Source organism: Pseudophryne corroboree, chromosome 3 (genome assembly GCF_028390025.1).
Source record: "Pseudophryne corroboree isolate aPseCor3 chromosome 3, aPseCor3.hap2, whole genome shotgun sequence".
In the NCBI taxonomy this organism is placed as follows: domain Eukaryota; kingdom Metazoa; phylum Chordata; class Amphibia; order Anura; family Myobatrachidae; genus Pseudophryne; species Pseudophryne corroboree.
In genome coordinates this window covers 143,449,099-143,520,048 of record NC_086446.1, presented here as the reverse complement: position 1 = coordinate 143,520,048, position 70,950 = coordinate 143,449,099, and the positions used below count along the sequence as shown (strand labels likewise).

Genomic DNA, 70,950 nt, shown 5'->3' with positions numbered 1-70,950 from the left:
GCCACCGCCAATGGCTTACAAACTCTCCCACAATCAACTGACCCAGCCCTCCACCACTAATTTCTATCTCAGTCCGATGCCGCCAATGCCCGCTGCCTGCCTGCTCATTGTTCTTGTTATATATTATACATTTTTAAAGAAAAAAAAAAATGAGTGTTTGGGACTGGGAAGGGTGAGGGAGGAGGACATGAATGCAATTTTGTTGTCCAGGGCTTCCATTAACTTAAAGGAGAAGGGTCTGAATGGGTTAAAAAAAATGCGTGAGGTCCCCCCTCCTTAGTATAACCAGCCTCTGGCTCTTTGAGCCGGTCCTGGTTATTTAAATACTGGGGGAAAAATTGGACAGGGGTTCCCCGTATTTAGACAACCAGCACCGGGCTCTTAGAACGGTCCAGGTTCCAAAAATACGTGGGACAAAAGATGTAGGGGTCCCCCATATTTTTAAAACCAGCACCGGGCTCCACTAGCCAGAGAGATAATGCCACAGCCGGGGGACACTTTTATGTAGGTCCCTGCGGCCCTGGCATTACCCCTCCAACTAGTCACCCCTGGCCGGGGTTCCCTGGAGGAGTGGGGACCCCTTAAATCAAGAGGTTCCTCCCCTCGAGGCACCCAAGGGCCAGAGGTAAAGCCCGAGGCTGTCCCCAGCACCCCTGGGTGGTGGGTGCCGGGCTGATAGCCATGTGTGTAAAAAAAGAATATTGTTTTTTGTTGTTGTGGAACTACAAGGCCCAGCAAGCCTCCCCCGCTTGCTGGTACTTGGAGAACCTCAAGTACCAGCAGGCGGGGAAATAACGGGCTTGCTGGTACCTGTAGTTCTACAACAACAAAAAAATACCCAAATAAAAACACAAACACACACAGCGTGACAGTAAAATTATTGAGACAGGCTGTAGCATGTGGGTGCATGTAACCCTATAAAAGTGATGGATTGGGTGACTATTACAATACCCACTGTTGCTGTCTGAAAAATTATGGATTTGTAGATTGCTCTGCCGAGACATGTTTTTTTTCTAAAATGCACCACAGGTATGGATGGATAGTATACTTGACGACACAGAGGTAGGTAGAGCAGTGGCCTACTGTACCGTACTGCTATATATTATATTATTTATTATTATTATTATCCTTTATTTATATGGCGCCACAAGGGTTCCGCAGTGCCCAATTACAGAGTACATAAACAAATAATCAAACAGGAAAACAGCAACTTACAGTTGACGACAATATAGGACAAGTACAGGGTAAATAAACATAGCTACATCAGCAGATGACACTGGAATAAGTATCAGGAGGCAGAAGACTGCTGGATTTGGTGCAGCTGAAGATTATTAAAGTAAGAAAAGAGTAAGCACATGAGGGAAGAGGGCCCTGCTCGTGAGAGCTTACATTCTAAAAGGGAGGGGTAGACAGACAGGGGTGAGACAGATGGGGTACATAGAGAGCGGGGAACAGAGGTTTAGGATGAGATTTGTCTGGGTTTGGTGAAGAAGTGGGTTTTGAGAGCCCGTTTGAAGTTTTGTAGAGAGGTGGAGAGTCTGAGGGGGAGAGGTAGGGAATTCCAGAGAAGTGGTGCAGCACGTGAAAAATCTTGGAGGTAGGAGTGGGAGGAAGTAATCCGTAGGCAGGAGTCGGTGTGCATTAGCAGAGCGAAGAGGACGGGTGGGAGTGTAAAGCGAGATAAGATCAGAGATGTAGATGGGAGAGGAGTGGGTGAGGGCTTTGTAAGCAAGTGTGAGAAGCTTGAAATGGATTCTGAAAGGGAAGGGGAGCCAGTGAAGGACTAGTAAGAGAGGAGAGGTGGACGTAGTGCGTTTGGTGAGGAAAATGAGCCGGGAAGCAGCATTGAGGATAGATTGGAGTGGAGAGAGGTATTTGTCAGGAATGCCAGTCAGGAAGAGATTACAGCAGTCCAGTCTGGAGATGACCAGTGAGTGGATAAGAGTCTTACTTAGTAGCATCCTGGGTCAGAAAGGGTCTGATCCTGGAAATATTTTTTAGATGAAAACGGCAGGTTTGTGAGAGGTGCTGAATGTGTGGTTTGAAGGAGAGGGAGGAGTCAAGGATTACTCCAAGACAGCACACTTGGGGGGTAGAGGAGATAGTAGTGCCATCAATAGATAATGAGATTGTAGGAGGTGAGGTTATGCGGGAGGGAGGGAAGATGATCAGCTCGGTCTTAGACATGTTAAGTTTAAGAAAGAGCTGGGACATCCAGGAAGAGATAGCAGAGAGACAGTTGGAGATACGAGTGAGGAGAGTAGGGGAGAGGTCTGGAGAGGAAAGATAGATTTGAGTGTCATCAGCATAGAGATGATATTGGAAACCAAAAGAACTAATGAGCTTACTTAGTGAGGACGTATAGAGAGAGAAGAGAAGAGGACCAAGGACAGAACCTTGGGGTACCCCTACAGTTAGTGGAAGTGAGGGGGAGGTGGAGTCATGAGAGGAGACAGAGAATGAACGGTCAGAAAGGTAGGACGACAACCAAGAGAGGGCTGTGTTACGCAGACCAATGGAGTGAAGGATTTGCAGTAGGAGAGGATGGTCCACAGTGTCAAAAGCAGCAGAGAGATCAAGTAGAATAAGTAGAGAGTAGTGTCCCTTAGATTTAGCAGCATGGAGGTCATTGCATACTTTTGTAAGGGCAGTTTCAGTGGAGTGGAGAGGACGGAAGCCAGACTGGAATGGGTCAAGCAGTGAGTGTGAGGAAAGAAAGGAAGTAAGGCGGTTGTAGACAATACGCTCAAGGAGTTTGGAGGCAAAAGGGAGGAGAGAGATGGGTCGGTAGTTGGAGAGAGTGTTTGGATCAAGGGTAGGTTTTTTAAGAATAGGAGAGATGAGAGCGTGCTTGAAGGCAGAGGGGACAGTGCCTGATGAGAGGGAGAGATTGAGAAGGTGGGAAAGATGGGAAAAAGCAGAAGAAGAGAGGTGGCAAAGGAGGCAGGAGGGGATTGGGTCAAGTGGGGAGGTGGTGAGGGGACAGGAACGAATGAGGGCCATGACTTCCTCTCCAGATGCATGGGAGAAAGATGACAGAGTTGGTGCGAGGGATGGGGAGGGTTCGTAAGGGTTGCGAGAAGGCTGGTTACTGATAGTCTGGTGTGATGTGATGTCCTGACGTATGGAGTCAATTTTGGATGTGAAGTAAGTGGCAAAGTCAAGAGCAGAGAGTGAGGAAGGGAGACGAGGTGGAGGTGGGCAGAGGAGTGAGTTGAGAGTGGCAAAGAGGCGCCGGGGGTTGGAAGACTGGGAGGAGATGAGGTTCTTTAAGTATGACTGTTTAGCAAGAGAAAGGGCAGCACTGAAGGATGAGAGCATAAGTTTGAAATGGAGGAAGTCTGCCTTAGAGCGTGATTTCCTCCAGTGTCGCTCAGCCGTACGTGAGCATTTTTGCAGATATCTGGTGCATTTGGTGTGCCAGGGTTGAGGTGTTAATTTGTGAGGGTGAATAGTGGTTGGTGGAGCAACAGAGTCAAGAGCAGAAGTAAGGGAAGCATTGTATGTGGAAGTGGCTTGTTCAGGGCATGAGAGAGAGAGAATAGGAGAGAGAAGTGAGTCAAACAGGGAGGAAAGGAATGTGGTGTCAATAGCTTCAATGTTACGCTTAGTGATGGTAGCCTTAGGAGGTTGAGATGGGGAAGTCGAGAGAGATAGGTTGAAGGAGAGCAGGTGGTGGTCAGAGAGGGGAAATGGGGAGTTGGAAAAATCAGAAATATCACAGCGGTGAGTGAAGACCAGATCCAGTGAGCTCCCATTCACATGGGAGGGTGAGGAGGTCCACTGGGAGAGACCAAGTGAAGAGGTGAGGTTAAGGAGTTTAGAGGCAGGGGATTGTGTGGGGATGTCAATAGGGATGTTGAAATCGCCTAGGATAATGGTGGGAATGTCAGAAGAGAGGAAGTGAGGAAGCCAGGAAGCAAAGTTGTCGATTAATTTGGAAGCAGTGCCAGGGGGGCGGTAAATGACAGCTACTCTAAGATGGACTGGTTGGAAGAGGCATATGGCGTGGACCTCAAATGTAGAGAATATAAGGGATGGTTCTGGTGGTATGAGTTGGTAGGAGTAACTAGAAGGTAAAAGGACCCCAACACCACCCCCATGGCGACCCCCAGGTCGGGGTGTGTGTGTGAATGTAAGGCCCCCAGCAGAGAGAGCAGCAGCAGAAGTAGTGTCAGAGGGCGTAATCCAAGTTTCAGTAATGGCTAGTAGGTGTAGGGAGTTGGAAATGAAAAGGTCATGAGTGGGGACCAGTTTGTTATAAACAGATCTGGCATTCCAGAGGGCACAGGATAGGGGGTATGAGTTTGTGGGAGAGATGTGAATTAGATTTTCAGGGTTGCTGTAGCGATGAGGTGGGATTAACTTTGAGGGCAGGGATGATGAGAGAGTAGTGTTGGTACTGGTGCCTGAGCTAGGAGGGGAAACTGCAGGAGGTGGGCATGGAGGGAGGTCAGTGTGATGTGGATGGGGGTGTGGGGAGGTGACAGGGAAGGGAGAGAGGGAGCAGGGCTGAGTTGTGGGGTAGCAGGACCATGGGGCAGAGGTGAATGAAAGTGGGGTAACAGGAAAGGTGGGGGAAGAAAACAGAGGGATGGAGGGGAGACAGAGGAGGGGAGAGAGGAGGAGGTGGAGGAGACTAGGGGGGAAGGCTAAAGATACATTATTAGGTAGACACTGAGTGATGTGGGGAGTATAAGAAAACCTTGACATAGTGTTAAGTAGGTAAATAGGTTGAGGGAAAGTGGAAGTAGGAGAGGAGACTGTAAGGCAATCCGAGCAGAAGAATTGCAGAAATGCAGGTGAGAAAAGCAGTGTAGGCTCAAGGGGTGTAGATTTAGTATGAAATGAGTCAAAAGCGTAGATAAAGTGGGTGCAGAAAAGTATTTGGAGTGTAAGAAATGAAAGGATTGTGAGAGGTTTAAGAAGCAATGGTAATTATGTTAGATGTTTTAAGTGTTTGCAGGTAAAATTGCATTGGTGCAGCTGTGCTTAAAAAACAAAATTACAATAATACAGATACAGGCATTTGTAGGTGAAATGGATGGTTTATGAAATGTCCAAGTAAGGTAGTTCTGTGCTATGTAATCAGATGCAACAATCAGGAGGTGAGTGATCTGAGGAGTAAGTGACTCACATTTGTTATTAGTTCTTCAGTTTTCTTTGTTTTGTTAGATTGGTGTGCTTCTGTTTTCCTTCTTTTTCACTTCGATTGAACGCTGATTGAACACTGCTGTTATGTGTCAATTTTATCACGCTTTGATAAAAATGCACGCTTAGATCAATAAATGCACAGCCAAATGGCTTTGCACAGCCTACACCATTGGACTTAAGTAGAAGACTATTACAAGTGAAACCAATAATTGAAATCTGTAACCACACCCCACCCCCTCAAATGCCAGGCAATAAATTACCTTTTAAAACAACAACCAGGCATTCCACAAAGATTAAACTGGGTCTATATCATTCAAAACTTTAAAAAAGTACTTCAAAATCACATACTATGCAATAATGTTTCAATTTGCATAACCCAGCAGAATTAGCTTTGCATATATAGATATAGTGCAGCAGAATATATTGGTGGTTGTAGTCAATTGTAATTACCTGTAGGTGACAAGAAGAGAAGAAACGTCAATTCACAATCAATATCAGCTGAAGATAAATTAACGCTGATTGAACGCTGCTGTTATGTGTCAATTTTATCACGCTTTGATAAAAATGCACGCTTAGATCAATAAATGCACAGCCTACACCATTGGACTTAAGTAGAAGACTATTACAAGTGAAACCAATAATTGAAATCTGTAACCACACCCCACCCCCTCAAATGCCAGGCAATAAATTACCTTAAAAACAACAACCAGGCATTCCACAAAGATTAAACTGGGTCTATATCATTCAAAACTTTAAAAAAGTACTTCAAAATCACATACTATGCAATAATGTTTCAATTTGCATTACCCAGCAGAATTAGCTTTGCATATATAGACATAGTGCAGCAGAATATATTGGTGGTTGTAGTCAATTGTAATTACTCAGCAGAATTAGCTTTGCATATATAGATATAGTGCAGCAGAATATATTGGTGGTTGTAGTCAATTGTAATTACCCAGCAGAATTAGCTTTGCAAATATAGATATAGTGCAGCAGAATAAATTGGTGGTTGTAGTCAGTTGTAATTACCCAGCAGAATTAGCTTTGCATATATATAGTGCAGCAGAATATATTGGTGGTTGTAGTCAATTGTAATTACCCAGCAGCAGCTCTACTGCACTCAACATCACCAGTGCTCACAATATATATAATGCTATATACTATGCCATAGTGGTGCTTACTATATAACACCTCCTACTGCGTTCCCCCTGGCAATGAGCATGACACCCAGAGAGTGAAACCCCTGGCAATGAGCATGACACCCAGCACGTGAAACTCTTGGCATTGAGCAGTTTTTGTAAAAGTAATTAGAAGCTTTACTGTAGGGCATAGTGTATCACAGATATTGTGGTGAGTGACATAATATGTTCCAAAGGGCATTAATGTGTGGGGCTTAACATGGTGGAAATTACTGTACTTTTTTCCCTGTGGTGGCCGAGGTCTGTTGGTGCAGGGTCAAGAACTGGGGTGTAAGGTAGTCTTTGCCTGCAAGGCTACGCCCATTTTATGGAGACCATACCCATTTTTGCGAGGTCACGCCCCCCCATCCCGTCCGGAGCGCTCACGCAAATATAGTTTTTTATATATATATATATATGGGGGAGGGGCACAATTTTTAATGCCAATGGTGGCGGGGGGCACGCATTTGAAGCCAAATTGTTTAGAAACACCCCTGCAAGAAAATATCTGCAAATCCAATGTTACCATAAGTGTGGCATATACCTGCGCTTGCTCGCGGGGTGAGAACATCTCCCTAATTGAATTCAGCGATATGAATAGAGGTTGTGCAGCAGCCACAGAAAGGGTTAATCTCTGCAGCTTGTCACGAAATTACATTGTTGCAATTTTAGCTGGGAGCTGCAATAATTACTCTAATACATAACACAGCCAACACTTCTATATTCACACAATATACTGCATGGTGAATATAGAAGTGGTGCTTACTAAACAGCACCTCCTACTGCATTCCACATCACCGCTGGTCACACTCATATCAGGCCCATAATGCTGTATACTATGCCATAGTGGTGCTTACTATATAACACCAGGTGCTGTGCAGTGGTCAAAACACACTAACTGGTCCCATGCTGTTGTTGAACTAAAGGCCTATACACACACGATGAGATTCGGTCTTTGCTAATAGGTTTAAAAAGGTTACATAAAAGCTACTTTATGTATTTATTCATTAAAGTTTTTAAGTTGTATTTTACAACCATACAATGATATGATATATAATGTATCGTATAATCATTACATAATGTTGATGGCATTGAATTGTCTCTGCCTTGACTAGTGGCAGCAGCTTCAGCACTAGGTGGAAGTGGATCTTGATCTTTCCCTATTTTCTCTGACGTCCTAAGTGGATGCTGGGGACTCCGTCAGGACCATGGGGAATAGCGGCTCCGCAGGAGACAGGGCACAAAAGTAAAAGCTTTAGGATCAGGTGGTGTGCACTGGCTCCTCCCCCTATGACCCTCCTCCAAGCCTCAGTTAGATTTTTGTGCCCGGCCGAGAAGGGTGCAATCTAGGTGGCTCTCCTAAAGAGCTGCTTAGAGTAAAAGTTTTGTTAGGTTTTTTTTATTTTCAGTGAGTCCTGCTGGCAACAGGCTCACTGCATCGAGGGACTTAGGGGAGAGAAGTGAACTCACCTGCATGCAGGATGGATTGGCTTCTTAGGCTACTGGACACCATTAGCTCCAGAGGGAGTCGGAACACAGGTATCACCCTGGGGTTCGTCCCGGAGCCGCGCCGCCGACCCCCTTGCAGATGCCGAAAAGTGAAGAGGTCCAGAAACCGGCGGCAGAAGACTTTTCAGTCTTCATAAGGTAGCGCACAGCACTGCAGCTGTGCGCCATTGTTGTCAGCACACTTCATAGCAGCGGTCACTGAGGGTGCAGGGCGCTGGGGGGGGCGCCCTGGGCAGCAATGATAGTACCTTATTCTGGCTAAAAATACATCACATATAGCCCCTGGGGGCTATATGGATGTATTTAACCCCTGCCAGGTCTCAGAAAAACGGGAGAAGAAGCCCGCCGAAAAGGGGGCGGGGCCTATTCTCCTCAGCACACAGCGCCATTTTCCCTCACAGAAATGCTGGTGGGAAGGCTCCCAGGCTCTCCCCTGCACTGCACTACAGAAACAGGGTTAAAACAGAGAGGGGGGGCACTTATTTGGCGATATGACTATATATATTAAAATGCTATAAGGGAAAAACACTTATATAAAGGTTGTCCCTGTATAATTATAGCGTTTTTGGTGTGTGCTGGCAAACTCTCCCTCTGTCTCCCCAAAGGGCTAGTGGGGTCCTGTCCTCTATCAGAGCATTCCCTGTGTGTGTGCTGTGTGTCGGTACGTGTGTGTCGACATGTATGAGGACGATGTTGGTGAGGAGGCGGAGCAATTGCCTGTAATGGTGATGTCACTCTCTAGGGAGTCGACACCGGAATGGATGGCTTATTTAAGGAATTACGTGATAATGTCAACACGCTGCAAGGTCGGTTGACGACATGAGACGGCCGGCAAACCAATTAGTACCTGTCCAGGCGTCTCAAACACCGTCAGGGGCGTTAAAACGTCCTTTTACCTCAGTCGGTCGACACAGACACGGACACTGACTCCAGTGTCGACGGTGAAGAAACAAACGTATTTTCCTTTAGGGCCACACGTTACTTGTTAAGGGCAATGAAGGAGATGTTACATATTTCTGATACTACAAGTACCACAAAAAAGGGTATTATGTGGAGTGTGAAAAAACTACATGTGGTTTTTCCTGAATCAGATAAATTAAATGAAGTGTGTGATGATGCGTGGGTTTCCCCCGATAGAAAATTATTGGCGGTATACCCTTTCCCGCCAGAAGTTATGGCGCGTTGGGAAACACCCCTTAAGGTGGATAAGGCGCTCACACGCTTATCAAAACAAGTGGCGTTACCGTCTCCAGATACGGCCGCCCTCAAGGAGCCAACTGATAGGAGGCTGGAAAATATCCTAAAAAGTATATACACACATACTGGTGTTATACTGCGACCAGCGATCGCCTCAGCCTGGATGGGCAGCGCTGGGGTGGCTTGGTCGGATTCCCTGACTGGAAATATTGATACCCTTGACAGGGACAGTATTTTATTGACTATAGAGCATTTAAAGGATGCATTTCTATATATGCGAGATGCACAGAGGGATAATTGCACTCTGGCATCAAGAGTAAGTGCGATGTCCATATCTGCCAGAAGATGTTTATGGACACGACAGTGGTCAGGTGATGCAGATTCCAAACGGCACATGGAAGTATTGCCGTATAAAGGGGAGGAGTTATTTGGGGTCGGTCCATCGGACCTGGTGGCCACGGCAACAGCTGGAAAATCCACCTTTTTTACCCCAAGTCACATCTCAGCAGAAAAAGACATCGTCTTTTCAGCCTCAGTCCTTTCGTCCCCATAAGGGCAAGCGGGCAAAAGGCCAGTCATATCTGCCCAGGGATAGAGGTAAGGGAAGAAGACTGCAGCAGGCAGCCCATTCCCAGGAACAGAAGCCTTCCACCGCTTCTGCCAAGTCCTCAGCATGACGCTGGGGCCGTACAAACAGGTGCGGTGGGGGGTCGTCTCAAGAGTTTCAACACGCAGTGGGCTCACTCGCAAGTGGACCCCTGGATCCTACAAGTAGTATCCCAGGGGTACAGATTGGAAATTCGAGACGTCTCCCCCTCGCAGGTTCCTGAAGTTTGCTTTACCAACGTCTCCCTCCGACAGGGAGGCAGTATTGGAAACAATTCACAAGCTGTATTCCCAGCAGGTGATAATCAAAGTACCCCTCCTACAACAAGGAAAGGGGTATTATTCCACACTATATTGTGGTACTGAAGCCAGACGGCTCGGTGAGACCTATTCTAAATCTGAAATATTTGAACGCTTACATACAAAGGTTCAAATCAAGATGGAGTCACTCAGAGCAGTGATAGCGAACCAGGAAGAAGGGGACTATATGGTGTCCCTGGACATCAAGGATGCTTACCTCCATGTCCCAATTTGCCCTTCTCACCAAGGGTACCTCAGGTTCGTGGTACAAAACTGTCACTATCAGTTTCAGACGCTGCCGTTTGGATTGTCCACGGCACCCCGGGTCTTTACCAAGGTAATGGCCGAAATGATGATTCTTCTTCAAAGAAAAGGCGTCTTAATTATCCCTTACTTGGACGATCTCCTGATAAGGGCAAGGTCCAGAGAACAGTTGGAGGTCGGAGTAGCACTATCTCAAGTAGTTCTACGACAGCACGGGTGGATTCTAAATATTCCAAAATCGCAGCTGTCTCCGACGACACGTCTGCTGTTCCTAGGGATGATTCTGGACACAGTCCAGAAAAAGGTGTTTCTCCCGGAGGAGAAAGCCAGGGAGTTATCCGAGCTAGTCAGGAACCTCCTAAAACCAGGAAAAGTGTCAGTGCATCATTGCACAAGGGTCCTGGGAAAAATGGTGGCTTCTTACGAAGCGATTCCATTCGGCAGATTTCACGCAAGAACTTTTCAGTGGGATCTGCTGGAAAAATGGTCCGGATCGCATCTTCAGATGCATCAACGGATAACCCTGTCTCCAAGGACAAGGGTGTCTCTTCTGTGGTGGCTGCAGAGTGCTCATCTACTAAAGGGCCACAGATTCGGCATTCAGGACTGGGTCCTGGTGACCACGGATGCCAGCCTGAAAGGCTGGGGAGCAGTCACACAAGGAAAAAATTTCCAGGGAGTGTGATCAAGTCTGGAGACTTCTCTCCACATAAATATACTGGAGCTAAGAGCAATTTACAATGCTCTAAGCTTAGCAAGACCTCTGCTTCAAGGTCAGCCGGTATTGATCCAGTGGGACAACATCACGGCAGTCGCCCACGTAAACAGACAGGGCGGCACAAGAAGCAGGAGGACAATGGCAGAAACTGCAAGGATTCTTCGCTGGGCGGAAAATCATGTGATAGCACTGTCAGCAGTGTTCATTCCGGGAGTGGACAACTGGGAAGCAGATTTCCTCAGCACGACCTCCACCCGGGAGAGTGGGGACTTCATCGGGAAGTCTTCCACATGATTGTGAACCGTTGGGAAAGGCCAAAGGTGGACATGATGGCGTCCCGCCTGAACAAAAAACTGGACAGGTATTGCGCCAGGTCAAGAGACCCTCAGGCAATAGCTGTGGACGTTCTGGTAACACCGTGGGTGTACCAGTCGGTGTATGTGTTCCCTCCTCTGCTTCTCATACCTAAGGTACTGAGAATTATAAGACGTAGAGGAGTAAGAACTATACTCGTGGCTCCGGATTGGCCAAGAAGGACTTGGTACCCGGAACTTCAAGAGATGCTCACAGAGGACTCATGGCCTCTGCCGCTAAGAAGGGACTTGCTTCAGCAAGTACCATGTCTGTTCCAAGACTTAACGCGGCTGCGTTTGACGGCATGGCGGTTGAACGCCGGATCCTAAGGGAAAAAGGCATTCCGGAAGAGGTCATTCCTACCCTGGTCAAAGCCAGGAAGGAGGTGACCGCACAACATTATCACCACATGTGGCGAAAATATGTTGCGTGGTGTGAGGCCAGGAAGGCCCCACGAAGAAATTTCAACTCGGTCGATTCCTGCATTTCCTGCAAACAGGAGTGTCTATGGGCCTCAAATTGGGGTCCATTAAGGTTCAAATTTCGGCCCTGTCGATTTTCTTCCAGAAAGAATTGGCTTCAGTTCCTGAAGTCCAGAAGTTTGTCAAGGGAGTACTGCATATACAACCCCCTTTTGTGCCTCCAGTGGCACTGTGGGATCTCAACGTAGTTCTGGGATTCCTCAAATCACATTGGTTTAAACCGCTCAAATCTGTGGATTTGAAATATCTCACATGGAAAGTGACCATGATGTTGGCCCTGGCCTCGGCCAGGCGAGTGTCAGAATTGGCGGCTTTGTCTCACAAAAGCCCATATCTGATTGTCCATTCGGACAGGGCAGAGCTGCGGACTCGTCCCCAGTTTCTCCCTAAGGTGGTGTCAGCGTTTCACCTGAACCAGCTTATTGTGGTACCTGCGGCTACTAGGGACTTGGAGGACTCCAAGTTGCTAGATGTTGTCAGGGCCCTGAAAATATAGGTTTCCAGGACGGCTGGAGTCAGGAAAACTGACTTGCTGTTATCCTGTATGCACCCAACAAACTGGGTGCTCTTGCTTCTAAGCAGACGATTGCTAGTTGGATGTGTAGTACAATTCAGCTTGCACATTCTGTGGCAGGCCTGCCACAGCCAAAATATGTAAATGCCCATTCCACAAGGAAGGTGGGCTCATCTTGGGCGGCTGCCCGAGGGGTCTCGGCTTTACAACTTTGCCGAGCTGCTACTTGGTCAGGGGCACACCCTGGCTGAGGAGGACCTGGAGTTCTCTCACTCGGTGCTGCAGAGTCATCCGCACTCTCCCGCCCGTTTGGGAGCTTTGGTATAATCCCCATGGTCCTGACGGAGTCCCCAGCATCCACTTAGGACGTCAGAGAAAATAAGAATTTACTTACCGATAATTCTATTTCTCGTAGTCCGTAGTGGATGCTGGGCGCCCATCCCAAGTGCGGATTGTCTGCAATACTTGTACATAGTTATTGTTACAAAAATCGGGTTATTATTGTTGTGAGCCATCTTTTCAGAGGCTCCGCTGTTATCATGCTGTTAACTGGGTTCAGATCACAGGTTGTACAGTGTGATTGGTGTGGCTGGTATGAGTCTTACCCGGGATTCAAAATCCTTCCTTATTGTGTACGCTCGTCCGGGCACAGTATCCTAACTGAGGCTTGGAGGAGGGTCATAGGGGGAGGAGCCAGTGCACACCACCTGATCCTAAAGCTTTTACTTTTGTGCCCTGTCTCCTGCGGAGCCGCTATTCCCCATGGTCCTGACGGAGTCCCCAGCATCCACTACGGACTACGAGAAATAGAATTATCGGTAAGTAAATTCTTATTTTACCCTCCACCTTTTTGTTCTCCATTTTTTAATGTGTGGAATTATATGCCAGTAATATATCTGGAATTAGACGGTGGTAATGTCTGGAATTAGATACCACTAGATAGATACCAGATATCACTGCATACCCTCCAACATTTTACACACAAAAATCGGTACAAATTAGAAAAAGGGGCGTGGTCACAGGTAAAGGGGCGTGGTCACTCCCCTTTTCCTATACTTTCAATGGAAGTTTGGAGAGCCAAAAATAGGTACAGACCATGAAAAAAAGGTACTGTACCTATTAAAAAGATACAGTTGGAGGGTATGTCACTGTGACTGGAATGATGACATATGCACAGTGACAGGACACTACCACAGCACCCTACAGCAGCCATATGCGGCACAAGACACTGGAGTATTAGTAATGTACTGTAGTATACTGAGCACCACAAGACAATGAGCAGTGATACGGAGCACTGATGAGATTACTAGAACTGACACAGAGCAGCCAGATGCAGCACTGGACTATTAGTAATGTTCTGTAGTATACTGAGCACCACAATGCAGCACAAAACAATGAGCAGTGATACTGAGCACTGATGAGGATACTAGAACTGACAGTGAGCAGCAAGATGCAGCACTGGACTATTAGTAATGTACTCTAGTATACTGAGCACCACAATGCAGCACAAGACAATGAGCAGTGATACTGAGCACTGATGAGGATACTACTGAGAACTGACACTGAGCAGGAGAGACACACTACAATTTCATCTTGCGCCTCTTTTTTTATTTATCTTTGCATCATGTGCTGTTTGGGGCTATTTTTTTAAGTGCCATCCTGTCTGACACTGCAGTGCCACTCCTAGATGGGCCAGGTGTTTGTGCTGCCCACTTGGGTCGCTTAGCTTAGTCATCCAGGGACCTTGGTGCAAATTTTAGGACTAAAAATAATATTGGGAGGTGTGAGGTGTTCAGAATAGACTGGAAAGGAGTAGAAATTGGTTATTGAGCTTAATACTATAGGATCAAAATTACCCCCAAATTCTATGATTTTAGCTGTTTGAGGTTTTAAAAAAAAATCACCCGAATCCAAAACCCGAAAGTGTGGTTTTGCCAAAACGCGTCCGTATCCAAAACACAACTGCGGATCCGAAACCAAAACCAAAACATGAAACACGAAAAATGCCCGCTGCACATCTCTAGTTAGGGGAGAAGCATGTAGCCTTGTAGACTATGCACAGCTATATCTAGAAAAATATACGATCTAATCTTTAACCAACCAATGCAAGAAAGTATTTAATGTGAAAATACGAAACACTAGACTAATTGGAGGTGCGCCCTAAAGCAAATTACAATGTTAGGATTAGGGGGTTCGGAAAGACCTCTAGTGTATACACTACTATATACATTTTAAGATAGGAAGGTACAAATTACATATTCACATTGCATCTATGGGCTGGATTCAAATGTCCCTTTCCTCCCTCAATCGTGCCCGTCAGCAGCTATTCTAATGTTGCTGCCAACGGGTGCGACATGTTTATTTCAGCTCGCTACCCCCAGGGGAAACAAGCTGAAATGTGTGCAAAGAGACCCATTTGGGCAACCAAACGGTGTCTTTTCACGATCGCGCCCATTACTTTATTCAGGTTTAGGTGCTTTGTGCACCTAAACCAGAGTGTAATGGGCGCAATAATTGAGGGCATTTGAATTTCCCTTATATGTGTGTGTGTGATATACACATAGACACACATACTGTATTTCTTTATATAATGGACACCTCAGTTTCTATTCATTCATGTCCTGCCCCCTACTCTGTCAGACCCCTTCCCCTCTACTTTTCTGACCCCAAACGCCACTCATTCTTGTTGAGTGCTGGTGGGCCCATTCAGAATTTTGCTATGGGGCCCACAAAGGTCTTGTTACGCCACTGGGCAGGGTTATAGAGGAGGCGGTGCAAGGCATCCTGGGAACAGTCAAAGCTTTAGCCTGTTGGTGCCTTGGATCAACATCCAACTCTACACCCCGATGTTAGTGTAGTGCCTTTTGGGGTTAAGGTTTTACAGAAAGTTACAGGTTTTTTTAATTTAGTAAAATATGCCCCATTTTAAAGATAGGGCATTTAAATTTGTTGCACCTGTGCAGTACATAGCAGCCTGCAGGGCATGTACAGTGGCTTCATTTGGGTGCACATACATTGCCGGCTCCTGGTCGCAAACTGAAATGATTGTGTGTAAGTGGAATAGCGGTGTTTATGTCATACAGGGGGGTGGGGGAGGTTTGTGGTTGGCGGGGGGCACGCTGTGCGATTATTATCCTGCATCTATACATACATGCGCTAACACCTGGACATACACTGATGTACCCACACCTAATATCCATACATACACGCCCTGACACCTGGACATACACCAACATTCCCACACCTGCATCTATACATACACATGCTGACACCTGGACATACACCAACATACAAGCACCTGCATCTATATATACACGCGCTGACAAATGGACATACACCGACGTACCCACACTTGCATCTATACATATATGCACTGACATCTGGACATACAAGCACCTGCATCTATACATACACGCGCTGACACCTGAACCTACACTGACGTTCCCACACCTGCATCTATACATACACATTCTGACACCTGGACATACACAGACGTACCCACACCTGCATCTATACATACACGCGTTGACACCTGGACGTACACTGACGTACACACACCTACATCTATATATGCATGGATGCAAATGTGGGTACGTCTGTATACGTCCAGTTGTTAGCATGTGTATGTATAGATGTTAGGTGTGGGTACATCAGTGTATGTCCAGGTGTCAGCACATGTATGTATAGATTCACATGTGGGTACGTTGGTGTACGTTTAGGGGTCAGCGTGTTTATGTATAGATGTTGGTGTGTGTATGTCAGTGTACGTACAGATATAGGTGTGTGTATGTATGTATATGTATAGAGGAAGGTGTGATACATACATATAACACATACATGATAGATACATACATATATCACACACACGATAGATAGATAGATAGATAGATAGAACACATACCTACAAGATAGATACATACATACATACATACATGATAGATACATATATACACACACATACGATAGATAGATAGATAGATAGATAGATAGATAGATACATATATATATATCAAAAAATAGGGGAGAGTTTATTGCGCCACTTGTGTACAACACCAAATAATCTAGAGTCCACGTAAGAATTAACGACACTCCCTAGGAATTAGCACAGGGCGTCAGCTGTCCCCCAGAAAACACAGGGATGGTAGTTCCCTGAAACAACGAGTAATGCACACAGGGGGGTGGGGGATATAGCGACCGTCGGTGTCTTAAAAATAGTTCAGAAATTGTGGAGTTAAAATCGTATCTAAAATGAGTAACCAGATCTAGAAATTATTTAAAAAAGGGGGGTGATGTTTATTTAAACACTAAAACAGACAAATTAATTACATACAATCTCTAAAATTTAAGCAGCAACAATTCTTAAAAAATGGGATAAAAACAATAAACACAATGCTATAAATACCAGTTAAAAGATATAAAACAATTTTAACTTAACTTGGTATGAGGTCACTGCCAGGTAGCGACCTCATACCAAGTTAAGTTAAAATTGTTTTATATCTTTTAACTGGTATTTATAGCATTGTGTTTATTGTTTTTATCCCATTTTTTAAGAATTGTTGCTGCTTAAATTTTAGAGATTGTATGTAATTAATTTGTCTGTTTTAGTGTTTAAATAAACATCACCCCCCTTTTTTAAATAATTTCTAGATCTGGTTACTCATTTTAGATACGATTTTAACTCCACAATTTCTGAACTATTTTTAAGACACCGACGGTCGCTATATCCCCCACCCCCCTGTGTACATATATATATATATATATATATAGAGAAAGCAATTCAGAGGGGGCACTCACCAGACTTCTTTATATTTTACCAAATGTTCATTTATTGAAGATAATACTTTACATGATCAGCAATTCCTCAAGCGCTTTCGGCCCAAAACAAGGGCCTTCCTCAGGAGGTACTGTATAAAGATCACCAATTCCACCAACCGTGAACAATGAATCCAGACATCCAGCAGCAACACTGGTTCTGCCTGACTGGCCCTAAATACCCCAATCACTTGAAAATAGCGCCAAAACCGAATATGATGTCATCAGAGAGCGACACAAGGTTTCTCCACTGTGTAATTACCCAACCCTATTTATTATTAGGGTTATTACACAACCCTATTCATTGTTCACGGTTGGTGGAATTGGTGATCTTTATACAGTACCTCCTGAGGAAGGCCCTTGTTTTGGGCCGAAAGCGCTTGAGGAATTGCTGATCATGTAAAGTATTATCTTCAATAAATGAACATTTGGTAAAATATAAAGAAGTCTGGTGAGTGCCCCCTCTGAATTGCTTTCTCTATATTTGGATGCCTCGGTATCCGGGTTGACACCCCAGCGTATGCATAATTGGAAGATGTGAGTGCAATCATACATTGGATATATCTAAGGAAATGGCTTTTTAGAATAAGGACCGTCTCCTGATTAGTCACCCATCCGTTATTACACCTGAAACTACATCCTGGATAATTAGAGTCTTTGGACATCCAACACAGCAACTGCTGGTTTTTTGCAGTTGGTATTCCTTTTTGAATACCTTTATTTTTAACCAATTTTCTTGTTTTTGAGGTTTTTTTGCATCGGGCATGATAGGGCTAGTACCGTCCCATTGATTTTTATGTACTCTTTGTGATAGCAGCTTTTGTTTCATGATACATTGAATAGTGTCTATATTGTTTCTGTGGAGCTGAATGACTGCTATATGAAATGTCCCAGTCTGGCACGGTGGGTTTTGATGAGGGATTGTTATTTGCGGCAGAAAATCAGTTGGTATCACTAACTGACGATGATGCTGAGAAAGTATATTTCCATCACTTTGAGTTTACTAGCCTTCCAGCAGAAAAACCAATTGATCTCTTTCACAAGGTACTACGTTTAAAACGTAGAGAGGTGGAATTAACACTCCACGGCCAATTCTTATCCGAATACCACCGAACTAAACGCATACCACGTGGATTTCGAGTGAGCAACACCCCCACCATCGGTAGAACTAATGCAGCCTTCTGCAGTAAATGGTGTGGTGTTTTAAATAAATGCTCACTCGACTTAATCCTCTTGGTCATTGAAGAAGTGGGGATAGAATTGGTTAAAATCAGGGAGGAAATTGAGACCTTTGAGAAAAAATATCTACAAACCTTGAAGGCAGATAAAACGGAAACCTGGTGTGACAAATTGCAATCACAATTAGATACGTTCAAGGACCAGTTGGTGACTTTTAAAAGGAAAAAGTTACAAATTGTCACTCAGGATTACACTACCCATCAAGTCTATAGGTGGTTAACAGGTGGTACAGGGGTGACTAGACGCTTTAGACAGAATAGGCCCTATCACAATAGATTCCAACAGAATAGTGATTCCTCGACATCACAGTCAGCTTCAGATTCTGAAGCTAGAGGGACTCGCCCACCGAGTGGTTTTTTAGGCAGAGGTACGCGTCCACCTCCCTCAAGAGATCCAGCAGACCAAGAAGACCCCACCCAAGAAGAGGCAGCTTTAAAAAGAAGAGCGAGGAGAAAGAAGGATTGAACAGCATTTTCAATCTATCTGATCACGTTCTGACGAAAGGGGAGATTTCACTCCTGTCATTAGGTCTTTCTTTTGTACCCACCTCCAGACACGACGATTTCAACTTAGCGGTTGATCATTATAAATTTGGGCGTAAGCTGCGCTTACGCGAGTTCTTTGGGGACAAAATTATGAAAGAGGGTGTGGATTTAACTGACCCCAAAATACTTAAAAAACCCAGTCTGTTTGATCCCCCCTCATCCAGCCCAAGTATACGGACCTTTTTAAGGATGACCGAAAATGACTTTAGAAATGATACCTCTAGGGGATTCCCAAATTTGACACCTGACCAACGTACAGCTTTAAGATCTCTGAGAAATAATGATAAGATTATTATTCGGCCCGCTGACAAAGGCGGTGCCGTGGTGATTCAGAATCTTGATAGCTATGATGCTGAGGTCAGGCGGCAACTCGCGAATCCTGAAGTTTATTCTAAATGTACGCATAATCCCATGCCTCTGGTGAAAAGAAAGGTTGATACATTAATTGACAGATCGGTCAGCATGGGTTGGCTGACGGAACAGATGGCGACCTACTTAAAGGTAGATTTTCCTATCTGCCCGATGCTTTACACGCTTCCCAAGGTCCATAAGTCTTTGGTCAACCCCCCTGGCAGACCTATCATCTCTGCTAGGGGGTCGCTTCTACAACCTTTAGCCATATTCTTGGATGGTTTCCTTCAAGAATTAATACCATTTATACCAAGCTATCTTAAAGATACTGGTGACTTTCTGGACAGAATTGTGGACCTTGGGGACATTAAAGAGAATGTGTTACTTGCAACACTAGACGTATCGTCACTGTATACGATCATTCCCCATAGGCTAGGCCTAGAGGCAGTAAGGAATTTACTTGTATCTACTGACTTTGGTACCATTCCTATTGATTGTATTCTGGCATTCTTAGAGATGATATTAACTAACAATCATTTTATGTATCAAGGAGAGTACTATATGCAATGCTCAGGGACCGCCATGGGTTCAAACGTGGCGCCTGTTTATGCAGGTATATTTATGCATGAGTATGAAACGGTAAACATCATGCCGAAATATAGCACTAAGATTGTGTATTATAAGCGTTTCATAGATGATGTGTTTTTGCTATGGGACGGTACTGAACTTGAGTTTAATGAGATGTTAGAATATCTGAATAACCTGGATTCCACCGTGCGTCTTACGGGACATTCAGACATGAAGTCTGTCAATTTTTTGGACTTGACTATTTTTCGGGCCGGAACTAAATTGGGGACTACACTATTCAGAAAAGAGACGGACCGTAACACGATTCTGCACGCCACAAGTAACCATCCGCCAGCTTTAAGATCAAGCCTTCCAATCTCACAATTTATGCGAGTCTTGAGAAACAATACGAATCCAATGACTGCTGAAGAGCAGATTGAAGAGATGAAGGCTCGTTTTATTCAGAGGGGGTACAGCAATGACATCATCAGCAAATGTTTGGAAAGAGCACGATCACGCGTTGGTGAAGCTAAACCGACCAAAGAACAGCGGATGATATATGTCACACAATTTGACGCTAAGTCGCCAGCCATTAGATCATCACTAAGGAAGCACTGGCCTATCTTAAATTCAGATCCGAAATTTAAGAAAGTTTTGGAACATCCACCTATGCTAGCATTTAGACGTGGCCGAAACCTGAAACAGCTGTTGATGCACCCTACAAGACAGACTGGTGACTCGGCAAAGAATTGGTTACACAAAACAAGAAAAGGCTGCGTCAAATGTTTGGGTTGTGTGACATGTCGCTCAATGCTGGTCGGAGATAAGTTCCCACATCCGTTGAGTGGAAAACCAATTACCATCCGTTACCGGTTACACTGTCGGATGGACCATGTTGTCTATATGTTACTATGCCCATGTGGACTGCCATATGTGGGAATGACCACCTGTTCATTCAGGGAGCGAATGGCTAACCACCGCAGCTCAATTCATCAAGCGCTACAAACAGGCAGTACCGACAAACCGGTGGCCTTACACTTCCTGAAGGAAGGACACCAAGTGGCATCTTTAAAGTGCAGAATCATAGATTGGGTCCCCATCCCCACTAGAGGGGGAGATCGCTCACTCCTCCTTAGAAAACTTGAAGCAAGATGGATACACAGACTTGGTTCCGTAACACCGAATGGTCTGAATGAGTCCAACCCGCTTAATATATTTTTACGTTAGATTCTATTCTTAGGCCTTTTTTGCCCGATGCATGCTTTTTTATTGCTTTTTCTTTTGTAAAAAAATTTTTTATATATATTTTTTGGTGTTATTATACACAGTGTCAGTATTATAATGAATATTCCCACAACAGGGACACTGTATTGTGCTTATATAGATATATAAAAAACACTAAAAAATCTGTTTGGTTTTAATCATGCATGTTTGATTTGATCCCCTTGGTACAGTTTGAAATCTAGAAGGGTGCATTATATTACGGATTAGTAGCCCAGGAACGGGTGTATAAATTAATTAATAATAGCGGTGTCCGTGTTTTTACTGTACCTTGAGGATCTGGACAAATATGCATGTTGTCTGTCTGTTGTTGATGTGTTATGTGATTTTATAATAGGAATCCTCTATTCTGCACTGCCTGGCTCTAGTACCCTACGGGTGCATGTCATATGCACTGTATCACTTATAGACGCTATAACTTTAATTATACCCAGTGGATTGATTTGGAATCAAATTCTGATGTGGCTCAGTGGTGTCCGATAAAACGGAACTTTACTTCCTGTTTGCGTTCCATAGGCACACTTCCGGCCGTGCGACATGTGCGTTTCACAGACCGGAAGTGGCCGCTCCAGAGTCCCGGCGGTGCACGATGTGCTATGGTGGCATCCTTTGATGCTCCAGACCAAGCGGACATGAGCCTATTCACCTGTGTCTTGTGTTGAGGGTGAGTTTAGTTTGTTGCATCTTTTTCCCTCATAGGGTTGGGTAATTACACAGTGGAGAAACCTTGTGTCGCTCTCTGATGACATCATATTCGGTTTTGGCGCTATTTTCAAGTGATTGGGGTATTTAGGGCCAGTCAGGCAGAACCAGTGTTGCTGCTGGATGTCTGGATTCATTGTTCACGGTTGGTGGAATTGGTGATCTTTATACAGTACCTCCTGAGGAAGGCCCTTGTTTTGGGCCGAAAGCGCTTGAGGAATTGCTGATCATGTAAAGTATTATCTTCAATAAATGAACATTTGGTAAAATATAAAGAAGTCTGGTGAGTGCCCCCTCTGAATTGCTTTCTCTATATTTGGATGCCTCGGTATCCGGGTTGACACCCCAGCGTATGCATAATTGGAAGATGTGAGTGCAATCATACATTGGATATATATATATATATATATATGTATCTATCACAAACATATATGATTCATACATATATCACACACACATACATGATACATACATGAGAAAGACCTGGGATGGTGATGAGGCCCGGGCCCCCTGCTGATGTTGCGTTGAGGAAGGCAGTGTTCCAGGGCGGATGCCAGTCGGGGAGAGCGCCGCGCAGCCCGGGAAAAATACTGCTGAGGAGCTACATCTGGAAGAGCCCCAGGGAGGGAGAGTGTCACATGCCCCATCCTGCGCGGCACACTCTGCAGGCCTGCACATGGGAAGGGAGGTCTCTGGCCACACATACTCACCCTGCTGCTGAAGCCCCGCTGCTGTCCCCATCAGCGCTCTCCAGCGGGGAGCGGGGCCAGGATGAACCTCAACCTGTGAGAACTATCTTCATGATCAAGAGATCTCATATGCAAGATAAGTATATGTTGGGAAAGGGCTGGGGAGGGCGGCTGCTCGGGCACACCCTCGTCAAGTTAAGGAGATTTAACTGAGGAAGCACAAGGGAACTCTCGTCTGGGGACAACAACTGCAGGGAGACCACATCTTTTCAGATGAACATGGGAGGGCGGAAGGCTGCCTAATACTGAAGCACCCTCAGACATTAAACCATATGCAACAACTATTGCAAGCATTCCTGGGGGAAGGTCTGCAGCAGACGGATTTGCATTCGGTGATGTCATCCAAGCAGTGGGCCAAAGTTGGCTGGAACCCTCATCTGTATATGAAAAGAGAAAAGGGGCATGCGGGGCATGGCGGTCTTTGCGGCGCTTAGATAACCCCAAGTTTGCATTAAACACCCCCACCCTCCTTCGGTGTGGGGCTCATGTTGGCCATGCCCAAGCCCCTGAAGCATTCAAGCTGATTTCTTGCAGCAGCTGGGCACTGTAACAGCTTCAGAGCTGCTCTACAAGACAAGTAAAAGGGTGTGGGCCCTGCAGCACCACCGGTAGTTTGCATACACACATATATAGGACAGCATCTCTTATATGCCTCAGGGTCAATAAAATAGTATCCTTGTCTAGGCTATCCATCCCCTCAGATAAGGCATTTGTCCATGCCGCTACAGCACTACACACCCTGGTCGACGCAATTGCCGGTCTGAGTAAGGTACCTGAATGTGTATAAATGGACTTCAGGGTAATCTCCTGTTTGCGGTCAGCACACTCTTTGAGGGTAGCCGTATCCTGGGACGGGAGGGCTACCTTCTTGGATAAGCGTGTTAATGCTTTGTCCACCCTAGGGGAGGATTCCCATCGTAACCTATCCGTTGATGGGAAAGGATACGCCATAAGAATCCTTTTGGAAATCTGCAGTCTTTTATCTGGAGATTTCCAAGCTTTTTCACATAACTCGTTCAGCTCGTGTGAGGGGGGAAAGGTTACCTCAGGCTTCTTTCCCTTGTACATATGTACCCTCTTGTCAGCGACAGGGGGTTACTCTGTGATGTGCAAAACCTTTTTTATTGCCATAATCATAAATCGAATGGATTTTGCCAATTTTGGCTGTAACTTTGCATCATCGTAATCGACACTGGAGTCAGAATCCGTGTCGGTATCTGTGTCAACAAACTGGGATAGTGGGCGCTTATGAGACCCTGACAGTCCCTGCAACATAGGATCAGGCATGGGTTGAGACCCTGACTGTCCCAAAGCTTCTGCCTTGTCTAATCTTTTGTGCAATGAGTTTACACTAGCATTTAAAACATTCCACATATCCATCCAATCAGCTGTCGGCGGAGACACCACATTCATTTGCTCCCGCTCCTCTCTAATATAGCCTTCTTCCTCAGACATGTCGACACACGTGTACCGACACACCACACACACAGGGAATGCTTTTTCTGAAGACAGTTTCCCCACAAGGCCCTTTGGAGAGACAGAGAGGGAGTATGCCAGCACACACCCCAGCGCTATATAACCCAGGAATAAAACAGTAACTTAATGTTTGCCCAGTAGTGCTGCTGTATGTAATTTGCGAATTATGTGCCCCCCCCCCCTCTTTTCAACCCTCTTGTCTAACGTGGTATAAGCAGGGTAGAGTCCGGGGAGCTTCCTCTCAGCGGTGCTGTGGAGAAAAAATGGCGCTGGTGAGTGCTGAGGGAGAAGCCCCGCCCCCTCAGAGGCGGGCTTCTGTCCCGCTTAAACTGTAAAATTGGTGGGGGCTCATACATATATACAGTGCCCAGCTGTATATATGTTATATTTTTGCGAAATAGGTTTATATTGCTGCCCAGGGCGCCCCCCCTGCGCCCTGCACCCTTACAGTGACCGGAGTATGTGAGGTGTATGGGAGCAAAGGCACACAGCTGCAGTGCTGTGCGTTACCTCAGTGAAGATCATGAAGTCTTCTGCCGCCTCTGAAGTCTTCTTTTCTTCTCATACTCACCCGGCTTCTATCTTCCGGCTCTGCGAGGGGGACGGAGGCGCGGCTCTGGGACGGACGGCGAGGGTGAGATCCTGCGTACCAATCCCTCTGGAGCTAATGGTGTCCAGTAGCCTAAGAAGCAGGACCTTGCAACTCAGAGAGTAGGGCTGCTTCTCTCCCCTCAGTCCCTCGATGAGGGAGTCTGTTGCCAGCAGTGCTCCCTGAAAATTAAAAACCTAACAAAATACTTTCTGTCAGAAAGCTCAGGAGAGCTCATGAAAAGCACCCAGTCTCCACTGGGCACAGTATCAAACTGAGGTCTGGAGGAGGGGCATAGAGGGAGGAGCCAGTGCACACCCAGAACTAAAGTCTTTCTTAAAGTGCCCATGTCTCCTGCGGAGCCCGTCTATCCCCATGGTCCTTACGGAGTCCCCAGCATCCTCTAGGACTTTAGAGAAAATAGGATTTTAATACCTACTGGTAAATCCTTTTCTCTTAGTCCGTAGAGGATGCTGGGCACCCGTCCCAGTGCGTACTGTGTCTGCAGTTATTAAATGGCCCTTAACTCCAGAACATTTATGTGGAGACAACTTTCCTGACTTGACCATCTTCCTTGGATGTTTTCCCCCTGTGTGACCGCTCCCCAGCCTCGGAGGGTTGCATCCGTGGTCCCTAGGATCCCGTCCTGGATCCCAAACCATCGCCCCTCTAGGTGGTGAGAACTGTGCAGCCACCAATGGAGTGAGATTCTGGTCTTGGAAGACAGGATTATCCTCCGGTGCATGTGTAGGTGGGATCCGGACCACTTGTCCAACAGGTCCCACTGGAACACTCTGGCATGGAGCCTGCCAAACTGAATGGCCTCGTAGGCCGCAACCATCTTCCCCAGCAACCGAATGCATTGATGGATTAACACTCTTGCTGGTTTCAGAATTTGTTTGACCAGACTCTGGATCTCCAGAGCCATTCCACTAGAAGAAAACCTCTTCTGTGTCCAGTATCACTCCCAAAAACAACAACCGCGTCATTAGGACCAACTGCGATTTTGGCAAGTTTAGGAGCCAACCATGTTGTTAAAGAACTGTCAGGGAGAGTAGATGTTTTGCACCAACTGGTACCTGGATCTCGCCTTTATCAGGAGATCATCCAAGTACGGGATAATTGTGACTCCTTGCTTGCGAAGGAGAACCATCATTTCCGCCATCACCCTGGTGAAAATCCTCGGAGCCGTGGACAGACCAAACGGCAACGTCTGAAATTGGTAATGACAATCCTGAATTGCAAACCTCAGGTAGCTTGATGCAGTGGCTAAATGGGAACATGTAAGTAGGCATCCTTTATGTCTACCAAAACCAGGAAATCTCCTTTATCCCCCGGACTGGAGATCACTACCCTGAGAGATTCCATCTTGAAATTGAATTTCTTTAGGTAGAAATTAAGGGATTTCAGATTTAAGATTGGTCTGACTGAGCCGTCCGGCTTCGGGACCACGAAGAGGCTTGAATAAAAACCTTCTCCCTGCTGACTAAGGCTGATTTGAACAATCGGTGAGGGGGAACTTCTTGAAACCCCAGTTTGTACCCTTGGGACACTATTTGTAAAACCCACGAGTCCAGGTCCGAATGAATCCAGAACTGACTGAAGAGTTTTAGACGTGCCCCCCAGTGGTGGAACTAGCGAGCAGTGGGCCCATGTGCGACAAAATGGCTTGGGCCCCCCCCCCCCCATCCCTTCCCATCCAAGTCCACCCCCTCACCCCTGGAGAGGATCTGGTGAGGGGGGCCTGCTCAGGGAAGTGGATACCTAGCAACAGTGCCGTAACTAGACATTTTAGCAGTGTGTGCAAGAAACTGCATTGGAGCCCCACCCCTGCATGCAAAACAGGGGCAGTGCGCGCTGTAGGCGCGCGCAAAAAAACATAGTGGCGTGGCTTCGTGGTTAAGGGGTGTGGCCACAAAATAATACCAATTCATAAAACGGTGCACAGTAGTCTCCATTATTCAAATTACGCCGCACAGTAGCACCACTACACCAGGTAGAGACCCTTTTACACCTCACGGCGGACAGATTCCTCTTTTTACACATTACAGCAGACAGCGTCCTCTTTTTACACATTACAGCAGACAGCGTCCCCTTTTTACACATTACGGCAGACAGCATCCCCCTTTTTTACACAACGGCAGACAGCGTGCCCTTGTTACACATAGCGGCAGACAGCGTACATTTTTTTCACATAACGGCAGACAGCCTGCCCTTGTTAAACATAGCGGCAGACAGCGTACACTTTTTACACATAACGGCAGACAGCCTGCCCTTGTTAAACATAGCGGCAGACAGCGTACACTTTTTTCACATAACAGCAGTCAGCCTGCCCTTGTTACACATAATGGCAGACATCGTACACTTTTTACACATTACAGCAGACAGCTTGCCCTTGTTACACATTACAGCAGACAGCTTGCCCTTGTTACACATTACAGCAGACAGCTTGCCCTTGTTACACATTATGGCAGACAGCGTGCCCTTGTTACACATTACGGCAGACAGCATCCCCCTTGTTACACATTACGGCAGGCAGATTCCCCCTTGTTACACATTGCGGCAAGCAGATTCCCCCTTTTTACACATTGCGGCAAGCAGCTTCCCCCTTTTTACACATTGCGGCAGGCAGATTCCCCCTTTTTACACATTGCGGCAGGCAGTCCCCCTTTTTACACATAGCTGCAGGCAGATTCCCCCTTTTTACACATAGCGGCAGGCAGATTCCCCCTTTTTACACATTGCGGCAGGCAGTCCCCCTTTTTACACATAGCTGCAGGCAGATTCCCCCTTTTAACACATAGCTGCAGGCAGATTCCCCCCTTTTACACATAGCTGCAGGCAGATTCCCCCTTTTTACACATAGCGGCAGGCAGATTCCCCCTTTTTACACATAGCGGCAGGCAGATTCCCCCTTTTTACACATAGCGGCAGGCAGATTCCCCCTTTTTACACATAGCGGCAGGCAGTCCCAACAAAGAAAGAAAGAGTCGAAAGAAAGAAAGAAAGAAAGAAAGAAAGAAAGAAAGAAAGAAAGAAAGAAAGAAGAATTATACTTACCCTCTCCGCTGGCTCAGGCTTCTCGTGCAGCTTGACGATTCCCGGGCAGTAGAGAAGGAGGAGGAGGGAGGTGAAGGAGGGAGCCGCAGCAGCGCTGTCTTATTGGTGGAGGCGCTGCTGCTGCTGCCCCTCTGCTTCACTATAGGCTGTTCTCGGAAGACAGCCTATAGTGAAGCAGAGGGGCAGCAGCAGCAGCGCCTCCACCAGTAACAAAGCGCTGCTGCGGCTCCTTCCTTCACCTCCCTCCTCCTCCTCCTCCCCCCCGTGCCGCTGCTCCTCTCATCTCCAAGCGACCCTCCTCCCTCTTCGTGTGTTACAGAGGCGGCAGCGTGTCTGGTGCTGCGGCTGCTGCCCGTAGTGCCCTGGCCTGATCTGTTCGTTACGACGGGCGGGCGGCGGGAGTCGCAGGACGCATACCTGACGGGAGCGCTGGTGTGCGGCTGCGGCATGATACAATGAGTCATTGTGACTCATTGTAATGCCGGCGGCTGTGGGCCCTTGAGTGCGGCGGGGCCCCAGTGCAATGCACTGCCTGCCCTGCCAGTAGTTTCGCCCCTGGTGCCCCCCACTGGTGTGGGCTCCTGCAAGAGAGCCCCAGCGTCATGCAGTGGATTTGGCAGAAGCAGAGGACTCTGCTCCTGCGATCTTGAAGAGGCTTCTTGGAGTCAGCATCAGCATTCCCTTGGTGAATCCACAATGCCCTCCTATCCGAGACTGCCATGAAATTGGCCCGTGAGCACTTGTGCCCGGTGTAGGATTTTTAAATATGTGTAGTTTACTGTATGCAAGGGTTTAAAACCTTTTAGGAACTGAGATCTAAGGTGTATTACATGTAGTTTAAAAAAAACAAAAAAGGTTTATTTTATGGCAGTAGTTTCCAAACTGGGGTTCTTGCACTGGTAGCATAGTTTGGTGGTCCAGGACCAATTAAAATTATTTATACTTTATTAAATTGGCAAAACCATTCCCTCACAACATAACTGAACCTGAGGATGACATGCTATAAACACAATTTACTTGATTTTATATTTTTTTCTGAATTTCTCAATAAAAAAAACTTTGGCCTAGGGGTGCCGTGAAACAAATTTTGATACTATTTATTTATATAGTGCTCTTTCTCCAACAGGACTTGAGATATGGCTTCTGGAACTGAACACAGGATTCTAAATGTGGCTGTACCAAGGACCTATACAGTGGCATTACAGGTTGAGTATCCCTTATCCAAAATGCTTGGGACCAGAGGAATTTTGGATATCGGATTTTTCTGTATTTTGGAATAATTGCATACCATAACGAGATATTATGGTGATGGGACCTAAATCTAAGCACAGAATGCATTTATGTTTCATATATACCATATACACACAGCCTGAAGGTCATTTTAGCCAATATTTTTTATAACTTTGTGCATTAAACAAAGTGTGTGTACATTCACAGAATTCATTTATGTGTCATATACACCTTATACGCACAGTCTGAAGTTCATTTAATACAATATTTTTAATAACTTTGAGTATTAAACAAAGTTTGTGTACACTGAGCCATCAAAAAACAAAGGTTTCACTATCTCAGTCTCACTCAAAAAAGTCCGTATTTCGGAATATTCCGTATTTCGGAATATTTGGATATGGGATACTCAACCTGTATTACTTTTTTCTGCTACTGGTTCTTTACCTATGCAAACAAGCATCTGACTTGCCTTTCCTATTGCTTTGTTACATTGCTCACCTGAAATAGTAATACTTAGATAGCTTTCCTCTTGCCATTATAATGCCCTTAATATTATAGTTAGCCTTTGTATTTTTGAGACGTGTATGATTTTGCATTTTTTGGCATTAAATGTTGCCATGTTCTTGACCATTCCTCTAGTCCAGGGGCGGAACTGCCAGAGACAACGGAGTCAGTTGCCGCCGGGCTCCAGCCCTAAAGGGGCTTCCTCCATTGCCCTCCGGCTGTTACGTGCCCTTCCTACTAAATAGACAAAGGCGCTACCAGCAGGGTCTCGCAGTTTGTACATTCCATGCCGTAACACCCTTCTTTCCACCTTTTTCAAGACCCAGCCCAGCAGCCTCGCCGCTGCCACCACCGCTAGCTGCAGCACTGCCAGCGGTGGGGTGCCCCTGCTTCTTCTCACACCACAGATAGCTGGGCAGCACTGCAACTGCCTGCCTGATTGCTCCGCCCCCTTCCGGCTCCCAAGCACCTCTGCTGCCCAGTGATCCAGGAGCCTGCTGCTAGGAAGAAGTGGCCGAGCTTCAGCAAGCGAGTCTGGACACTGGCGGAGGAAGCCATGATAACCAGATAATGGGGAGTGGAGAGCCAGTTCCAAGGTAATACTTTATACAGCTGGTTGAGATCCTGGTCGGTGGATATGGATTCCAAGAAAACCCTGGAGGTGCTTCCTTTCAAGGGAGACACTCTCTTTGGAGAAGACCTCAATAAGATTGTAGCTGATCTGGCTACTGCTAAAACAGCTTGCCTACCTAGTATGACTCCTACCACGCAGAAGGCTAAAAGTACTTTCCCTTGGCCCTTTCATCCTCAAGGTAAAGCGTACCCAAGGTCAGGCATACCCAAAGCAAGCTCATGCTTCCAGACCTGCCAAGCCCAGACTGAAGCAAGCCTGGGCTGCCCATCAGCCTGCTTCCAAAACGGACAAGCCTGCCGCATGACGGTGCAGGCCTCCCTCTGGGGGATCCCAGGGTGGGGGGCCCGACTTCTAGGTTTGGCATAATTCTAAGCTAGAGAATTCTGTTTGGAGCTCACCTTGTACTTTGTGAAGAAATAATCAGCATTGTGGCTGAGCAGATACATGTAGTGTGTGGCTGCAAACTGCATGGATCTCCTGCGTTGTAATGCTGATACTTTTTTTTTCAAAGTACCAATAGCTTCATATAATGTTCACAATTTTTATGCAGGATCAAATAGCTCAATAGGTAGGGTGTTTGATTAGAATTCAACAGGTTATAGGTTTGAATCCTGGGTATGGTAGTTTGAGATGTGTTATTTAATAAAGTATGTTGTTCTGACTGCCGGCATCCTATCACCTGGGATATCATACTAAATAAATGGAGTTGATCAATTTTTTTTTATTTTTTTTTTAAACCAGGGACAATTTCCAGATACTTTTCTTTATAACTGAGATTGCCCCCTGGAACTTCACATCAGTTGACAACTATGCATGAGTGAGCAGTGCTTGCTCTGGATCTGCCCACCCATTTATGTGCCGTCATAAAAGAAAGCACAACTGACAGTTATCCTGGGCGTACACTACACAATTATCTGTCAGGCTATCTATCCAGTCTGGATGGATGGAATGAAAATCTGGTAATGTATAGGAGCAAATGTCAATTAACCATTTGCTCCCAAACACTAGAAAAGTGGTCAAAAATGGTCATTACACAAATTGGTTAAACCCAAAATTTAACCAATTTGTTTAGGGGACCATTTTTGTCCATTTTCTAGTGTTTGAGAGTAAATCGTTGATGGTCATTTGCTCACATAGATAACCGGATTTCTATTCCAACCAGCCAGTGTTGGAGATATGGTCTGCCAGATTACATAATGCATACCAGAGCCATAACTAGACTTTTTGGTGCCCTGTGACAGATAATTATATGCCCCCCCCCCCTCCCCATTTTTGCAATATGGACAAAAGGCGCATGCCTTGTGGGGAAGGGGCATAACAAGATTGGTCTCAGAGAAAGCACATGAGATATGAAGATATATCTAGTATACTTGACACTCAATGGTTTGTGGTATTGCCGGGGTGCCCTCCTTAAATGCATATACAGTCACACATGGCGTGTTTGTGCAAATGGCATATCAGCAGTCAGCACTAACTGGTGACATGCCATTTGTACAAGTAAGCCATGTGTGACTAATATATAAACATACTTTATTAAATAACACCTCAAACTATCATACCCAGGATTCAAACCTATAACCTGTTGAATTCTAATCAAATACCCTACCCATTGAGCTACTTGATCCTGCATCTATTCTAACCTCCAAAAACAGATTCAGTTGCATTTTCCAGCGTGTTTTGTTTGCGCCTTTGCAAATGTCTTACATCGACAAACTTATTCAGTACTATTTTGCAAATAGGGTTACATTGTCGCAACATTGTGTTCCCTAATTGCTTGATTTTTTTAAATGCAACAATTGATAAAGACACCTGATAATTGCTCTGTGGAGTCTTATTTTGTGTCTACTTCTAATCTACATATAATTCCCTACCTCTAATCAAGGCATTTTTAAATGCTGGGGGCTGCCAGGACGTGAGGCCTACCTAGACTTTAGATCTGAATTTGAATGTACTTGTGAACTAACTTAATTTCCTACTTCTAAATTCATTCCTAAATTCACTACTTACATGAATCCTGTAGTTGGGCATTTTGGGACTTCGATTGTGGGCATTGTTTTGTGTCCAGACCAGCAGCAGGTGGTGTGCATTTGCTGGAAAGGCATCGAAGACCTCCGATATGCTGCATCTCCTGATGTGTGTCTCCCTCAAGTGTCTGTCAGCAAATGCCTGCTAGACACCCCATTCCAAGCTGATTGTGACATCACGGTACATGCATCATAGAACAGGCATGCTAGAACATGGGCCTTCAACCTGCGACCCTCCAGCTGCTGTGGAACTACACATCCCAGCATGCCCTGCCTCAGTTTTAGCATACCTTAATAGCAAAACTGTGGCAGGGCATGCTGGGATGTGTAGTTTCACAGCAGCTGGAGGGCCACAGGATGAAGACCCATGTGCTAGAGCCAAGCCGCAGGTACATTGAATGCTAGCAAGCTGAATATTTAAATCCTTTTTGTTCCGCAGCATTCCAATGTGGAAGATTCCATGGAACCAGAGATCCTTCCATTGAGAAGGACATGCTGCCTGGATGACTACACTGTGCAAATTAAATCACGGAGCCAGTTGGTTTGTGGGTGGCTCTGGTGACTGGGTGGTTGGGTGGGTGGTGTGTCGGAGGTGGAGCACATGCAAATGATTGTGTATCATCCAGCTAGTGAGAGAGAAAACTCATGCAGGAGTGTGCCTGCTTGTCAGTGGGTTATGCACCTTGCCAGACGTCAAATCTACATAGAGCAGCTGGAGGGGACAAGAGCAGGTTTGCAAAATATAGATAGAAGAGCATATATGCTGGCACATTCTCCATGATTGTGTCAGCTTATGTTTTGGTGCACTGCACTTTCCTCCACTAAGTTTTAGCCATTTTTGTTAAGCTCAAGTGTAGTTGCTTCTCGGCCTTTTGGCTGTGATCTTGTATCGTGGTTGAAGGGTCTGCTGGAGGGAGGGATTGTTTTCTTCATTGGCGAAAAACCAAAGATATTCCAGGATGGAAGGCTTGGGAACACTATCCGTTTTTCAGTTGTGGAAGAGCACAGAGGTCGGATTAGACTAAATTCTATAGTAAAGGATACCTTTCTATTTATTGCCCCTCCCCTTATATGTGTCTGTGTTACAATAAAGCTTCGGTCTTGTGATTCCCTCACCCTCTTACACTCCACACACATAGCCTTATTAACTGTTGTATTATTGTATAGTTTAAATGTATAGTGCAGTTCATGATTTATAGTGTAGGCTGGCCTGTGCTGTAGTTCTTGAACTGTACTATACCGACAGCATTTGTATTGTGTTTTATCTGTGCTGCAACACAGTACTTATGTGTGTAATGTTTATGTATGTTTTTTTGCTTCTTTATGTCAATAAAGACTGCTTTTTCAATACAATATCTGAAAACAATCAATGTTTATCTTTGATGGCAATAGAAGTGGTATGATATTTGCTGCTTTTGAAAGGCAATATCTGATATGTCCCCTATCTGGGAACCATATATTAAATGGCTTTTCAGAAAAGGGAGATGGTAGAAGAGCTTTCAGTACTTGTAGGACCGATGCACATTTCCTATTCTAGCCTCCAAAAACAGATTCAGTTGCATTTTCCAGCGTGTTTTGGATGCGCCTTTGCAAATGTCTTACATCGACAAACTTATTCAGTACTATTTTGCAAATAGGGTTACATTGTTGCAACATTGTGTTCCCTAATTGCTTGATTTTTTAAATGCAACAATTGATAAAGACACCTGATAACTGCTCTGTGGAGTCTTATTTTGTATCTACTTTTTATCTACATTGAATTCTCTACCTCTAATCAAGGCATTTTTAAGTGCTGGGGGCTGCCAGGACGTGAGGCCTACCTAGACTTTAGATCTGAATTTGAATGTACTTGTGAACTAACTTAATTTCCTACTTCTAAATTCATTCCTAAATTCACTACTTACATGAATCCTGTAGTTGGGCATTTTGGGACTTCGATTGTGGGCATTGTTTTGTCTCCAGACCAGCAGCAGGTGGTGTGCATTTGCTGGAAAGGCATCGAAGACCTCCGATATGCTGCATCTCCTGATGTGTGTCTCCCTCAAGTGTCTGTCAGCAAATGCCTGCTAGACACCCCATTCCAAGCTGATTGTGACATCACGGTACATGCATCATAGAACAGGCATGCTAGAACATGGGTCTTCAACCTGCGACCCTCCAGCTGCTGTGGAACTACACATCCCAGCCTCAGTTTTAGCATACCTTAATAGCAAAACTGTGGCAGGGCATGCTGGGATGTGTAGTTTCACAGCAGCTGGAGGGCCACAGGATGAAGACCCATGTGCTAAAGCCAAGCCGCAGGTACATTGAATGCTAGCAAGCTGAATATTTAAATCCTTTTTATTCCGCAGCATTCCAATGTGGAAGATTCCATGGAACCAGAGATCCTTCCATTGAGAAGGACATGCTGCCTGGATGACTACACTGTGCAAATTAAATCACGGAGCCAGTTGGCTTGTGGGTGGCTCTGGTCACTGGGTGGTTGGGTGGGTGGTGTGTCGGAGGTGGAGCACATGCAAATGATTGTGTATCATCCAGCTAGTGAGAGAGAAAACTCATGCAGGAGTGTGCCTGCTTGTCAGTGGGTTATGCACCTTTCCAGACGTCAAATCTACATGGAGCAGCTGGAGAGGACAAGAGCAGGTTTGCAAAATATAGACAGAAGAGCTCTCCAGCCTAGTTTGCTGTCTGTTTCCACTTCTCTTTTCTTGAGCCGCTCCCTTCTATGCCCTTGCGCACTATCCTGACTTCTCCCATCTGCTTACTTTGTGCCTTCCAACGCACAATGCGAATTACAGGTAGTGCTGCAGGGCCCACACCCTTTTACTTGCCATACAGAGCAGCTCTGGAGCTGTTACAGTGCCCAGCTTCTGCAAGAAATCAGCTTGAATGCTTCAGGGGCTGGGGCATAGCCAACATGAGCCCCACACCGAAGGAGGGTGGAGGTGTTTAATGCAAACTATAGGTCATCCAAGCGCCGCAAAAGGCCGCCATGCCCTGCACGCCCCTTTTCTCTTTTCATATGCAGACGAGGGTTGAAGCCAACTTTGACCCACTGCTTGGATGACATCACCATATGCAAATCCATCTGCTGCAGGCCTTCCCGCAGGAATGCTTGCACTAGTTGTTGCATTTGGTTTGTTGTTTGGGGGTGCTTCAGTGTTAGGCAGCCTTCTGCCCTCCCATGTTCATCTGAAAATATGTGTTCTCCCTGCAGTTGTTGTCCCCAGATGAGAGTTCCCTTGTGCTGCCTAATGATTTTGAATTGAAGTGGTTCATGTAGGTGCTATTTTAATCTGATTTTATATATGCATTTTAGTATATATTTTTTTTTGCTTTACCATATTTATCTTTTTATTCTAGAACCACTATTTGTCTGATCAGTTATTTAATATTGGAACCAGTAGATATAAGGTGGATTTTATATGTTAATTAAACACTTTTAATTGACTGTAAAGAAGTCTACGCCAGCTTATCTCTGATTACGGACATTGGAATAGAAGTATACTGAAGAGAGATGAGCGTTGTGCGGCAAGTTGTCATGACAACGGACTCCAAGACGACGTAACCGGAAGTGACGTATCGCTAGACCTAGCGACTACGAGAAAAAGATCTAGGACTCCGGAGGCGGAAGTGACGGAGTGGGAGTCCAGGTTGCTATGGTAACCCGGCGGTTTCCGAACATGACGCCAGGTGGAATCAATTTGGAATCTGGCTGTGATTTGCTATTTAAATCTGGATGTGTGGTGCAGTGAGTATTCAGCCTCGAAAAAGACTCCAGGAATAGGAGTTGAAACGCGTCGGCGTATTCCATCTGTGACTGGCATTTACGGTGGTCTGCACTTCTAAGAACCAGAGGACTTTCCAGCTCCAGCCCGGGCGGTTTTGGGATTTAAAAGAACTTGTTTGAGAACTTTTTTGGGTTCTCAAACCCTCTGGTAATTGCTCTGCATATCTCTTTGTGGCTGTCACATTTTGGAGAATCATTCTGCACATTTTTACCCTACCTGTTTATTGTGTTATGTCCATGTTCCCCGATATGTGTCATTAAAAAACTTTATTGCACATGTGGTTCCCCTCTCCCCTCTGTTTTACATGCTACTACATTGAGAGGAGGAGGAGTGAGGAGTAAGAACCTGGACTTTCACGGTGACCTTAAGGGTTGTATGTTTTGTTTTTTTATTGCATGCAAGCACTTTATGCATTCATTTATGCACTGTTACTAGGTGCCTGTTGGTACCCGCAGCCTAATTTGTTTATTGTTCATTCATTTCTGGTGCTCTGGAGAGGCACTTATCCTGGTTGCGGGGGCTATTGTGCAGCCTTGTTTTAGACTGCGCGACACGTGGATAAAACTAGACAGATTCTTTGTTATACATTCCCTGCATACCCCTTTTCTCTTTTCATATGCAGATGAGGGTTCCAGCCAACTTTGGCCCACTGCTTGGATGACATCACTGTATGCAAATACATCTTCTGCAGACCTTCCCCCAGGAATGCTTGTACTAGTTGTTGCATTTGGTTTGTTGTTTGGGGGTGCTTCAGTATTAGGCAGCCTTCTGCCCTCCCATGTTCATCTGAAAATATGTGTTCTCCCTGCAGTTGTTGTCCCCAGATGAGAGTTCCCTTGTGCTGCCTCAGTTGAATCTCCTTTACTTGACAGAGATGTGCCTGAGCAGCGGCCCTCCCCAGCCCTATCCCAAATCATACTTATTTTGCATAGGAGATATTATGGTAATGAAGACTGTTATCCCAGGGTGAGGTTCATTCATTGCATTCTGGGTATGCTGACCCCTGTGATTTCCCCAAATGTGGGAAACTTGACTGCATTATTTGTGGTAGTGGGGGACTGTGTTTGTGCTTTCCTCTGGTCAGCTCTGGTAAAAGTCAGATTTCTTTGTCTCAGATCTTCCTCTAGCCTTGTTCTTCTTTCGAGAGTTCCCTTGTGCTGACTCAGTTGGATCTCCTTCACTTGACAGGGAAGTGCCCGAGCAGCGACCCTACCCAGCTCTAGCCCAACTCCTACTTACCTGCCAGGTGAGATATTATGATCATGAAGGTGTTCTCCCAGGGCAAGGCTCACCCATTGCACTCTGGGTGTGCTGCTCTTGCGATTTCCCCAAATGTGGGAAACTTGACTGCATAATTTGTGTTTCCCCTGGTCGGCTCTCGTATAATTCAGATCTCTTTGTCTCAGGTCTCTCTCCAGCCTAGTTTGCTGTCTGTTTCCACTTCTCTTTTCTTGAGCCGCTCCCTTCTATGCCCTTGCGCACTATCCTGACTTCTCCCATCTGCTTACTTTGTGCCTTCCAACGCACAATGCGAATTACAGGTAGTGCTGCAGGGCCCACACCCTTTTACATGCTTTACAGAGCAGCTCTGGAGCTGTTACAGTGCCCAGCTGCTGCAAGAAATCAGCTTGAATGCTTCAGGGGCTGGGGCATAGCCAACATGAGCCCCACACCGAAGGAGGGTGGAGGTGTTTAATGTGAATTAGGGGTCATCCAAGCGCCGCAAAAGGCCGCCATGCCCTGCACATCCCTTTTTTCTTTTCATATGCAGACGAGGGTTGAAGCCAACTTTGACCCACTGCTTGGATGACATCACCATATGCAAATCCATCTGCTGCAGGCCTTCCCCCAGGAATGCTTGCACTAGTTGTTGCATTTGGTTTGTTGTTTGGGGGTGCTTCAGTATTAGGCAGCCTTCTGCCCTCCCATGTTCATCTGAAAATATGTGTTCTCCCTGCAGTTGTTGTCCCCAGATGAGAGTTCCCTTGTGCTGCCTCAGTTGAATCTCCTTTACTTGACAAAGATGTGCCTGAGCAGCGGCCCTCCCCAGCTCTATCCCAAATCATACTTATTTTGCATAGGAGATACCATGGTCATGAAGATTGTTCTCCCAGGTTGAGGTTCATTCATTGCATTCTGGGTATGCTGACCCCTGTGATTTCCCCAAATGTGGGAAACTTGACTGCATTATTTGTGGTAGTGGGGGACTGTGTTTGTGCTTTCCTCTGGTCAGCTCTGGTAAAAGTCAGATTTCTTTGTCTCAGATCTTCCTCTAGCCTTGTTCTTCTTTCGAGAGTTCCCTTGTGCTGCCTCAGTTGGATCTCCTTCACTTGACAGGGGGGTGCCCGAGCAGCGACCCTCCCCAGCTCTAGCCCAACTCCTACTTACCTGCCAGGTGAGATACTATGATCATGTAGGTGCTTCTCCCAGGGCAAGGCTCACCCATCGCACTCTGGGTGTGCTGCCCCTGTGATTTCTCCAAATGTGGGAAACTTGACTGCATAATTTGTGTTTCCCCTGGTCGGCTCTCGTATAATTCAGATGTCTTTGTCTCAGGTCTCTCTCCAGCCTAGTTTGCTGTCTGTTTCCACTTCTCTTTTCTTGAGCCGCTCCCTTCTATGCCCTTGCGCACTATCCTGACTTCTCCCGTCTGCTTACTTTGTGCCTTCCAACGCACAATGCGAACTACAGGTAGTGCTGCAGGGCCCACACCCTTTTACTTGCCTTACAGAGCAGCTCTGGAGCTGTTACAGTGCCCAGCTGCTGCAAGAAATCAGCTTGAATGCTTCAGGGGCTGGGGCATAGCCAACATGAGCCCTACACCGAAGGAGGGTGGAGGTGTTTAATGCGAACTAGGGGTCATCCAAGCGCCGCAAAAGGCCGCCATGCCCTGCACGCCCCTCTTCTCTATTCATATGCAGATGAGGGTTGAAGCCAACTTTGACCCACTGCTTGGATGACATCACCATATGCAAATCCATCTGCTGCAGGTCTTCCCCCAGGAATGCTTGCACTAGTTGTTGCATTTGGTTTGTTGTTTGGGGGTGCTTCAGTATTAGGCAGCCTTCTGCCCTCCCATGTTCAACTGAAAATATGTGTTCTCCCTGCAGTTGTTGTCCCCAGATGAGAGTTCCCTTGTGCTGCCTCAGTTGAATCTCCTTTACTTGACAGAGATGTGCCTGAGCAGCGGCCCTCCCCAGCTCTATCCCAAATCATACTTATTTTGCATAGGAGATACCATGGTCATGAAGATTGTTTTCCCAGGGTGAGGTTCATTCATTGCATTCTGGGTATGCTGACCCCTGTGATTTCCCCAAATGTGGGAAACTGGACTGCATTATTTGTGGTAGTGAGGGACTGTGTTTGTGCTTTCCTCTGGTCAGCTCTGGTAAAAGTCAGATTTCTTTGTCTCAGATCTTCCTCTAGCCTTGTTCTTCTTTCGAGTTGCTCCCTCGGTGTGGGGCTCATGATGGCTATGCCCCAGCCCCTGAAGCATTCAAGCTGATTTCTTGCAGCAGCTGGGCACTGTAACAGCTCCAAAGCTGCTCTGTAAGGCAAGTAAAAGGGTGTGGGCCCTGCAGCACTACCTGTAGTTTGCATTGTGCGTTGGAAGGCACAAAGTAAGCAGACAGGAGAAGTCAGGATAGTGCGCAAGGGCATAGAAGGGAGCAACTCAAGAAAAGAGAAGTGGAAACAGACTGCAAATTAGGCTGGAGAGAGACCTGAGACAAAGAGATCTGAATTATACGAGAGCCGACCAGGTGAAACACAAATTATGCAGTCAAGTGTCCAACATTTGGGGAAACCGCAGGAGTAGCACACCCAGAGTGCAATGGGTGAGCCTTGCCCTGGGAGAAGCACCTTCATGATCATAGTATCTCACCTGGCAGGTAAGTAGGAGTTGGGCTAGAGCTGGGGAGGGTCGCTGCTCGGGCACCCCCCTGTCAAGTGAAGGAGATCCAACTGAGGCAGCACAAGAGAACTCTCGAAAGAAGAACAAGGCTAGAGGAAGATCTGAGACAAAGAAATCTGACTTTTACCAGAGCTGACCAGAGGAAAGCACAAACACAGTCCCTCACTACCACAAATAATGCAGTCCAGTTTCCCACATTTGGGGAAATCACAGGGGTCAGCATACCCAGAATGCAATGAATGAACCTCACCCTGGGAAAACAATCTTCATGACCATGGTATCTCCTATGCAAAATAAGTATAATTTGGGATAAAGCTGGGGAGGGCCGCTGCTCAGGCACATCTCTGTCAAGTAAAGGAGATTCAACTGAGGCAGCACAAGGGAACTCTCATCTGGGGACAACAACTGCAGGGAGAACACATATTTTCAGATGAACATGGGAGGGCAGAAGGCTGCCTAATACTGAAGCACCCCCAAACAACAAACCAAATGCAACAACTAGTGCAAGCATTCCTGGGGGAAGGCCTGCAGCAGATGGATTTGCATATGGTGATGTCATCCAAGCAGTGGGTCAAAGTTGGCTTCAACCCTCATCTGCATATGAATAGAGAAGAGGGGCGTGCAGGGCATGGCGGCCTTTTGCGGCGCTTGGATGACCCCTAGTTCGCATTAAACACCTCCACCCTCCTTCGGTGTGGGGCTCATGTTGGCTATGCCCCAGCCCCTGAAGCATTCAAGCTGATTTCTTGCAGCAGCTGGGCACTGTAACAGCTCCAGAGCTGCTCTGTAAGGCAAGTAAAAGGGTGTGGGCCCTGCAGCACTACCTGTAGTTCGCATTGTGCGTTGGAAGGCACAAAGTAAGCAGACGGGAGAAGTCAGGATAGTGCGCAAGGGCATAGAAGGGAGCGGCTCAAGAAAAGAGAAGTGGAAACAGACAGCAAACTAGGCTGGAGAGAGACCTGAGACAAAGACATCTGAATTATACGAGAGCCGACCAGGGGAAACACAAATTATGCAGTCAAGTTTCCCACATTTTGGGAAATCACAGGGGCAGCACACCCAGAGTGCGATGGGTGAGCCTTGCCCTGGGAGAAGCACCTACATGATCATAGTATCTCACCTGGCAGGTAAGTAGGAGTTGGGCTAGAGCTGGGGAGGGTCGCTGCTCGGGCACCCCCCTGTCAAGTGAAGGAGATCCAACTGAGGCAGCACAAGGGAACTCTCGAAAGAAGAACAAGGCTAGAGGAAGATCTGAGACAAAGAAATCTGACTTTTACCAGAGCTGACCAGAGGAAAGCACAAACACAGTCCCCCACTACCACAAATAATGCAGTCAAGTTTCCCACATTTGGGGAAATCACAGGGGTCAGCATACCCAGAATGCAATGAATGAACCTCAATCTGGGAGAACAATCTTCATGACCATGGTATCTCCTATGCAAAATAAGTATGATTTGGGATAGAGCTGGGGAGGGCCGCTGCTCAGGCACATCTCTGTCAAGTAAAGGAGATTCAACTGAGGCAGCACAAGGGAACTCTCATCTGCGGACAACAACTGCAGGGAGAACACATATTTTCAGATGAACATGGGAGGGCAGAAGGCTGCCTAATACTGAAGCACCCCCAAACAACAAACCAAATGCAACAACTAGTGCAAGCATTCCTGGGGGAAGGCCTGCAGCAGATGGATTTGCATATGGTGATGTCATCCAAGCAGTGGGTCAAAGTTGGCTTCAACCCTCGTCTGCATATGAAAAGAAAAAAGGGATGTGCAGGGCATGGCGGCCTTTTGCGGCGCTTGGATGACCCCTAATTCACATTAAACACCTCCACCCTCCTTCGGTGTGGTGCTCATGTTGGCTATGCCCCAGCCCCTGAAGCATTCAAGCTGATTTCTTGCAGCAGCTGGGCACTGTAACAGCTCCAGAGCTGCTCTGTAAAGCATGTAAAAGGGTGTGGGCCCTGCAGCACTACCTGTAGTTTGCATTGACGTTGGAAGGCACAAAGTAAGCAGACAGGAGAGGTCATAATAGTGCGCAAGGGCATAGAAGGGAGCGGCTCAAGAAAAGAGAAGTGGAAACAGACAGCAAACTAGGCTGGAGAGAGACCTGAGACAAAGAGATCTGAATTATACGAGAGCCGACCAGGGGAAACACAAATTATGCAGTCAAGTTTCCCACATTTGGGGAAATCGCAAGAGCAGCACACCCAGAGTGCAATGGGTGAGCCTTGCCCTGGGAGAAGCACCTTCATGATCATAGTATCTCACCTGGCAGGTAAGTAGGAGTTGGGCTAGAGCTGGGTAGGGTCGCTGCTCGGGCACTTCCCTGTCAAGTGAAGGAGATCCAACTGAGTCAGCACAAGGGAACTCTCGAAAGAAGAACAAGGCTAGAGGAAGATCTGAGACAAATAAATCTGACTTTTACCAGAGCTGACCAGAGGAAAGCACAAACACAGTCCCCCACTACCACAAATAATGAAGTCGAGTTTCCCACATTTGGGGAAATCACAGGGGTCAGCATACCCAGAATGCAATGAATGAACCTCACCCTGGGATAACAGTCTTCATTACCATGATATCTCCTATGCAAAATAAGTATGATTTGGGATAGGGCTGGGGAGGGCCGCTGCTCAGGCACATCTCTGTCAAGTAAAGGAGATTCAACTGAGGCAGCACAAGGGAACTCTCATCTGGGGACAACAACTGCAGGGAGAACACATATTTTCAGATGAACATGGGAGGGCAGAAGGCTGCCTAATACTGAAGCACCCCCAAACAACAAACCAAATGCAACAACTAGTACAAGCATTCCTGGGGGAAGGTCTGCAGAAGACGGATTTGCATACAGTGATGTCATCCAAGCAGTGGGCCAAAGTTGGCTGGAACCCTCATCTGCATATGAAAAGAGAAAAGGGGTATGCAGGGAATGGCGGCTTTTTGCGGCGCTTAGATGACCCTTAGTTCGCATTAAACACCCCCACCCTCCTTCGGTGTGGGGCTCATGTTGGCAATGCCCCAGCCCCTGAAGCATTCAAGCTGATTTCTTGCAGCAGCTTGGCACTGTAACAGCTCCAGAGCTGCTCTGTAATGCAAGTAAAAGTTTGTGGGCCCTGCAGCACTACCTGTAGTTTGCATTGTGCATTGGAAGGCACAAAGTAAGCAGACAGGAGGAGAAGTCAGGATAGTGCACAAGGGTATAGAAGGGAGGGGCTCAAAAAAAAAAGAAGTGGAAACAGACTGCAAACTAGGCTGGAGAGAGACCTGAGACAAAGAGATCTGAATTATATGAAAGCCAACCAGTGGAAACACAAATTATGCAGTCAAGTTTCCCACATTTGGGGAAATCACAGGGGCAGCACACCCAGAGTGCAATGGGTGAGCCTTGCCCTGGGAGAAGCACCTTCATGATCATAGTATCTCACCTGGCAGGTAAGTAGGAGTTGGGCTAGAGCTGGGGAGGGTCGCTGCTCGGGCACCCCCCTGTCAAGTGAAGGAGATCCAACTGAGGCAGCACAAGGGAACTCTCGAAAGAAGAACAAGGCTAGAGGAAGATCTGAGACAAAGAAATCTGACTTTTACCAGAGCTGACCAGAGGAAAGCACAAACACAGTCCCCCACTACCACAAATAATGCAGTCAAGTTTCCCACATTTGGGGAAATCACAGGGGTCAGCATACCCAGAATGCAATGAATGAACCTCAATCTGGGAGAACAATCTTCATGACCATGGTATCTCCTATGCAAAATAAGTATGATTTGGGATAGAGCTGGGGAGGGCCGCTGCTCAGGCACATCTCTGTCAAGTAAAGGAGATTCAACTGAGGCAGCACAAGGGAACTCTCATCTGCGGACAACAACTGCAGGGAGAACACATATTTTCAGATGAACATGGGAGGGCAGAAGGCTGCCTAATACTGAAGCACCCCCAAACAACAAACCAAATGCAACAACTAGTGCAAGCATTCCTGGGGGAAGGCCTGCAGCAGATGGATTTGCATATGGTGATGTCATCCAAGCAGTGGGTCAAAGTTGGCTTCAACCCTCGTCTGCATATGAAAAGAAAAAAGGGATGTGCAGGGCATGGCGGCCTTTTGCGGCGCTTGGATGACCCCTAATTCACATTAAACACCTCCACCCTCCTTCGGTGTGGTGCTCATGTTGGCTATGCCCCAGCCCCTGAAGCATTCAAGCTGATTTCTTGCAGCAGCTGGGCACTGTAACAGCTCCAGAGCTGCTCTGTAAAGCATGTAAAAGGGTGTGGGCCCTGCAGCACTACCTGTAGTTTGCATTGACGTTGGAAGGCACAAAGTAAGCAGACAGGAGAGGTCATAATAGTGCGCAAGGGCATAGAAGGGAGCGGCTCAAGAAAAGAGAAGTGGAAACAGACAGCAAACTAGGCTGGAGAGAGACCTGAGACAAAGAGATCTGAATTATACGAGAGCCGACCAGGGGAAACACAAATTATGCAGTCAAGTTTCCCACATTTGGGGAAATCGCAAGAGCAGCACACCCAGAGTGCAATGGGTGAGCCTTGCCCTGGGAGAAGCACCTTCATGATCATAGTATCTCACCTGGCAGGTAAGTAGGAGTTGGGCTAGAGCTGGGTAGGGTCGCTGCTCGGGCACTTCCCTGTCAAGTGAAGGAGATCCAACTGAGTCAGCACAAAGGAACTCTCGAAAGAAGAACAAGGCTAGAGGAAGATCTGAGACAAATAAATCTGACTTTTACCAGAGCTGACCAGAGGAAAGCACAAACACAGTCCCCCACTACCACAAATAATGAAGTCGAGTTTCCCACATTTGGGGAAATCACAGGGGTCAGCATACCCAGAATGCAATGAATGAACCTCACCCTGGGATAACAGTCTTCATTACCATGATATCTCCTATGCAAAATAAGTATGATTTGGGATAGGGCTGGGGAGGGCCGCTGCTCAGGCACATCTCTGTCAAGTAAAGGAGATTCAACTGAGGCAGCACAAGGGAACTCTCATCTGGGGACAACAACTGCAGGGAGAACACATATTTTCAGATGAACATGGGAGGGCAGAAGGCTGCCTAATACTGAAGCACCCCCAAACAACAAACCAAATGCAACAACTAGTACAAGCATTCCTGGGGGAAGGTCTGCAGAAGACGGATTTGCATACAGTGATGTCATCCAAGCAGTGGGCCAAAGTTGGCTGGAACCCTCATCTGCATATGAAAAGAGAAAAGGGGTATGCAGGGAATGGCGGCTTTTTGCGGCGCTTAGATGACCCTTAGTTCGCATTAAACACCCCCACCCTCCTTCGGTGTGGGGCTCATGTTGGCAATGCCCCAGCCCCTGAAGCATTCAAGCTGATTTCTTGCAGCAGCTTGGCACTGTAACAGCTCCAGAGCTGCTCTGTAATGCAAGTAAAAGTTTGTGGGCCCTGCAGCACTACCTGTAGTTTGCATTGTGCATTGGAAGGCACAAAGTAAGCAGACAGGAGGAGAAGTCAGGATAGTGCACAAGGGTATAGAAGGGAGGGGCTCAAAAAAAAAAGAAGTGGAAACAGACTGCAAACTAGGCTGGAGAGAGACCTGAGACAAAGAGATCTGAATTATATGAAAGCCAACCAGTGGAAACACAAATTATGCAGTCAAGTTTCCCACATTTGGGGAAATCACAGGGGCAGCACACCCAGAGTGCAATGGGTGAGCCTTGCCCTGGGAGAAGCACCTTCATGATCATAGTATCTCACCTGGCAGGTAAGTAGGAGTTGGGCTAGAGCTGGGGAGGGTCGCTGCTTGGGCACCCCCCTGTCAAGTAAAGGAGATCCAACTGAGGCAGCACAAGGGAACTCTCGAAAGAAGAACAAGGCTAGAGGAAGATCTGAGACAAAGAAATCTGACTTTTACCAGAGCTGACCAGAGGAAAGCACAAACACAGTCCCCCACTACCACAAATAATGCAGTCAAGTTTCCCACATTTGGGGAAATCACAGGGGTCAGCATACCCAGAATGCAATGAATGAACCTCACCCTGGGAGAACAATCTTCATGACCATGGTATCTCCTATGCAAAATAAGTATGATTTGGGATAGGGCTGGGGAGGGCCGATGCTCAGGCACATCTCTGTCAAGTAAAGAAGATTCAACTGAGGCAGCACAAGGGAACTCTCATCTGGGGACAACAACTGCAGGGAGAACACATATTTTCAGATGAACATGGGAGGGCAGAAGGCTGCCTAATACTGAAGCACCCCCAAACAACAAACCAAATGCAACAACTAGTGCAAGCATTCCTGGGGGAAGGCCTGCAGCAGATGGATTTGCATATGGTGATGTCATCCAAGCAGTGGGTCAAAGTTGGCTTCAACCCTCGTCTGCATATTAAAAGAGAAAAGGGGCATGCAGGGCATGGCGGCCTTTTGCGGCGCTTGGATGACCTATAGTTCGCATTAAACACCTCCACCCTCCTTCGGTGCGGGGCTCATGTTGGCTATGCCCCAGCCCCTGAAGCATTCAAGCTGATTTCTTGCAGAAGCTGGGCACTGTAACAGCTCCAGAGCTGCTCTGTATGGCAAGTAAAAGGGTGTGGGCCCTGCAGCACTACCTGTAGTTCGCATTGTGCGTTGGAAGGCACAAAGTAAGCAGATGGGAGAAGTCAGGATAGTGCGCAAGGGCATAGAAGGGAGCGGCTCAAGAAAAGAGAAGTGGAAACAGACATCAAACTAGGCTGGAGAGCTCTTCTGTCTATATTTTGCAAACCTGCTCTTGTCCTCTCCAGCTGCTCCATGTAGATTTGACGTCTGGAAAGGTGCATAACCCACTGACAAGCAGGCACACTCCTGCATGAGTTTTCTCTCTCACTAGCTGGATGATACACAATCATTTGCATGTGCTCCACCTCCGACACACCACCCACCCAACCACCCAGTGACCAGAGCCACCCACAAGCCAACTGGCTCCGTGATTTAATTTGCACAGTGTAGTCATCCAGGCAGCATGTCCTTCTCAATGGAAGGATCTCTGGTTCCATGGAATCTTCCACATTGGAATGCTGCGGAATAAAAGGATTTAAATATTCAGCTTGCTAGCATTCAATGTACCTGCGGCTTGGCTTTAGCACATGGGTCTTCATCCTGTGGCCCTCCAGCTGCTGTGAAACTACACATCCCAGCATGCCCTGCCACAGTTTTGCTATTAAGGTATGCTAAAACTGAGGCAGGGCATGCTGGGATGTGTAGTTCCACAGCAGCTGGAGGGTCGCAGGTTGAAGACCCATGTTCTAGCATGCCTGTTCTATGATGCATGTACCGTGATGTCACAATCAGCTTGGAATGGGGTGTCTAGCAGGCATTTGCTGACAGACACTTGAGGGAGACACACATCAGGAGATGCAGCATATCGGAGGTCTTCGATGCCTTTCCAGCAAATGCACACCACCTGCTGCTGGTCTGGACACAAAACAATGCCCACAATCGAAGTCCCAAAATGCCCAACTACAGGATTCATGTAAGTAGTGAATTTAGGAATTAATTTAGAAGTAGGAAATTAAGTTAGTTCACAAGTACATTCAAATTCAGATCTAAAGTCTAGGTAGGCCTCACATCCTGGCAGCCCCCAGCACTTAAAAATGCCTTGATTAGAGGTAGAGAATTAAATGTAGATAAAAAGTAGACACAAAATAAGACTCCACAGAGCAGTTATCAGGTGTCTTTATCAATTGTTGCATTTAAAAAATCAAGCAATTAGGGAACACAATGTTGCAACAATGTAACCCTATTTGCAAAATAGTACTGAATAAGTTTGTCGATGTAAGACATTTGCAAAGGCGCATCCAAAACACGCTGGAAAATGCAACTGAATCTGTTTTTGGAGGCTAGAATAGGAAATGTGCATCGGTCCTACAAGTACTGAAAGCTCTTCTACCATCTCCCTTTTCTGAAAAGCCATTTAATATATGGTTCCCAGATAGGGGACATATCAGATATTGCCTTTCAAAAGCAGCAAATATCATACCACTTCTATTGCCATCAAAGATAAACATTGATTGTTTTCAGATATTGGATTGAAAAAGCAGTCTTTATTGACATAAAGAAGCAAAAAAACATACATAAACATTACACACATAAGTACTGTGTTGCAGCACAGATAAAACACAATACAAATGCTGTCGGTATAGTACAGTTCAAGAACTACAGCACAGGCCAGCCTACACTATAAATCATGAACTGCACTATACATTTAAACAATACAATAATACAACAGTTAATAAGGCTATGTGTGTGGAGTGTAAGAGGGTGAGGGAATCACAAGACCGAAGCTTTATTGTAACACAGACACACATAAGGGGAGGGGCAATAAATAGAAAGGTATCCTTTACTATAGAATGTAGTCCAATCCGACCTCTGTGCTCTTCCACAACTGAAAAACGGATAGTGTTCCCAAGCCTTCCATCCTGGAATATCTTTGGTCTTTCGCCAATGAAGAAAACAATCCCTCCCTCCAGCAGACCCTTCAACCACGATACAAGATCACAGCCAAAATGCCGAGAAGCGACTACACTTGAGCTTAACAAAAATGGCTAAAACTTAGTTGAGGAAAGTGCAGTGGACCAAAACATAAGCTGACACAATCATGGAGAATGTGCCAGCATATATGCTCTTCTATCTATATTTTGCAAACCTGCTCTTGTCCCCTCCAGCTGCTCTATGTAGATTTGACGTCTGGCAAGGTGCATAACCCACTGACAAGCAGGCACACTCCTGCATGAGTTTTCTCTCTCACTAGCTGGATGATACACAATCATTTGCATGTGCTCCACCTCCGACACACCACCCACCCAACCACCCAGTCACCAGAGCCACCCACAAACCAACCGGCTCCGTGATTTAATTTGCACAGTGTAGTCATTCAGGCAGCATGTCCTTCTCAATGGAAGGATCTCTGGTTCCATGGAATCTTCCACATTGGAATGCTGCGGAACAAAAAGGATTTAAATATTCAGCTTGCTAGCATTCAATGTACCTGCGGCTTGGCTCTAGCACATGGGTCTTCATCCTGTGGCCCTCCAGCTGCTGTGAAACTACACATCCCAGCATGCCCTGCCACAGTTTTGCTATTAAGGTATGCTAAAACTGAGGCAGGGCATGCTGGGATGTGTAGTTCCACAGCAGCTGGAGGGTCGCAGGTTGAAGACCCATGTTCTAGCATGCCTGTTCTATGATGCATGTACCGTGATGTCACAATCAGCTTGGAATGGGGTGTCTAGCAGGCATTTGCTGACAAACACTTGAGGGAGACACACATCAGGAGATGCAGCATATCGGAGGTCTTCGATGCCTTTCCAGCAAATGCACACCACCTGCTGCTGGTCTGGACACAAAACAATGCCCACAATCGAAGTCCCAAAATGCCCAACTACAGGATTCATGTAAGTAGTGGATTTAGGAATGAATTTAGAAGTAGGAAATTAAGTTAGTTCACAAGTACATTCAAATTCAGATCTAAAGTCTAGGTAGGCCTCACGTCCTGGCAGCCCCCAGCATTTAAAAATGCCTTGATTAGAGGTAGAGAATTAAATGTAGATAAGAAGTAGACACAAAATAAGACTCCACAGAGCAGTTATCAGGTGTCTTTATCAATTGTTGCATTTAAAAAATCAAGCAATTAGGGAACACAATGTTGCAACAATGTAACCCTATTTGCAAAATAGTACTAAATAAGTTTGTCGATGTAAGACATTTGCAAAGGCGCATCCAAAACACGCTGGAAAATGCAACTGAATCTGTTTTTGGAGGCTAGAATAGGAAATGAGCATCGGTCCTACAAGTACTGAAAGCTCTTCTCCCATCTCCCTTTTCTGAAAAGCCATTTAATATATGGTTCCCAGATAGGGGACATATCAGATATTGCCTTTAAAAAGCAGCAAATATCATACCACTTCTATTGCCATCAAAGATAAACATTGATTGTTTTCAGATATTGGATTGAAAAAGCAGTCTTTATTGACATAAAGAAGCAAAAAAACATACATAAACATTACACACATAAGTACCGTGTTGCAGCACAGCCAAAACACAATACAAATGCTGTCGGTATAGTACAGTTCAAGAACTACAGCACAGGCCAGCCTACACTATAAATCATGAACTGCACTATACATTTAAATACAATAATACAACAGTTAATAAGGCTATGGGTGTGGAGTGTAAGAGGGTGAAGGAATCACAAGCCCGAAGCTTTATTGAAAGACAGACACATATAAATGGAGGATTAATAAATACAAAGATATCCTTTACTATAGAATGTAGTCCAATCCGGTCTTTCAACTCTTCCACAACTGAAAAACGGATAGTGTTCCCAAGCCTTCCATCCTGGAATATCTTCAGTCTCTCGCCAATGAAGAAAACAATCCCTCCAGCAGACTCTTCAACCACGATACAAGATCACAGCCAAAAGGGCGAGAAGCAACTACACTTGCGTTTAACCAAAATGGCTAAAACTTAGTGAAGGAAAGTGCAGTGCACCAAAACATAAGCTGACACAATCATGGAGAATGCGCCAGCATATATGCTCTTCTATCTATATTTTGCAAACCTGCTCTTGTCCCCTCCAGCTGCTCCATGTAGATTTGACGCCTGGCAAGGTGCATAACCCACTGACAAGCAGGCACACTCCTGCATGAGTTTTCACTCTCACTAGCTGGATGATACACATTCATTTGCATGTGCTCCACCTCCGACACACCGCCCACCCAACCACCCAGTCACCAGAGCCACCCACAAGCCAACTGGCTCCGTGATTTAATTTGCACAGTGCAGTCATCAAGGCAGCATGTCCTTCTCAATGGAATAATCTCTGGTTCCATGGAATCTTCCGCATTGGAATGCTGCGGAACAAAAATGATTTAAACATTCAGCTTGCTAGCATTCAATGTACCTGCGGCTTGGCTTTAGCACATGGGTCTTCATCCTGTGGCTCTCCAGCTGCTGTGAAACTACACATCCCAGCATGCCCTGCCACAGTTTTGCTATTAAGGTATGCTAAAACTGAGGCAGGGCATGCTGGTATATGTAGTTCCACAGCAGCTGGAGGGTCGCAGGTTGAAGACCCATATTCTAGCATGCCTGTTCTATGATGCATGTTCCGTGATGTCACAATCAGCTTGGAATGGGGTGTCTTGCATGCATTTGCTGACAGCCACTTGAGGGAGACACACATCAGGAGATGCAGCATATCGGAGGTCTTCGATGCCTTTCCAGCAAATGCACACCACCAGCTGCTGGTCTGGACACAAAACAATGCCCACAATTGAAGGCTCAAAATGCCCAACTACAGGATTAATGTAAGTAGTGAATTTAGGAATGAATTTAGAAGTAGGAAATTAAGTTAGTTCACAAGTACATTCAAATTCAGATCTAAAGTCTAGGTAGGCCTCACGTCCTGGCAGCCCCCAGCATTTAAAAATGCCTTGATTAGAGGTAGGGAATTAAATGTAGATAAGAAGTAGACACAAAATAAGACTCCACAGAGCAATTATCAGGTGTCTTTATCAATTGTTGCATTTAAAAAAATCAAGCAATTAGGGAACACAATGTTGCGACAATGTAACCCTATTTGCAAAATAGTACTAAATAAGTTTGTCGATGTAAGATATTTGCAAAGGCGCAAACAAAACACGCTGGAAAATGCAACTGAATCTATTTTTGGAGGTTAGAATAGATGCAGGATCAAGTAGCTCAATGGGTAGGGTATTTGATTAGAATTCAACAGGTTATAGGTTTGAATCCAGGGTATGATAGTTTGAGGTGTTATTTAATAAAGTATGTTTATATATTAGTCACACATGGCTTACTTCAGTGGTTTCCAAACTTTTTTGAATCACGGCGCCCTAGAATATCAGAATTTTTTTCACGGCACCACTAGGCCAAAAATTTCTTATTGAGAAATTTAGAAAGAAATATTACATTAAGTTGATCACGTTTATATGTCATCCTAAAGGTCAGTTGTGTGGTGAGGGACAAGATTTGATTCTGTTTGGCCACATATTTTATGACTGGCAGCCACCAGCACTGGTTTTGCCTATTATATTGACCATGAATAATTTGAATTGGTCCTGGACCACCAACCCAGGGCACCCCTGCAAGTGTCCCGAGGCACCCCAGGGAGCCACGGCACACAGTTTGGGAACCTCTGGCTTACTTGTACAAATGGCATGTCACCAGTTAGTGCTGACTGCTGATATGCCATTTGCACAAACACGCCATGTGTGACTGTATATGCATTTAAGGAGGGCACCCCGGCAATACCACAAACCATTGAGTGTCAAGTATACTAGATATATCTTCATATCTCATGTGCTTTCTCTGAGACCAATCTTGTTATGCCCCTTCCCCACAAGGCATGCGCCTTTTGTCCATATTGCAAAAATGGGGAGGGGGGGGGGGCATATAATTATCTGTCACAGGGCACCAAAAAGTCTAGTTATGGCTCTGGTATGCATTATGTAATCTGGCAGACCATATCTCCAACACTGGCTGGTTGGAATAGAGATCCGGTTATCTATGTGAGCACATGACCATCAACGATTTACTCTCAAACACTAGAAAATGGACAAAAATGGTCCCCTAAACAAATTGGTTAAATTTTGGGTTTAACCAATTTGTGTAATGACCATTTTTGACCACTTTTCTAGTGTTTGGGAGCAAATGGTTAATTGACATTTGCTCCTATACATTACCAGATTTTCATTCCATCCATCCAGACTGGATAGATAGCCTGACAGATAATTGTGTAGTGTACGCCCAGGATAACTGTCAGTTGTGCTTTCTTTTATGACGGCACATAAATGGGTGGGCAGATCCAGAGCAAGCACTGCCCACTCATGCATAGTTGTCAACTGATGTGAAGTTCCAGGGGGCAATCTCAGTTATAAAGAAAAGTATCTGGAAATTGTCCCTAGTTTAAAAAAAAAATAAAAAAAAATTGATCAACTCCATTTATTTAGTATGATATCCCAGGTGATAGGATGCCGGCAGTCAGAACAACATACTTTATTAAATAACACATCTCAAACTACCATACCCAGGATTCAAACCTATAACCTGTTGAATTCTAATCAAACACCCTACCTATTGAGCTATTTGATCCTGCATAAAAATTGTGAACATTATATGAAGCTATTGGTACTTTGAAAAAAAAAGTATCAGCATTACAACGCAGCAGATCCATGCAGTTTGCAGCCACACACTACATGTATCTGCTCAGCCACAATGCTGATTATTTCTTCACAAAGTACAAGGTAAGCTCCAAACAGAATTCTCTAGCTTAGAATTATGCCAAACCTAGAAGTTGGGCCCCCCACCCTGGGATCCCCCAGAGGGAGGCCTGCACCGTCATGCGGCAGGCTTGTCCGTTTTGGAAGCAGGCTGATAGGCAGCCCAGGCTTGCTTCAGTCTGGGCTTGGCAGGTCTGGAAGCATGAGCTTGCTTTGGGTATGCCTGACCTTGGGTACGCTTTACCTTGAGGATGAAAGGGCCAAGGGAAAGTACTTTTAGCCTTCTGCGTGGTAGGAGTCATACTAGGTAGGCAAGCTGTTTTAGCAGTAGCCAGATCAGCTACAATCTTATTGAGGTCTTCTCCAAAGAGAGTGTCTCCCTTGAAAGGAAGCACCTCCAGGGTTTTCTTGGAATCCATATCCACCGACCAGGATCTCAACCAGCTGTATAAAGTATTACCTTGGAACTGGCTCTCCACTCCCCATTATCTGGTTATCATGGCTTCCTCCGCCAGTGTCCAGACTCGCTTGCTGAAGCTCGGCCACTTCTTCCTAGCAGCAGGCTCCTGGATCACTGGGCAGCAGAGGTGCTTGGGAGCCGGAAGGGGGCGGAGCAATCAGGCAGGCAGTTGCAGTGCTGCCCAGCTATCTGTGGTGTGAGAAGAAGCAGGGGCACCCCACCGCTGGCAGTGCTGCAGCTAGCGGTGGTGGCAGCGGCGAGGCTGCTGGGCTGGGTCTTGAAAAAGGTGGAAAGAAGGGTGTTACGGCATGGAATGTACAAACTGCGAGACCCTGCTGGTAGCGCCTTTGTCTATTTAGTAGGAAGGGCACGTAACAGCCGGAGGGCAATGGAGGAAGCCCCTTTAGGGCTGGAGCCCGGCGGCAACTGACTCCGTTGTCTCTGGCAGTTCCGCCCCTGGACTAGAGGAATGGTCAAGAACATGGCAACATTTAATGCCAAAAAATGCAAAATCATACACGTCTCAAAAATACAAAGGCTAACTATAATATTAAGGGCATTATAATGGCAAGAGGAAAGCTATCTAAGTATTACTATTTCAGGTGAGCAATGTAACAAAGCAATAGGAAAGGCAAGTCAGATGCTTGTTTGCATAGGTAAAGAACCAGTAGCAGAAAAAAGTAATACAGGTTGAGTATACCATATCCAAATATTCCGAAATACGGAATATTCCGAAATACGGACTTTTTTGAGTGAGACTGAGATAGTGAAACCTTTGTTTTTTGATGGCTCAGTGTACACAAACTTTGTTTAATACTCAAAGTTATTAAAAATATTGTATTAAATGAACTTCAGACTGTGTGTATAAGGTGTATATGACACATAAATGAATTCTGTGAATGTACACACACTTTGTTTAATGCACAAAGTTATAAAAAATATTGGCTAAAATGACCTTCAGGCTGTGTGTATATGGTATATATGAAACATAAATGCATTCTGTGCTTAGATTTAGGTCCCATCACCATAATATCTCGTTATGGTATGCAATTATTCCAAAATACAGAAAAATCCGATATCCAAAATTCCTCTGGTCCCAAGCATTTTGGATAAGGGATACTCAACCTGTAATGCCACTGTAGGTCCTTGGTACAGCCACATTTAGAATCCTGTGTTCAGTTCCAGAAGCCATATCTCAAGTCCTGTTGGAGAAAGAGCACTATATAAATAAATAGTATCAAAATTTGTTTCACGGCACCCCTAGGCCAAAGTTTTTTTTATTGAGAAATTCAGAAAAAAATATAAAATTAAGTAAATTGTGTCTATAGCATGTCATCCTCAGGTTCAGTTATGTTGTGAGGGAATGGTTTTGCCAATTTAATAAAGTATAAATAATTTTAATTGGTCCTGGACCACCAAACTATGCTACCAGTGCAAGAACCCCAGTTTGGAAACTACTGCCATAAAATAAACCTTTTTTGTTTTTTTTAAACTACATGTAATACACCTTAGATCTCAGTTCCTAAAAGGTTTTAAACCCTTGCATACAGTAAACTACACATATTTAAAAATCCTACACCGGGCACAAGTGCTCACGGGCCAATTTCATGGCAGTCTCGGATAGTAGGGCATTGTGGATTCACCAAGGGAATGCTGATGCTGACTCCAAGAAGCCTCTTCAAGATCGCAGGAGCAGAGTCCTCTGCTTCTGCCAAATCCACTGCATGACGCTGGGGCTCTCTTGCAGGAGCCCACACCAGTGGGGGGCACCAGAAGCGGAACTACTGGCAGGGCAGGCAGTGCATTGCACTGGGGCCCCGCCGCACTCAAGGGCCCACAGCCGCCGGCATTACAATGAGTCACAATGACTCATTGTATCATGCCGCAGCCGCTCCCGTCAGGTCTGCGTCCTGCGACTCCAGCCGTCACACCAGCGCTCCCGTCAGGTCTGCGTCCTGCGACTCCCGCCGCCCGCCCGTCGTAACGAACAGATCAGGCCAGGGCACTACGGGCAGCAGCTGCAGCACCAGACACGCTGCCGCCTCTGTAACACACGAAGAGGGAGGAGGGTCGCTTGGAGATGAGAGGAGCAGCGGCACGGGCGGGAGGAGGAGGAGGAGGGAGGTGAAGGAAGGAGCCGCAGCAGCGCTTTGTTACTGGTGGAGGCGCTGCTGCTGCTGCCCCTCTGCTTCACTATAGGCTGTCTTCCGAGAACAGCCTATAGTGAAGCAGAGGGGCAGCAGCAGCAGCGCCTCCACCAATAAGACAGCGCTGCTGCGGCTCCCTCCTCCACCTCCCTCCTCCTCCTTCTCTACTGCCCGGGAATCGTCAAGCTGCACGAGGAGCCTGAGCCAGCGGAGAGGGTAAGTATAATTCTTCTTTCTTTCATTCTTTCTTTCTTTCTTTCTTCTTTCTTTCTTTCTTTCTTTCTTTCTTTCTTTCTTTCTTTCTTTCTTTCTTTCTTTCGTCTCTTTCTTTCTTTGTTGGGACTGCCTGCCGCTATGTGTAAAAAGGGGGAATCTGCCTGCCGCTATGTGTAAAAAGGGGGAATCTGCCTGCCGCTATGTGTAAAAAGGGGGAATCTGCCTGCCGCTATGTGTAAAAAGGGGGAATCTGCCTGCAGCTATGTGTAAAAGGGGGGAATCTGCCTGCAGCTATGTGTTAAAAGGGGGAATCTGCCTGCAGCTATGTGTAAAAAGGGGGACTGCCTGCCGCAATGTGTAAAAAGGGGGAATCTGCCTGCCGCTATGTGTAAAAAGGGGGAATCTGCCTGCAGCTATGTGTAAAAAGGGGGACTGCCTGCCGCAATGTGTAAAAAGGGGGAATCTGCCTGCCGCAATGTGTAAAAAGGGGGAAGCTGCTTGCCGCAATGTGTAAAAAGGGGGAATCTGCTTGCCGCAATGTGTAACAAGGGGGAATCTGCCTGCCGTAATGTGTAACAAGGGGGATGCTGTCTGCCGTAATGTGTAACAAGGGCACGCTGTCTGCCATAATGTGTAACAAGGGCAAGCTGTCTGCTGTAATGTGTAACAAGGGCAAGCTGTCTGCTGTAATGTGTAAAAAGTGTACGATGTCTGCCATTATGTGTAACAAGGGCAGGCTGACTGCTGTTATGTGAAAAAAGTGTACGCTGTCTGCCGCTATGTTTAACAAGGGCAGGCTGTCTGCCGTTATGTGTAAAAAGTGTACGCTGTCTGCCGCTATGTTTAACAAGGGCAGGCTGTCTGCCGTTATGTGAAAAAAATGTACGCTGTCTGCCGCTATGTGTAACAAGGGCACGCTGTCTGCCGTTGTGTAAAAAAGGGGGATGCTGTCTGCCGTAATGTGTAAAAAGGGGACGCTGTCTGCTGTAATGTGTAAAAAGAGGACGCTGTCTGCTGTAATGTGTAAAAAGAGGAATCTGTCCGCCGTAAGGTGTAAAAGGGTCTCTACCTGGTGTAGTGGTGCTACTGTGCGGCGTAATTTGAATAATGGAGACTACTGTGCACCGTTTTATGAATTGGTATTATTTTGTGGCCACACCCCTTAACCACGAAGCCACGCCACTATGTTTTTTTGCGCGCGCCTACGGCGCGCACTGCCCCTGTTTTGCATGCAGGGGTGGGGCTCCAATGCCGTTTCTTGCACACACTGCTAAAATGTCTAGTTACGGCACTGTTGCTAGGTATCCACTTCCCTGAGCAGGCCCCCCTAACCAGATCCTCTCCAGGGGTGAGGGGGTGGACTTGGATGGGAAGGGAAGGGGGGGGGGCCCAAGCCATTTTGTCGCACATGGGCCCACTGCTCGCTAGTTCCACCACTGGGGGGCACGTCTAAAACTCTTCAGTCAGTTCTGGATTCATTCGGACCTGGACTCGTGGGTTTTACAAATAGTGTCCCAAGGGTACAAACTGGGGTTTCAAGAAGTTCCCCCTCACCGATTGTTCAAATCAGCCTTAGTCAGCAGGGAGAAGGTTTTTATTCAAGCCTCTTCGTGGTCCCGAAGCCGGACGGCTCAGTCAGACCAATCTTAAATCTGAAATCCCTTAATTTCTACCTAAAGAAATTCAATTTCAAGATGGAATCTCTCAGGGTAGTGATCTCCAGTCCGGGGGATAAAGGAGATTTCCTGGTTTTGGTAGACATAAAGGATGCCTACTTACATGTTCCTGACACAGAAGAGGTTTTCTTCTAGTGGAATGGCTCTGGAGATCCAGAGTCTGGTCAAACAAATTCTGAAACCAGCAAGAGTGTTAATCCATCAATGCATTCGGTTGCTGGGGAAGATGGTTGCGGCCTACGAGGCCATTCAGTTTGGCAGGCTCCATGCCAGAGTGTTCCAGTGGGACCTGTTGGACAAGTGGTCCGGATCCCACCTACACATGCACCGGAGGATAATACTGTCTTCCAAGACCAGAATCTCACTCCATTGGTGGCTGCACAGTTCTCACCACCTAGAGGGGCGATGGTTTGGGATCCAGGACGGGATCCTAGGGACCACGGATGCAACCCTCCGAGGCTGGGGAGCGGTCACACAGGGGGAAAACATCCAAGGAAGATGGTCAAGTCAGGAAAGTTGTCTCCACATAAATGTTCTGGAGTTAAGGGCCATTTAATAACTGCAGACACAGTACGCACTGGGACGGGTGCCCAGCATCCTCTACGGACTAAGAGAAAAGGATTTACCAGTAGGTATTAAAATCCTATTTTCTCTAAAGTCCTAGAGGATGCTGGGGACTCCGTAAGGACCATGGGGATAGACGGGCTCCGCAGGAGACATGGGCACTTTAAGAAAGACTTTAGTTCTGGGTGTGCACTGGCTCCTCCCTCTATGCCCCTCCTCCAGACCTCAGTTTGATACTGTGCCCAGTGGAGACTGGGTGCTTTTCAGGAGCTCTCCTGAGCTTTCTGACAGAAAGTATTTTGTTAGGTTTTTAATTTTCAGGGAGCACTGCTGGCAACAGACTCCCTCATCGAGGGACTGAGGGGAGAGAAGCAGCCCTACTCTCTGAGTTGCAAGGTCCTGCTTCTTAGGCTACTGGACACCATTAGCTCCAGAGGGATTGGTACGCAGGATCTCACCCTCGCCGTCCGTCCCAGAGCCGCGCCTCCGTCCCCCTCGCAGAGCCGGAAGATAGAAGCCGGGTGAGTATGAGAAGAAAAGAAGACTTCAGAGGCGGCAGAAGACTTCATGATCTTCACTGAGGTAACGCACAGCACTGCAGCTGTGTGCCTTTGCTCCCATACACCTCACATACTCCGGTCACTGTAAGGGTGCAGGGCGCAGGGGGGGCGCCCTGGGCAGCAATATAAACCTCTTTCGCAAAAATATAACATATATACAGCTGGGCACTGTATATATGTATGAGCCCCCACCAATTTTACAGTTTAAGCGGGACAGAAGCCCGCCTCCGAGGGGGCGGGGCTTCTCCCTCAGCACTCACCAGCGCCATTTTTTCTCCACAGCACCGCTGAGAGGAAGCTCCCCGGACTCTACCCTGCTTATACCACGTTAGACAAGAGGGTTGAAAAGAGGGGGGGGGGGGCACATAATTCGCAAATTACATACAGCAGCACTACTGGGCAAACATTAAGTTACTGTTTTATTCCTGGGTTATATAGCGCAGGGGTGTGTGCTGGCATACTCCCTCTCTGTCTCTCCAAGGGGCCTTGTGGGGAAACTGTCTTCAGAAAAAGCATTCCCTGTGTGTGTGGTGTGTCGGTACACGTGTGTCGACATGTCTGAGGAAGAAGGCTATATTAGAGAGGAGCGGGAGCAAATGAATGTGGTGTCTCCGCCGACAGCTGATTGGATGGATATGTGGAATGTTTTAAATGCTAGTGTAAACTCATTGCACAAAAGATTAGACAAGGCAGAAGCTTTGGGACAGTCATGCCTGATCCTATGTTGCAGGGACTGTCAGGGTCTCATAAGCGCCCACTATCCCAGTTTGTTGACACAGATACCGACACGGATTCTGACTCCAGTGTCGATTACGATGATGCAAAGTTACAGCCAAAATTGGCAAAATCCATTCGATTTATGATTATGGCAATAAAAAATGTTTTGCACATCACAGAGTAACCCCCTGTCGCTGACAAGAGGGTACATATGTACAAGGGAAAGAAGCCTGAGGTAACCTTTCCCCCCTCACACGAGCTGAACGAGTTATGTGAAAAAGCTTGGAAATCTCCAGATAAAAGACTGCAGATTTCCAAAAGGATTCTTATGGCGTATCCTTTCCCATCAACGGATAGGTTACGATGGGAATCCTCCCCTAGGGTGGACAAAGCATTAACACGCTTATCCAAGAAGGTAGCCCTCCCGTCCCAGGATACGGCTACCCTCAAAGAGTGTGCTGACCGCAAACAGGAGATTACCCTGAAGTCCATTTATACACATTCAGGTACCTTACTCAGACCGGCAATTGCGTCGACCTGGGTGTGTAGTGCTGTAGCGGCATGGACAAATGCCTTATCTGAGGGGATGGATAGCCTAGACAAGGATACTATTTTATTGACCCTGGGGCATATAAGAGATGCTGTCCTATATATGTGTGTATGCAAACTACCGGTGGTGCTGCAGGGCCCACACCCTTTTACTTGTCTTGTAGATCAGCTCTGAAGCTGTTACAGTGCCCAGCTGCTGCAAGAAATCAGCTAGAATACTTCAGGGGCTTGGGCATGGCCAACATGAGCCCCACACCGAAGGAGGGTGGGGGTGTTTAATGCAAACTTGGGGTTATCCAAGCGCCGCAAAAGACCGCCATGCCCCACATGCCCCTTTTCTCTTTTCATATACAGATGAGGGTTCCAGCCAACTTTGGCCCACTGCTTGGATGACATCACCGAATGCAAATCCGTCTGCTGCAGACCTTCCCCCAGGAATGCTTGCAATAGTTGTTGCATATGGTTTAATGTCTGAGGGTGCTTCAGTATTAGGCAGCCTTCCGCCCTCCCATGTTCATCTGAAAAGATGTGGTCTCCCTGCAGTTGTTGTCCCCAGACGAGAGTTCCCTTGTGTTCCTCAGTTAAATCTCCTTAACTTGACGAGGGTGTGCCCGAGCAGCCGCCCTCCCCAGCCCTTTCCCAACACATACTTATCTTGCATATGAGATCTCTTGATCATGAAGATAGTTCTCACAGGTTGAGGTTCATCCTGGCCCCGCTCCCCGCTGGAGAGCGCTGATGGGGACAGCAGCGGGGCTTCAGCAGCAGGGTGAGTATGTGTGGCCAGAGACCTCCCTTCCCATGTGCAGGCCTGCAGAGTGTGCCGCGCAGGATGGGGCATGTGACACTCTCCCTCCCTGGGGCTCTTCCAGATGTAGCTCCTCAGCAGTATTTTTCCCGGGCTGCACGGCGCTCTCCCCGACTGGCATCCGCCCTGGAACACTGCCTTCCTCAACGCAACATCAGCAGGGGGCCCGGGCCTCATCACCATCCCAGGTCTTTCTCATGTATGTATCATGTATGTGTGTGTGATATATGTATGAATCATATATGTTTGTGATATATATATATATATATATATATATATTAGAGATGAGCGGGTTCGGTTTCTCTGAAACCGAACCCGCACGAACTTCATGTTTTTTTCACGGGTCCGAGCAGACTCGGATCCTCCCGCCTTGCTCGGTTAACCCGAGCGCGCCCGAACGTCATCATGACGCTGTCGGATTCTCGCGAGACTCGGATTCTATATAAGGAGCCGCGCGTCGCCGCCATTTTCACACGTGCATTGAGATTGATAGGGAGAGGACGTGGCTGGCGTCCTCTCCATTAGAAATTAGATTAGAAGAGAGAGAGAGATTGTGCAGAGTCAGACAGAGTTTACCACAGTGACCAGTGCAGTTGTTGTTAGTTAACTTTTATTTATTTTAATATAATATATCCGTTCTCTGCTATATCCGTTCTCTGCCTGAAAAAAAACGATACACAGCAGCAGCCAGTCACACAGTGTGACTCAGTCTGTGTGCACTCAGCTCAGCCCAGTGTGCTGCACATCAATGTATAAAAGGCAAAGCTTATAATAATTGTGGGGGAGACTGGGGAGCACTGCAGGTTGTTATAGCAGGAGCCCCCAGGAGTACATAATATTATATTAATTTAAAATTAAACAGTGCACACTTTTGCTGCAGGAGTGCCACTGCCAGTGTGACTAGTGGTGACCAGTGCCTGACCACCAGTATAGTAGTATATTGTTGTATGTATTGTATACTATCTCTTTATCAACCAGTCTATATTAGCAGCAGACACAGCACAGTGCGGTAGTTCACGGCTGTGGCTACCTCTGTGTCGGCAGTCGGAACTCGGCAGGCAGTCCGTCCATCCATAATTGTATTACAATATATTATATACCACCTAACCGTGGTATTTTTTTTTCTTTCTTTATACCGTCGTCATAGTGTCATACTAGTTGTTACGAGTATACTACTATCTCTTTATCAACCAGTGTACAGTGCGGTAGTTCACGGCTGTGGCTACCTCTGTGTCGGCAGTCGGCAGGCAGTCCGTCCATCCATAATTGTATTATTATTATAATATATACCACCTAACCGTGGTTTTTTTTTCATTCTTTATACCGTCATAGTGTCATACTAGTTGTTACGAGTATACTACTATCTCTTTATCAACCAGTGTACAGTGCGGTAGTTCACGGCTGTGGCTACCTCTGTGTCGGCAGTCGGCAGGCAGTCCGTCCATCCATAATTGTATTATTATTATAATATATACCACCTAACCGTGGTTTTTTTTTCATTCTTTATACCGTCGTCATAGTGTCATACTAGTTGTTACGAGTATACTACTATCTCTTTATCAACCAGTGTACAGTGCGGTAGTTCACGGCTGTGGCTACCTCTGTGTCGGCAGTCGGCAGGCAGTCCGTCCATCCATAATTGTATTATTATTATAATATATACCACCTAACCGTGGTTTTTTTTTCATTCTTTATACCGTCGTCATAGTGTCATACTAGTTGTTACGAGTATACTACTATCTCTTTATCAACCAGTGTACAGTGCGGTAGTTCACGGCTGTGGCTACCTCTGTGTCGGCAGTCGGCAGGCAGTCCGTCCATCCATAATTGTATTATTATTATAATATATACCACCTAACCGTGGTTTTTTTTTCATTCTTTATACCGTCGTCATAGTGTCATACTAGTTGTTACGAGTATACTACTATCTCTTTATCAACCAGTGTACAGTGCGGTAGTTCACGGCTGTGGCTACCTCTGTGTCGGCAGTCGGCAGGCAGTCCGTCCATCCATAATTGTATTATTATTATAATATATACCACCTAACTGTGGTATTTTTTTTTCTTTCTTTATACCGTCGTCATAGTGTCATACTAGTTGTTACGAGTATACTACTATCTCTTTATCAACCAGTGTACAGTGCGGTAGTTCACGGCTGTGGCTACCTCTGTGTCGGCAGTCGGCAGGCAGTCCGTCCATCCATAATTGTATTATTATTATAATATATACCACCTAACCGTGGTTTTTTTTTCATTCTTTATACCGTCGTCATAGTGTCATACTAGTTGTTACGAGTATACTACTATCTCTTTATCAACCAGTGTACAGTGCGGTAGTTCACGGCTGTGGCTACCTCTGTGTCGGCAGTCGGCAGGCAGTCCGTCCATCCATAATTGTATTATTATTATAATATATACCACCTAACTGTGGTATTTTTTTTTCTTTCTTTATACCGTCGTCATAGTGTCATACTAGTTGTTACGAGTATACTACTATCTCTTTATCAACCAGTGTACAGTGCGGTAGTTCACGGCTGTGGCTACCTCTGTGTCGGCAGTCGGCAGGCAGTCCGTCCATCCATAATTGTATTATTATTATAATATATACCACCTAACCGTGGTTTTTTTATACCACCTAACCGTGGCAGTCCGTCCATAATTGTATACTAGTATCCAATCCATCCATCTCCATTGTTTACCTGAGGTGCCTTTTAGTTCTGCCTATAAAATATGGAGAACAAAAAAGTTGAGGTTCCAAAATTAGGGAAAGATCAAGATCCACTTCCACCTCGTGCTGAAGCTGCTGCCACTAGTCATGGCCGAGACGATGAAATGCCAGCAACGTCGTCTGCCAAGGCCGATGCCCAATGTCATAGTACAGAGCATGTCAAATCCAAAACACCAAATATCAGAAAAAAAAGGACTCCAAAACCTAAAATAAAATTGTCGGAGGAGAAGCGTAAACTTGCCAATATGCCATTTACCACACGGAGTGGCAAGGAACGGCTGAGGCCCTGGCCTATGTTCATGGCTAGTGGTTCAGCTTCACATGAGGATGGAAGCACTCAGCCTCTCGCTAGAAAACTGAAAAGACTCAAGCTGGCAAAAGCACCGCAAAGAACTGTGCGTTCTTTGAAATCCCAAATCCACAAGGAGAGTCCAATTGTGTCGTTTGCGATGCCTGACCTTCCCAACACTGGACGTGAAGAGCATGCGCCTTCCACTATTTGCATGCCCCCTGCAAGTGCTGGAAGGAGCACCCGCTGTCCAGTTCCTGATAGTCAGATTGAAGATGTCAGTGTTGAAGTACACCAGGATGAGGAGGATATGGGTGTTGCTGGCGCTGGGGAGGAAATTGACCAGGAGGATTCTGATGGTGAGGTGGTTTGTTTAAGTCAGGCACCCGGGGAGACACCTGTTGTCCGTGGGAGGAATATGGCCGTTGACATGCCAGGTGAAAATACCAAAAAAATCAGCTCTTCGGTGTGGAGGTATTTCACCAGAAATGCGGACAACAGGTGTCAAGCCGTGTGTTCCCTTTGTCAAGCTGTAATAAGTAGGGGTAAGGACGTTAACCACCTCGGAACATCCTCCCTTATACGTCACCTGCAGCGCATTCATAATAAGTCAGTGACAAGTTCAAAAACTTTGGGTGACAGCGGAAGCAGTCCACTGACCAGTAAATCCCTTCCTCTTGTAACCAAGCTCACGCAAACCACCCCACCAACTCCCTCAGTGTCAATTTCCTCCTTCCCCAGGAATGCCAATAGTCCTGCAGGCCATGTCACTGGCAAGTCTGACGAGTCCTCTCCTGCCTGGGATTCCTCAGATGCATCCTTGCGTGTAACGCCTACTGCTGCTGGCGCTGCTGTTGTTGCCGCTGGGAGTCGATGGTCATCCCAGAGGGGAAGTCGTAAGCCCACTTGTACTACTTCCAGTAAGCAATTGACTGTTCAACAGTCCTTTGCGAGGAAGATGAAATATCACAGCAGTCATCCTACTGCAAAGCGGATAACTGAGTCCTTGACAACTATGTTGGTGTTAGACGTGCGTCCGGTATCCGCCGTTAGTTCACAGGGAACTAGACAATTTATTGAGGCAGTGTGCCCCCGTTACCAAATACCATCTAGGTTCCACTTCTCTAGGCAGGCGATACCGAGAATGTACACGGACGTCAGAAAAAGACTCACCAGTGTCCTAAAAAATGCAGTTGTACCCAATGTCCACTTAACCACGGACATGTGGACAAGTGGAGCAGGGCAGGGTCAGGACTATATGACTGTGACAGCCCACTGGGTAGATGTATGGACTCCCGCCGCAAGAACAGCAGCAGCGGCACCAGTAGCAGCATCTCGCAAACGCCAACTCTTTCCTAGGCAGGCTACGCTTTGTATCACCGCTTTCCAGAATACGCACACAGCTGAAAACCTCTTACGGCAACTGAGGAAGATCATCGCGGAATGGCTTACCCCAATTGGACTCTCCTGTGGATTTGTGGCATCGGACAACGCCAGCAATATTGTGTGTGCATTAAATATGGGCAAATTCCAGCACGTCCCATGTTTTGCACATACCTTGAATTTGGTGGTGCAGAATTTTTTAAAAAACGACAGGGGCGTGCAAGAGATGCTGTCGGTGGCCAGAAAAATTGCGGGACACTTTCGGCGTACAGGCACCACGTACAGAAGACTGGAGCACCACCAAAAACTACTGAACCTGCCCTGCCATCATCTGAAGCAAGAAGTGGTAACGAGGTGGAATTCAACCCTCTATATGCTTCAGAGGTTGGAGGAGCAGCAAAAGGCCATTCAAGCCTATACAATTGAGCACGATATAGGAGATGGAATGCACCTGTCTCAAGTGCAGTGGAGAATGATTTCAACGTTGTGCAAGGTTCTGATGCCCTTTGAACTTGCCACACGTGAAGTCAGTTCAGACACTGCCAGCCTGAGTCAGGTCATTCCCCTCATCAGGCTTTTGCAGAAGAAGCTGGAGGCATTGAAGAAGGAGCTAACACGGAGCGATTCCGCTAGGCATGTGGGACTTGTGGATGCAGCCCTTAATTCGCTTAACAAGGATTCACGGGTGGTCAATCTGTTGAAATCAGAGCACTACATTTTGGCCACCGTGCTCGATCCTAGATTTAAAGCCTACCTTGGATCTCTCTTTCCGGCAGACACAGGTCTGCTGGGGTTGAAAGACCTGCTGGTGACAAAATTGTCAAGTCAAGCGGAACGCGACCTGTCAACATCTCCTCCTTCACATTCTCCCGCAACTGGGGGTGCGAGGAAAAGGCTCAGAATTCCGAGCCCACCCGCTGGCGGTGATGCAGGGCAGTCTGGAGCGACTGCTGATGCTGACATCTGGTCCGGACTGAAGGACCTGACAACGATTACGGACATGTCGTCTACTGTCACTGCATATGATTCTCTCAACATAGAATGGTGGAGGATTATATGAGTGACCGCATCCAAGTAGGCACGTCACACAGTCCGTACTTATACTGGCAGGAAAAAGAGGCAATTTGGAGGCCCTTGCACAAACTGGCTTTATTCTACCTAAGTTGCCCTCCCACAAGTGTGTACTCCGAAAGAGTGTTTAGTGCCGCCGCTCACCTTGTCAGCAATCGGCGTACGAGGTTACATCCAGAAAATGTGCAGAAGATGATGTTCATTAAAATGAATTATAATCAATTCCTCCGCGGAGACATTGACCAGCAGCAATTGCCTCCACAAAGTACACAGGGAGCTGAGATGGTGGATTCCAGTGGGGACGAATTGATAATCTGTGAGGAGGGGGATGTACACGGTGATATATCGGAGGGTGAAGATGAGGTGGACATCTTGCCTCTGTAGAGCCAGTTTGTGCAAGGAGAGATTAATTGCTTCTTTTTTGGGGGGGGGTCCAAACCAACCCGTCATATCAGTCACAGTCGTGTGGCAGACCCTGTCACTGAAATGATGGGTTGGTTAAAGTGTGCATGTCCTGTTTTGTTTATACAACATAAGGGTGGGTGGGAGGGCCCAAGGATAATTCCATCTTGCACCTCTTTTTTCTTTTCTTTTTCTTTGCATCATGTGCTGATTGGGGAGGGTTTTTTGGAAGGGACATCCTGCGTGACACTGCAGTGCCACTCCTAGATGGGCCCGGTGTTTGTGTCGGCCACTAGGGTCGCTAATCTTACTCACACAGCTACCTCATTGCGCCTCTTTTTTTCTTTGCGTCATGTGCTGTTTGGGGAGGGTTTTTTGGAAGGGACATCCTGCGTGACACTGCAGTGCCACTCCTAGATGTGCCCGGTGTTTGTGTCGGCCACTAGGGTCGCTAATCTTACTCACACAGTCAGCTACCTCATTGCGCCTCTTTTTTTCTTTGCGTCATGTGCTGTTTGGGGAGGGTTTTTTGGAAGGGCCATCCTGCGTGACACTGCAGTGCCACTCCTAGATGGGCCCGGTGTTTGTGTCGGCCACTAGGGTCGCTAATCTTACTCACACAGCTACCTCATTGCGCCTCTTTTTTTCTTTGCGTCATGTGCTGTTTGGGGAGGGTTTTTTGGAAGGGACATCCTGCGTGACACTGCAGTGCCACTCCTAGATGGGCCCGGTGTTTGTGTCGGCCACTAGGGTCGCTTATCTTTCTCACACAGCTACCTCATTGCGCCTCTTTTTTTCTTTGCGTCATGTGCTGTTTGGGGAGGGTTTTTTGGAAGGGACATCCTGCGTGACACTGCAGTGCCACTCCTAGATGGGCCCGGTGTTTGTGTCGGCCACTAGGGTCGCTTATCTTTCTCACACAGTCAGCTACCTCATTGCGCCTCTTTTTTTCTTTGCGTCATGTGCTGTTTGGGGAGGGTTTTTTGGAAGGGACATCCTGCGTGACACTGCAGTGCCACTCCTAGATGGGCCTGGTGTTTGTGTCGGCCACTAGGGTCGCTTATCTTTCTCACACAGTCAGCTACCTCATTGCGCCTCTTTTTTTCTTTGCGTCATGTGCTGTTTGGGGAGGGTTTTTTGGAAGGGACATCCTGCGTGACACTGCAGTGCCACTCCTAGATGGGCCCGGTGTTTGTGTCGGCCACTAGGGTCGCTTATCTTTCTCACACAGTCAGCTACCTCATTGCGCCTCTTTTTTTCTTTGCGTCATGTGCTGTTTGGGGAGGGTTTTTTGGAAGGGACATCCTGCGTGACACTGCAGTGCCACTCCTAGATGGGCCCGGTGTTTGTGTCGGCCACTAGGGTCGCTAATCTTACTCACACAGCTACCTCATTGCGCCTCTTTTTTTCTTTGCGTCATGTGCTGTTTGGGGAGGGTTTTTTGGAAGGGACATCCTGCGTGACACTGCAGTGCCACTCCTAGATGGGCCCGGTGTTTGTGTCGGCCACTAGGGTCGCTTATCTTACTCACATAGCGACCTCGGTGCAAATTTTAGGACTAAAAATAATATTGTGAGGTGTGATGTGTTCAGAATAGGCTGAAAATGAGTGTAAATTATGTTTTTTGAGGTTAATAATACTTTGGGATCAAAATTACCCCCAAATTCTATGATTTAAGCTGTTTTTTAGGGTTTTTTGAAAAAAACACCCGAATCCAAAACACACCCGAATCCGACAAAAAAAATTCGGTGAGGTTTTGCCAAAACGCGGTCGAACCCAAAACACGGCCGCGGAACCGAACCCAAAACCAAAACACAAAACCCGAAAAATTTCCGGCGCTCATCTCTAATATATATGTATCTATCTATCTATCTATCTATTTATCTATCTATCGTATGTGTGTGTATATATGTATCTATCATGTATGTATGTATGTATGTATCTATCTTGTATGTATGTGTTCTATCTATCTATCTATCTATCTATCTATCTATCTATCTATCGTGTGTGTGATATATGTATGTATCTATCATGTATGTGTTATATGTATGTATCACACCTTCCTCTATACATATACATACATACATACATACATACATACATACACACACCTATATCTGTACGTACACTGATATACACACACCAACATCTATACATAAACACGCTGACCCCTAAACGTACACCAACGTACCCACATGTGAATCTATACATACATGTGCTGACACCTGGACATACACTGATGTACCCACACCTAACATCTATACATACACATGCTAACAACTGGACGTATACAGACGTACCCACATTTGCATCCATGCATATATAGATGTAGGTGTGTGTACGTCAGTGTACGTCCAAGTGTCAACGCGTGTATGTATAGATGCAGGTGTGGGTACGTCTGTGTATGTCCAGGTGTCTGAATGTGTATGTATAGATGCAGGTGTGGGAACGTCAGTGTAGGTTCAGGTGTCAGCGCGTGTATGTATAGATGCAGGTGCTTGTATGTCCAGATGTCAGTGCATGTATGTATAGATGCAAGTGTGGGTACGTCGGTGTATGTCCATTTGTCAGCGCGTGTATATATAGATGCAGGTGCTTGTATGTTGGTGTATGTCCAGGTGTCAGCATGTGTATGTATAGATGCAGGTGTGGGAATGTTGGTGTATGTCCAGGTGTCAGGGCGTGTATGTATGGATATTAGGTGTGGGTACATCAGTGTATGTCCAGGTGTTAGCGCATGTATGTATAGATGCAAAATAATAATCGCACAGCGTGCCCCCCGCCAACCACAAACCTCCCCCACCCCCCTGTATGACATAAACACCGCTAATTCCACTTACACACAATAATTTCAGTTTGCGACCAGGAGCCGGCAATGTATGTGCACCCAAATGAAGCCACTGTACATGCCCTGCTGGCTGCTATGTACTGCACAGGTGCAACAAATTTAAATGCCCTATCTTTAAAATGGGGCATATTTTACTAAATTAAAAAAACCTGTAACTTTCTGTAAAACCTTAACCCCAAAAGGCACTACACTAACATCGGGGTGTAGAGTTGGATGTTGATCCAAGGCACCAACAGGCTAAAGCTTTGACTGTTCCCAGGATGCCTTGCACCGCCTCCTCTATAACCCTGCCCAGTGGCGTAACTAGACCTTTGTGGGCCCCATAGCAAAATTCTGAATGGGCCCACCAGCACTCAACAAGAATGAGTGGCGTTTGGGGTCAGAAAAGTAGAGGGGAAGGGGTCTGACAGAGTAGGGGGCAGGACATGAATGAATAGAAACTGAGGTGTCCATTATATAAAGAAATACAGTATGTGTGTCTGTGTGTATATCACACACACACATATAAGGGAAATTCAAATGCATTCAATTATTGCGCCCATTACACTCTGGTTTAGGTGCACAAAGCACCTAAACCTGAATAAAGTAATGGGCGCGATCGTGAATTGAAAAGACACCGTTTGGTTGCCCAAATGGGTCTCTTTGCACACATTTCAGCTTGTTTCCCCTGGGGGTAGCGAGCTGAAATAAACATGTCGCACCCGTTGGCAGCAACATTAGAATAGCTGCTGACGGGCACGATTGAGGGAGGAAAGGGACATTTGAATCCAGCCCATAGATGCAATGTGAATATGTAATTTGTACCTTCCTATCTTAAAATGTATATAGTAGTGTATACACTAGAGGTCTTTCCGAACCCCCTAATCCTAACATTGTAATTTGCTTTAGGGCGCACCTCCAATTAGTCTAGTGTTTCGTATTTTCACATTAAATACTTTCTTGCATTGGTTGGTTAAAGATTAGATCGTATATTTTTCTAGATATAGCTGTGCATAGTCTACAAGGCTACATGCTTCTCCCCTAACTAGAGATGTGCAGCGGGCATTTTTCGTGTTTCATGTTTTGGTTTTGGTTTCGGATCCGCAGTTGTGTTTTGGATACGGACGCGTTTTGGCAAAACCACACTTTCGGGTTTTGGATTCGGGTGATTTTTTTTTAAAACCTCAAACAGCTAAAATCATAGAATTTGGGGGTAATTTTGATCCTATAGTATTAAGCTCAATAACCAATTTCTACTCCTTTCCAGTCTATTCTGAACACCTCACACCTCCCAATATTATTTTTAGTCCTAAAATTTGCACCAAGGTCCCTGGATGACTAAGCTAAGCGACCCAAGTGGGCAGCACAAACACCTGGCCCATCTAGGAGTGGCACTGCAGTGTCAGACAGGATGGCACTTAAAAAAATAGCCCCAAACAGCACATGATGCAAAGATAAATAAAAAAAGAGGCGCAAGATGAAATTGTAGTGTGTCTCTCCTGCTCAGTGTCAGTTCTCAGTAGTATCCTCATCAGTGCTCAGTATCACTGCTCATTGTCTTG

The 70,950-nt window shown here is 46.3% G+C and overlaps 17 non-coding genes across 17 annotated transcripts; 5 read left to right on the top strand and 12 right to left on the bottom strand.

Moving 5' to 3' along the window:
* Window positions 1-36,745: 36,745 nt before the first annotated feature.
* On the top strand, window positions 36,746-36,909 carry LOC134899095 (U1 spliceosomal RNA). Its single transcript, XR_010172780.1, has one exon. It is a non-coding gene; the product is annotated as a U1 spliceosomal RNA (small nuclear RNA).
* A 152-nt stretch (window positions 36,910-37,061) lies between these two features.
* LOC134899434 (U1 spliceosomal RNA) lies at window positions 37,062-37,223 on the top strand. The gene has a single exon (XR_010173112.1). It is a non-coding gene; the product is annotated as a U1 spliceosomal RNA (small nuclear RNA).
* A 671-nt stretch (window positions 37,224-37,894) lies between these two features.
* Window positions 37,895-38,058, top strand: LOC134898932 (U1 spliceosomal RNA). The gene has a single exon (XR_010172621.1). It is a non-coding gene; the product is annotated as a U1 spliceosomal RNA (small nuclear RNA).
* Window positions 38,059-38,210: 152 nt separating this feature from the next.
* Window positions 38,211-38,373, top strand: LOC134899604 (U1 spliceosomal RNA). Its single transcript, XR_010173257.1, has one exon. It is a non-coding gene; the product is annotated as a U1 spliceosomal RNA (small nuclear RNA).
* A 671-nt stretch (window positions 38,374-39,044) lies between these two features.
* LOC134898986 (U1 spliceosomal RNA) lies at window positions 39,045-39,208 on the top strand. The gene has a single exon (XR_010172674.1). It is a non-coding gene; the product is annotated as a U1 spliceosomal RNA (small nuclear RNA).
* A 357-nt stretch (window positions 39,209-39,565) lies between these two features.
* On the bottom strand, window positions 39,566-39,728 carry LOC134899544 (U1 spliceosomal RNA). Its single transcript, XR_010173215.1, has one exon. It is a non-coding gene; the product is annotated as a U1 spliceosomal RNA (small nuclear RNA).
* A 152-nt stretch (window positions 39,729-39,880) lies between these two features.
* Window positions 39,881-40,044, bottom strand: LOC134898985 (U1 spliceosomal RNA). The gene has a single exon (XR_010172673.1). It is a non-coding gene; the product is annotated as a U1 spliceosomal RNA (small nuclear RNA).
* A 671-nt stretch (window positions 40,045-40,715) lies between these two features.
* Window positions 40,716-40,878, bottom strand: LOC134899584 (U1 spliceosomal RNA). Its single transcript, XR_010173238.1, has one exon. It is a non-coding gene; the product is annotated as a U1 spliceosomal RNA (small nuclear RNA).
* Window positions 40,879-41,030: 152 nt separating this feature from the next.
* On the bottom strand, window positions 41,031-41,194 carry LOC134899055 (U1 spliceosomal RNA). The gene has a single exon (XR_010172741.1). It is a non-coding gene; the product is annotated as a U1 spliceosomal RNA (small nuclear RNA).
* A 670-nt stretch (window positions 41,195-41,864) lies between these two features.
* LOC134899303 (U1 spliceosomal RNA) lies at window positions 41,865-42,027 on the bottom strand. The gene has a single exon (XR_010172982.1). It is a non-coding gene; the product is annotated as a U1 spliceosomal RNA (small nuclear RNA).
* Window positions 42,028-42,179: 152 nt separating this feature from the next.
* LOC134899187 (U1 spliceosomal RNA) lies at window positions 42,180-42,343 on the bottom strand. Its single transcript, XR_010172868.1, has one exon. It is a non-coding gene; the product is annotated as a U1 spliceosomal RNA (small nuclear RNA).
* A 675-nt stretch (window positions 42,344-43,018) lies between these two features.
* Window positions 43,019-43,181, bottom strand: LOC134899320 (U1 spliceosomal RNA). The gene has a single exon (XR_010173000.1). It is a non-coding gene; the product is annotated as a U1 spliceosomal RNA (small nuclear RNA).
* A 152-nt stretch (window positions 43,182-43,333) lies between these two features.
* Window positions 43,334-43,497, bottom strand: LOC134899054 (U1 spliceosomal RNA). Its single transcript, XR_010172740.1, has one exon. It is a non-coding gene; the product is annotated as a U1 spliceosomal RNA (small nuclear RNA).
* Window positions 43,498-44,167: 670 nt separating this feature from the next.
* Window positions 44,168-44,330, bottom strand: LOC134899302 (U1 spliceosomal RNA). The gene has a single exon (XR_010172981.1). It is a non-coding gene; the product is annotated as a U1 spliceosomal RNA (small nuclear RNA).
* A 152-nt stretch (window positions 44,331-44,482) lies between these two features.
* Window positions 44,483-44,646, bottom strand: LOC134899186 (U1 spliceosomal RNA). The gene has a single exon (XR_010172867.1). It is a non-coding gene; the product is annotated as a U1 spliceosomal RNA (small nuclear RNA).
* Window positions 44,647-45,321: 675 nt separating this feature from the next.
* LOC134899319 (U1 spliceosomal RNA) lies at window positions 45,322-45,484 on the bottom strand. The gene has a single exon (XR_010172999.1). It is a non-coding gene; the product is annotated as a U1 spliceosomal RNA (small nuclear RNA).
* Window positions 45,485-45,636: 152 nt separating this feature from the next.
* On the bottom strand, window positions 45,637-45,800 carry LOC134898819 (U1 spliceosomal RNA). The gene has a single exon (XR_010172510.1). It is a non-coding gene; the product is annotated as a U1 spliceosomal RNA (small nuclear RNA).
* Between the last annotated feature and the right edge of the window lie 25,150 nt (window positions 45,801-70,950).